Source organism: Somniosus microcephalus, chromosome 3, assembly GCF_052327205.1.
Source record: "Somniosus microcephalus isolate GS21.2 chromosome 3, FLI_Smic_1.0, whole genome shotgun sequence".
NCBI classification, from domain to species: domain Eukaryota; kingdom Metazoa; phylum Chordata; class Chondrichthyes; order Squaliformes; family Somniosidae; genus Somniosus; species Somniosus microcephalus.
In genome coordinates, this window is record NC_140989.1 from 104,673,098 (window position 1) to 104,745,186 (window position 72,089).

The 72,089-nt window shown below is 41.8% G+C and overlaps 1 protein-coding gene across 3 annotated transcripts; it reads left to right on the forward strand.

The window, feature by feature from the left end:
* The first annotated feature begins 7,825 nt into the window (after positions 1–7,825).
* papolg (poly(A) polymerase gamma) lies at positions 7,826–58,239 on the forward strand. 3 transcript variants are annotated; one of them, XM_085981422.1, is made up of 23 exons: positions 7,826–8,000; positions 8,562–8,721; positions 13,001–13,171; positions 13,262–13,328; positions 14,533–14,614; positions 14,735–14,844; positions 17,851–17,904; positions 19,077–19,188; positions 19,589–19,678; positions 19,775–19,913; positions 21,035–21,107; positions 21,189–21,309; positions 24,508–24,592; positions 29,589–29,642; positions 29,720–29,839; positions 35,560–35,669; positions 40,489–40,610; positions 40,692–40,873; positions 40,960–41,072; positions 41,152–41,369; positions 52,953–53,048; positions 53,974–54,030; positions 54,239–58,239. In XM_085981422.1, the coding sequence occupies exons 2-23, from the start codon at positions 8,663–8,665 to the stop codon at positions 54,335–54,337; spliced, it is 2,334 nt and encodes a 777-aa protein (XP_085837548.1). In that variant the 5' UTR covers positions 7,826–8,000; positions 8,562–8,662; the 3' UTR covers positions 54,338–58,239. The 3 variants fall into 3 exon arrangements, with proteins under 3 accessions (XP_085837548.1, XP_085837546.1, XP_085837547.1); XM_085981420.1 differs by having other exon boundaries at positions 8,659–8,721; XM_085981421.1 differs by having other exon boundaries at positions 8,659–8,721; positions 52,953–53,042.
* Positions 58,240–72,089: the final 13,850 nt, after the last annotated feature.

Here is a 72,089-nt window from a genome sequence, read left to right on the forward strand (position 1 = left end):
GACCAAGTTGTTGTCATTCTTGAGACAAGAAGGAAAGACTGTTGCTGATGTCAAAGGTCTGATAGGTCCTTCGGCCCTGGATATGAACACTCAGTTGGTCAGTGCCATTAGTTCTCTGGTGGATAAATGCACCAATCTGCCCTTCGAGGCTCAGGGATACCGTAAGCTCCGTATGTTCTCAGGAGTGAGACCAACTCCCAGTGGGGAAGAGGAGTACAACGCCTGGGCTGAGCAGACCCTGCCTCTGCTAGAGGAATGGCAGTGCAGTGACAATGTGAAGAGGCAGAGAATAGTAGAAAGCCTTAAGGGTCCTGCTGCTGACATTGTAAGGTTCTTAAAGGCGCAGAACACCTCTGCTACTTCCTTTGACTACATGCAGGCTCTAGAAACTGCCTTTGGAACTACTGAAACCATTTCAGATTTGATGGTCAGATTCAGAAGCACATTCCAGTGTGAGGGAGAGAAGCTGTCCAGTTATCTGCTGAGAATAGACAAACTGCTGCATTGTATGTTACGGAAAAGAGGGATTGAGTTGCCTGAAATGAATCGGTTCCGCATTGAACAGGTTGTGCGAGGTGCATTGCTCGAAGACGTGACTGCTCTTCGCATACGCATGACCCATAAGTTGCGAGATCCACCTACCTTCACTGAGCTGCTAAGGGAAGTCAGAGAGGAGGAGGATATGCTTCAGGCCCGGAATGTAGCAAAGAGTGCTGTGATGTCCAAGCTTGTGACTCCTGTTACAGTTCCTACTCCTAAGGGTGATGTCAACCCTGAGATGGAACAGCTGAAGAAGGAAATAAATGTCATGAGAGCCGAGATGGCATATTTTCGGTCTAAGCCCAACACAGAAAGGGATGATGCACGGGTGCAAAAGGTTGAACACCCTGCGAAGTCTAACAGCAAAATGAATGATTCCTCTAAAGGATATCCCCATGAAGGAGATAGACCTGGAGTCTTTTGTTATAACTGTGGAAAGGATGGACGTTTCAAGCGAGAATGTAGAGGTGAGGAAAATCTAAAAAAAAAGTAAATGACCGTCTCATAAAACTTACCAAGAAGTCGGGAAACTACAAAGGGGCACAGTAACGGAACGGCCTGCTGTCCCTGTAGTTAAGACACGTTCCGCTAAGTGCAATAATAGACGAGGGGATATGAAAGACATCATACCTGAAGGTTTAGTAGGGCCGAGTTCTGCTGTATCAATACAGATTGAAGGCATTTATACTAAAGCTATCCTCGACACGGGTTCTCAGGTTACCATACTGTACAGATCCTTCTATGACCGATACCTGACGCATTTGCCGTTAACCCCAATCAGTCTTCTGCAGATCTGGGGCCTTAGTCCTGCTGATTACCCATATGATGGCTATTTGTCGCTGAGGTTGGAGTTCTTGGAAGCTGATGTAGGGACCACTGAGACCATTGATGCACTTGTGTTGGTTTGCCCTGACCCCATGGTGAAAGGTGAGGTTTCCATACTGGTTGGCAGTAATACACCCATAGTGAGACGACTCCTGACAAGCTGCAAAGGGCAGGGAGGTGAAAACTTCTTGAGCACCAGACACATTCACCCTGTTTTCAAAAAGGCTTTTGAGAAACTGCCTGAACTTTCTTCCGACGTAGATGATAGCAAAAGAGGAACTGTGTGGTACGTTCGAGCCAAACCTATCACCCTGCGTCCTGGAGGAGTGGCTAGAATCCCTGGGATACCAAAATTCCCTGGAACGCCAGGTACTGAAGCCATTCTGATAGAGTCACCTGATGATCCTGCAGAAGAGTCACGGTTTCCAAATGAGCTTCTGGTGAGACCAGAGTTGCAGACCCCGACAGCTGTGATGTCAAGGAAAGTTACAGTGACCGTGAGGAATATGTCAGGCAAAGGAATCACACTGAGGAAAGGAATGCCGATTGCGCATCTGTTTCCTGTAAATGTACTGTCGTCACATGTGAAGGAAGAGTCCAAAGTTAACTCAACCGGAGATCTGACACCCTCCTCCTTCAACTTTGGAGATTCATTCGTTCCTAAAGAATGGAAGGACCGATTAGTCAGGAAGATGATGGAGCGGAGAGGAGTTTTCTCTACTCATGAGTTTGATGTTGGTTGTAGTAAGAGTACTCGCCATTCTATCAGAATTACCGAGGATAAACCCTTTCGGGAGAGGTCTCGACGGCTGGCACCAGCTGACATCGAAGCAGTGAGACAGCACCTGTCGCAGTTAAAAGAAGCTGAGATCATTACCGAGTCCAGGAGTCCTTATGCATCTCCTATAGTGGTGGTGAGGAAAAAGAACGGAAAGATTCGGATGTGTGTGGACTTTAGGACGCTTAACAGACATACTATTCCCGACCAATACACCGTTCCAAGAATTGAGGATGCATTGGCTTGTCTTAATGGAAGCAAGTGGTTCAGTGTGTTGGATCTCAGAAGTGGATACTACCAAATACCGATGAGTGAATCGGACAAAGAAAAGACAGCCTTTATATGTCCAGTTGGGTTCTACCAATTTGAAAGGATGCCACAGGGAGTTTCAGGCGCTCCAGCAACTTTTCAAAGAATAATGGAACAAACAGTTGGGGACATGAACTTGCTCGAAGTATTGGTGTACTTGGATGATATCATTGTGTTTGGGGCAACCCTTGAAGAACACGAAGCTCGGTTGCTGAAAGTGTTTGGTCGCCTGGAGGATGAAGGTCTCAAGCTATCATTGGACAAGTGTCAGTTTTGCCAAACATCCGTGTCCTATGTGGGGCATATTGTATCACAGGATGGAGTAGCCACAGATCCATCCAAGATCGAAGCTGTTACCACATGGCCCAAACCGAACACAGTGACTGCCTTGTGATCATTTCTTGGGTTCTGCGGATATTACAGGCGCTTTGTGCAGGATTACTCCAAAGTGGCCCATCTTCTGAATCAGCTGCTGGCTGGTTACCTCCCACCAGCCGAGAGGAAGAAAAAGGCTAAAGGAGTAGAGAACAAGGACTACTTCAAACCCTCTGAGCCTTTTGGTGTTAGATGGGATGAGAAATGCGAAGAGGCCTTCCACACCTTAAAGCAAAGTCTTACTCAAGCCCCCGTGTTGGCTTTTGCAAACCCACAGCTGCCATATGTGCTACACCTGGATGCCAGTCAAGAAGGGTTGGGTGGTGTGTTGTATCAGGACCAAGGAGCAGGACTGAGACCTGTAGCGTTCATCAGTCGCAGTCTTACGCCATCAGAGCGTAACTACCCAGCTCATAAGCTGGAATTCTTGGCGTTGAAGTTGGGGGTGGTGGATAAGCTGCAGGATTATCTGTATGGAGCGAAGTTTGAAGTGAGGACAGACAATAATCCATTAACCTATGTGTTGACTTCGGCAAAACTTGATGCCACCGGCCACCGCTGGCTTGCTGCACTATCTGCTTACGACTTTAGTCTCAGGTACAGACCTGGGAACCAGAACATTGACGCAGATGCTCTGTCTCGTCGCCCACACTACCAGAAACCAGAGTGGAAAGATGTTGCTTCAGCAGATGTGAAAGTAATGTGTCAGATGTCCGTGGTATCTGGACCAAAGAATTCATTTCATGCCCGAGAGATTGACCACTTGGGAGCGTCAATGCATGCTGTTCCCCAGGCATTTTGCAACCTTTCCAGTTTGGATGTACAAAACTTACCCATGTTGTGTTCATCTGAAATATCCAAAGCACAACAGGAGGATCCCTGTATTCATGAGGTGTTTTCAGCTCTCCGTCTGGGTGATACTACACAGATCGACAAATCAAAACATCCTGACTGTCGTCTGCTCCTAAGAGAATGGGACCACTTGGAAATTAAAGAGGGAGTGTTGTGTAGAATCACTCACCCACCCACTAAACCATGTCATTCACAGTTGGTCCTGCCTGAAAAGTACAGGGAAATAGTGATGAAGTCTTTGCATGATGACGCAGGTCATCTGGGAGTAGATAAGTCCTATGGGTTGGTCAAGGACAGATTCTATTGGCCGCGTATGAAGTCTGCGGTTGAGGAGTTCTGCAAGTCCTGTGCACGTTGTGTCCAGAGAAAGACTTTACCTAAAAGAGTTGCTCCTCTGTTTCACATGCAAAGTGGTGGACCTCTAGACCTTGTCTGTATGGATTTTCTGTCCATCGAACCTGATTCCAGCAATACCGCAAATGTCTTGGTCATTACAGATCATTATACTCGCTATGCCCAAGCTTTTCCCACAAAGGATCAGAAAGCATCCACCGTTGCCAAAGTGTTGTGGGAGAAATACTTCATCCACTATGGACTGCCAAAGCGAATACACAGTGATCAAGGTAGAGACTTTGAAAGTAGACTTATATACATGAGTTGTTGTCCATGCTCGGGATTGAGAAGTCAAGAACAACTCCATACCACCCTCAGGGAGATCCTCAACCTGAGCGGTTTAACCGTACTTTGTTAGACATGCTTGGAACGCTGGGTTCAAAGCGAAAGAACAAGTGGGGTCGGCACATTGGACATCTTGTTCATTCTTATAATTGTACCCGAAATGACGCTACTGGTTTTTCACCGTACTACCTCATGTTTGGACGTGAAGCGAGGATGCCGGTGGATTTGTGTTTCGGAGTATCCAGTGATGGCACATCACAGAGAACTTACCTCAAGTATGTATCTGACATGAGAAAGGAATTGCAAGCTGCTTATGAACTTGCTGAGTCTGTTTCTGCCAAACAGAATAAAGGAAATAAGCAGAGGTATGACCAGAAGATCCGTTTTTCCCAACTCATGCCTGGTGACCGAGTTCTCATGCAGAACCTAGGACTTCAAGGGAAACATAAGTTAGCAGACCGCTGGGCTTCTACACCTTACATTGTTGAAAGTCAAATGTCACAACTACCTGTGTTTCGGCTAAAACCTGCAGGTGGGAATGGACCCATAAAAAAACTGCACCGGAATCATATCCTGCCATTGGGACAGCAAGTGCGTCTGGATCCGCAAGCGGATAATGAGCCGACACCTAGTAGGAGAACCCTGCAGAGAAGAAGGAAAAAAACGAGAAACCAGGAAAACTTTGTTCCAGAAGACAGAAAACCCATGACACAGTGTGTGGATCATGAGGAACCTGATGAGTCGGAAGATGAAGAATGGGATCTATGGTACGACCTCCCAGAAAGACGCATAAGACAGAATCTGGATGAATTGTCTGAACCATTTAGCTCAGGCTTGGACATGGTCTGGGAAGAACCAGATGCTTCCGAGAAGGAGATAAAAGAGACTGAAAGGCATGATAACAAAGGAACCAACGCCGCCAACGTAGTTGAAGGAACTGAAGACCGGGTATCCGAAATAAGGAGCTCACAGCGAGTTAAGAAGGTTGCTGAAAGATTGACATACAGTACACTAGGAGTGCCAAGTGTAATGATAGCCCCTATGGTTCGATATGTTACCTCCCTTTATACATGGTTGGGAAGCATGCAACCCCTTATGTGTAAAGTTCATTAGTCATGGGGACATGCCTATATTTGGTAGGGGGGGGGGGGGAGTGTAATACCCACTGGAAATGTTATGTACGCTAAGTATGGTTATCAATCTTTAACTTAGACACTGTATTATCATTGTTATAAATCCCTGGGTTAAAGTTGCCCATGTGAAGGTACGGCAAGAACTTTTAAGGACACAATGTGACTAAGAGCAGACTTTCCATAATTCTGCACCAGTATCAACTGTTGCAGACAGTGAGGCTGCGCAGTCTCCAGGCAGAAACCCCAGGAGGAAGGGGTGGAGTCGGGTTTTTCGAGCGGGAAGAAAGGAGCGACTGGAATGAAAAGAGGGCAGGAGCTCTGAAAAGAGGGCTCAGGAGGCAAATGGCTGCCGCATCCCGTCCCGGGCTTCCAAACTCGGCCGCCGCCCTTCGTATTAGTAGCTCTGCATCCAGAACTCAAAGTGGGATTCAGTGATCGTGAAGAGAATTCAACAAAGGGGTTCGGAGTCGTAAGTCTTGCAGACATTATACATACCATGAGCTCCAACTTAAGCGCGCCAACGAAAGAGTGCACTCGAATTTGGACATAGGGACAGATTCTCCTTTGAATCCATGTAAATGGAGAATGTATGTTTATTATGTCTAGATTCATTCTAATGTATGCAAATGTCTAATTTAGTTCATTGACCTGTAATCTTCTTATACTGTCTGACGTTAAAACTATAAAGTAAGATAATTAGAATTAAGCCATTGTAGTAGTGATCTCCTTACTGGACTATAGAATACTGTCTACAACAGAGACCACATCTCACATATATCTAGAGAACCGTGAAGGGGTTACACATGTATTTATATAGCTCCTTTAACGTAGTAAAACGTCCCATGGTGCTGCACAGGAGTATTTTAAGATGAAAAATTTGACACCGATCCACATAAGGATAAATTAGGGCAGGTGACCAAAAGCTTGGTCAAAGAGGCAGGATTTAAGAAGCGTCTTAAAGGAGGAAAGAGAGGTAGCAAAGCAGACAGGTTTAGGCAGGGAATTCCAGAACTTAGGGCCTAGGCAACAGAAGGCATGGCCACCAAAGGTTGAGCGATTATAAAATTAGAGCACAGAATTAGAGGATTAATAATACAAAGTAGACGTTTTGAGGTGGTCACAAACTCCTTTCCCTAACCACTGACTCCATCCCTCTCTCTATCATTTGACTGAGGCTGAGCCAGACTGTTCATATTTGATCCTGAAACCCTCATCCATGCCTTTGTTACCTTTAGACTTGACTATTCCAACGCACTCCTGCCCTAATTTCTCCTTATGTGGCTCGGTGTCAAATTTTGTTTTATAACGCTCCTGTGAAGCGCCTGGAGACGTTTTACTATGTTAAAGGCGCTATATAAATACAAGTTGTTGTTGTAAATGGAGTTGAGGTAGATCAGCCATGATCTAATTGAATAGCAGAGCAGGTTCAAGGGACTTAACAGTCTACTCCTGTTCCTATAGTGTCAAAAAGAAAGCAAGCAATTGCATTTATCTAGCACCTTTCATTACCTTGGGTCAACCCAAAGTGCTTCTCAGCCAATCAAGTAGTTTTAAAGTGTAATCTTTGTTGTAATGTAGGCAAATGTGGAAGTCAATGTGCCTACAGCATGGTACCACAAACAGCAATAAGGTAAATGATCAGATAATGTTTTTAGTGATGTTGGATAATGTTGGTTAGGACAGCTCACCTGCTCTCCTTCAAATAGTGCCATGGGATCTTTTACATTTGTCCACCCCAGTCCAACACCGGCATCTCCACACCTGAGAGCAGAGACAGCATTAGTTTCATGTTGCATTGCAAAGACGGCATCTTGGACAGTGCAGCATTCGCTCAGCACTGCACTGGAGTGTCAGCCTAGATTTTGTGCTCAAGTCCCTGGAGTGGGGCTTGAGCCCACAACCTTCTGACTCAGAGGTGATAATGCTACAATCGAGCCAGGGCTAACTACTAGAACGTTGATTCATCTTTGCTCTTTTAAATACTGCGGGGGTTGCTATGTATTTCCATACGTATTGCAACGCCCCATTTACACAATACGAATGACACACTTGTTGCGCCCAGAAGCTTGCACCGTGACTTCAGGCTCCGCTGCTGCTGAGCAAGGTCTGAAGGCGCGTGCGACCGAGCGCGCACATGGCGCGGTATATCGCGCGTGGTGGCGGGGGCGCGCATGGCGCGACATGTCGAGAGAGCTGGCGGGGGCGCGCATGGCGTGGCATGTCGCGAGAGGCGGTGGGGGCGCGAACGACGCGAGAGGTGGCGGGAGCGCGCACGGTGTGGAATGTCGCGGGCGGGGCGCGCATGACGCGGCATGTCGCGGGGGGCGGCGGCGCGGTGCATGCCGGGGCGGAGGGGGCTGCTCGGCCGCCATGTTGGCGGTGGGTCGGTATTTATGAGATTGCAGGGGCGGCGGCGAAATAGTTATTGACCGGATCTTGAAACAAAGAGAACAAGTCAATAAACACGGAGGGGTAGCTGTCTGCCGTGAGGAGATGAAAGAAATGTCAGCGTAAGTGACAGCTCTGGGTGCAGTGCGCGGGGGTTTCCGGCTGTTGGGAAGCGCCTCACCCGCCGTTGCTGTCGACCGAGGCCTCGCTCCTGGGTTAGTCTCCCCTTCATATCGTGAGCCCGACTCCGGCTCCTCAGCCGCACATTCCCCTGGAAACCGGGCCCTTCAGACCCAGGCTGCGTGTGACTAGGCCGCGGCCGCGGCCTCTCCCTCCCTTCGCTACACGCACAAGATAAGAAAGTAAATGCTGTTCAATGTGTTACTCAGTTGTCCGCCTATTTCAGTTGATGTGTGGCCCCTTTTTTATGATCATCAGCTGTGTAAGGAACACGATAACGTTCATGTGAAGTCTTCAAAGTAATTTTAGTACAGCTTTGAAAGCGTCATTATTTGCTGCTCCCGGCTGAAAGTGTATTGATTATTTCTGAAGCGTACCTTTAACTTTTGATCGCATTTGGAGTTATTGAGCTATACACCGTATATGTGTTTTGTAATTAACTTGTGTTGAGGGGAAAATCTTTATAATTAACCTGGACAGTCTATCCGACTTTGTTTTTACAGATTGAATAGCGACACTTACCGCGCCTATTTTATTTACGTGGGAAATCAAACTTCTTATTTCAAATTTTGTTTTGATCCAAATACTTTATAACTACAGACTTATGATGTCCAGTGGCGGAGTTCTGTCTCCCGAATCTTTGACTGCACTACTAAATTCAGGGTTAGTATGCTTTATTTCCAGGAAGCATTAGCAATAGTTTAAGGGAGGAAGAATATTTTTTTAATTTGCACACAGCATTGTGCAGAAAAATGTACCGAGATGTCAAATGCATATCTGACTTAGGATGTCCAAATCTAAAGTTATTGGTGATTTTGTGACATTTTTCAGATCAGTGGGGGGGAAAAAACGTTGTACCGTGATCATGCTGTGCAATTCTGGTTTTTTTTTGCTTAATGTTGAAATATATTCTGAGGAATCAGCCTGTGCTTCAAGTGCATATCGTGAAATTGCACTCTCCCAACTTGTGATCCTTTTTTCCAGCTCATTAATTTTGATAGTTGTGTGCCAGGAATGCATAAGTATTATTTTTACCTCATAGTAATGTTATTACTAGTACCTATTTATGTACTTTTAAAATGTGCTGGTTGGCAAATGGTCTAGTTAAGTGAATTTTTTTAATTCATTTTCTGTGAAAACATCACTGGATTTATCTACCACAGCAGAAGACAGTGTGGCTTCAGTTTACCATTTTAGTTTTCTGAATTTTTCCTTTCCAGTTTAAATTTATCCTTGTTCCAATATTTTGAATGTAGAATATATTGGAGATGTAGCCAAAATTAAGTGCCTGTTGCTGGAAAATGATTAAAGTTTCTTCCTGACATCTTTCAGTGGATTACTCTGCTTTTCAATAAATGTCTGTTTGTCATATTCCTATTTACTTTTTGTAAATGACTGCACTGTCAAAAGTTCTGCTTTAGTGACACCAGTAAAACAGTCCTGCCTACAATGTGTAATGCACGCAGTTAACAGTAGGTGCGGTTCTTAAAGTCTGAAATGCAGGCTAAATGATGACCAAGACCCCAGAAAATGTTCAATCAGCTAATTCTATTACCATTTGTGACTTTGGCAGTTCAGGTAAATGCATTTGCCCACTCTAGCCCTCTAGTAATACTACTACTTTGTACATTCTTTTAGATTGCAGTTATACACCAATACCTGTTTTTGAAGTGGCATGAGTGGGCTTGCTAAATGTGCTGAACTGGTCGCGTCTGTTGGCATCCTTGAATTATGCTGAAAGAGTTGCAGTTCACTTGCATAAGGAGTCAGCTTAGTTTCAGATTCCCAGGCAGATCTGTCTGTCCCCATAATATATTGTGGTGCCAGCATGTGGGAACTGTGGATGTATGGAGAGCAGGTTTTCAACAACAATCATTTGCCTTTGTACAGCTCCTTTATCCAGAGTCATAGAGTTATACAGCACAGAAAGCGGCCCTTCAGTCCATCGTGTCCGTGCCGGCTATCAAGCCCTTGTCTATTCTAATCCCATTTTCCAGCACTTGGTCCGTAGCCTTGTATGCTATGGTGTTTCAAGTGCTCATCTAAATGTTTCTTGAATGTTGTGAGGGTTCCTGCCTCTGGCAGTGAGTTCCAGATTCCAACCACCCTCTGGGTGAAAAAGTTTTTCCTCAAATCCCCTCTAAACCTCCTGCCCCTTATCTTGAAACTATGCCCCCTGGTTATTGACCCCTCTACTAAGGGGAAAAGTTCTTTCTATCTACCCTATCTATGCCCCTCATAATTTTGTACACCTCAATCACGTCCCCCCTCAGCCTTCTCTGCTCTAAGGAAAACAACCCCAGCCTGGCTAGTCTCTCTTCATAGCTGAAGTGCTCCAGCCCAGGTAACATCCTGGTGAATCTCCTCTGCACCCTCTCCAATGCAATTACATCCTTCCTATAGTGTGGCGACCAGAACTGCACACAGTATTCCAGCTGTGGCCTAACTAGCGTTTTGTACAGCTCCATCATAACATCCCTGCTCTTATATTCTATGCCTCGGCTAATGAAGGCAAGTATCCCATATGCCTTTCTAACCACCTTATCTACCTATCCTGCTGCCTTCAGGGATCTATGTACATGCACACCAAGGTTCCTCTGCTCTTCCTAGGGTCCTACCATTCATTGTGTATTCCCTTGCCTTGTTGGTCCTCCCAAAATGCATCACCTCACACTTTTCAGGGTTAAATTCCATTTAAACTCAAAGCACTTCAGAGAGGTGCAATCAGAAAATGGATGCCGAACCAACGGCGAAGATAATAGGAAGGGTGATCAAAGAGATGAGTTTTATGTGGGCAATTTATGGAGGGTATTCAAAATCATGGGGAATAGGCAACTGAAAGCACAGGCACTAATGGTGCTGTGGAGGGAGTAGAATACATGAGTCAGAGGATCCTAGAGTTTGAGGTGGGGCAGGGGTTTGTCCAGCTGCAGAAAGTGACCTGAGAGGGAGGTGTGAGACCATGAAGGGATTTAAACATGGGATGAGAATTTTAAATTTGAGCCATTGGAGGGCCAAGAGCCAATGGACGTCAGCAAGGACAGGGTTGACGGATGAGCTGGACTTGGTGTGACTTAGAATATGCTGAGCTGAAGTTTGATCGTTTTTGGAGAGAGACCGAGTCCTCATGGCTATGCTGTTGACTCTTGATACTAATACGAGAGAGAAAAGCTTTCTCGCAGACCCCCCTCACCTTCTCGTGGTTGACAGACTGCTGGGGGCTGAAGGAGATTATAGATATGGAGGGGCCAGGCCAATGAGGGATTTGAAAACAAGGATGACAATTTTGAAATTGAGGCGTTGCTTAACTGGGAGCCATTGGAGGTCAGCAAGCACAGGGGTGATGGGTGAATGGAACTTGGTGCGAGTTAGGACACGGGCACCCGAGTTTTGGATGACCTGAAGTTTACGTAGGGTAGAATGTGGGAGGCCAGCCAGGAGTGCATTGGAATAGTCAAGTCTAGAGGTAACAAAAGGCATGGATGAGGGTTTCAGCAGCAGATGAGCTGAGGCAAGGGCGGAGACGGGCAATGTTATGGAGGTGGAAATAGGCGCTTAGTTATGCTGCAGATATGTGGTCGGAAGCTCATTTTCAGGGTCAAATATGACGCCAAGGTTGCGAACAGTGTGGTTTAGCCTCAGATAGATGCTAGGGAGAGGGATGGAGTTTGTGGCGGGGACCAAAGACAATTGCTTCGGTCTTCCCAATATTCAATTGGAGAAAATTTCTGCTCATCCAGAACTAGATGTCGGACAAGTAGACTGACGATTTAGAGACCGTGGAGGGGTCAAGAGAAGTGGTGGTGAGGTAGAGCTGGGTGTCATCGGCGTACATGTGGAAACTGACGCCATATTTTTGGATGATGTTGCCAAGGGGCTGCATATAGATGAGCAATAGGAGGGGGCCAAGGATCAATTCTTGGGGGAACCCAGAGGTAACGATGCAGGAGTGGGGAGAGAAGCCATTGCAGGTGATTTTTCTGGCTACGATTAGATAGATAAGAACCTGCCACTTGTGCATGTTACACCTTTTTAAGTGTTGGAGGTAGAACTGCTGAATCTGATGACTGCAATGCTGTCTCTTCCTCTGTTCATTCTCCAAAGGTAAATACATGAGGATTGGCAACTTCTAGAATGCAGTCCATGAACATCAATGGAGAATCTCTGGGTATTCTTCACTTTGTAGTACAGCACTGCTGTAGTTAGGACCTGTGGGAGTGCTACCTTGAGCTCTGTGCAGGATATCACTGTCCGAGCATTATCAACATTTAGTATTAGTGTTACAGTAAATGCATACTTCTAAAGAGTTCTTTTTAACACCGCAAGAAACTTTGCACTGAAGATTTGAAGACCCTGGAAGAAATCTTTTATCCAATGTGTATTGTTAATTGTAATGACTTGGATTGAAAGATGTAATTCCCTTCGTGTGGGGGAAGCTATGGCAAGATATGTTCAAAATACTTGGCAGTGGAGGGAGAGAATACTGCTCGTCAAAAGCAGCACTGCCAAAGTGTGACATACAAGCAGTATGTGACTGCAAAAGCCACAAGTGGGAGTGAGGGATGTTAAGTATATGTTTCTTGAGCATTTTTAAATAAGTCTAGCACTTCTGAGTTATCTACAGTCTTTCCAGTAGTCACAATTTTATTTTAATTTTATAAGTAAATGCCTGATTTGTGATATTGGTAGGACTCCCTTTGGAGGCAGTCCATCAACCTTTGGCAAAGACTTTTGAGCAGTAATGAATGAAGTAATTCTTTCAGAAATTTAATCTAAACTGAGTTTGTAATAAGCACTTATTTTATTTGTACAAGTAAGATGTTGCTACTTTTGCCCATATTGACTCGGGTCTTCAGTCCATTGCTGCTTTCAACATATTTTCAGTTTGAGCTGTGTTGAGATTACTGTACAATATGTAATGGTATTTTGCTTCCTGTTACAGCAACAGTGTTATGCTGGGGCCCCAGCCTCGGCAGTCTCAGAAGCATTATGGCATCACTTCTCCAATTAGCCTTGCCTATCCCAAAGATGTAGATGATATTTCCACTCAGAGGTTGATTGAAGCCTTGAAACCATTTGGAGTATTTGAAGAGGAAGAGGAATTAAACCACAGGTGGTAATATTGTAACTAGTTTTTTTAATCTACTAATTTACTATTTGGTTTCCTATTGAACAATTTTAATGGTCTCTTTTCATGTTTCAGATTAGTTGTTCTGGGTAAATTGAACAACTTGGTTAAAGAATGGATAGCAGAAATCAGCGAAACAAAGGTAAAACTACTTGTGTTGCTTAAACTTTAAATTTAAAATGGAGATAGACATTTTCCTAGCAGATAAGGGAATTAGGGGTTACGGGGAGAGGGCAGGGAAGTGGACGTGAGTCTAGATTCAGATCAGCCATGATCCTATTGAATGGCAGAGCGGGGCCGTATGGCCTACTCCTATTTCTTATGTTCTTATATTGTAACTTCAGAATTTTGTGTAGTGGATATGTTACCAGTATTTGTAATAATACTTTAATCTTTTCAAGGAAATCCTCTGTTGTAGCTAATGCTGGTTTTTTATTTCAGATTTCCAACGTCTGCAATATTTTGCTTTTGTAATGCTGTTGTATACTCTACCACTTTATAAAAATTAAAAATTTGATACAAGTACAACCTACAGTAAATACAATGATCTCAATAGGTGGGGTGTTTTCACTCTAGCAATTGGGCTTCTTGTAATGGAAGCTGAGTTCAGCTTTGATAGTTTTTAGCAGCTGCTTCCACAGAAACATTTACCATGAGTAAATTAAATGTTTTTTTGCACAGTTGAGTGCAAGCTAAATTTTAGATATTTTGCTTAAAGTAGTTTTGAGAGCTAATGCTTTTTATCCCTAGCCTTAATTTAGGTCTGTGTAAATGGGTGGTAGTCATTTATTACAGGGAACAATTCAGGAGCAGCTTGTGCATTCTGCAGCACTTGTTTAAGAGGATCATTTGGATAATTAAGAATGTTTAGGTTATTAAAGGGCTTCTATTGTGATTTATATATTTTTAGAAAGGTTAATGTATTTATGCTCCAAGGAGGTATACTTTTCAAAATTGAATGTGTAAATTTCTAATGTTAGTTATTCTAAAGTAAAATAAGATCAGCCATGATCTTATTGAATTGCGGAGCAGGTTTGAATGACCTACTCCTGCTCCTAGGTCTTGTGTAGAATTGGAGAAGCGTGTAGAACTTGTCAATTTAAAAAAAAAAAAAAAAAAAAAAATCTTGTGCTTTGCAGAAAGGCTCCTGTAGTCTAAGAATTGCTTAAATGTATATGCATTTTCATGGAGGGTGCAGATATATTTGAACACTGCGTTAGAAGGATATTTGGTTATTGAATGTGCATATTTTATTTGGGATGGGGGATTAAAATGCCTGATTTCCTCTACTAAGAATGTAGTTAAGTGTAATAGCTCTTGTAATATGTTCTAATTTTTATTCTCAGAATCTACCACCATCAGTTATAGTAAATGTTGGTGGAAAAATATTTACGTTTGGCTCATACAGACTAGGAGTGCATACAAAAGGTATGCTTGAATTAGATTTTTCTAATTACTGTAATAGTACAAACTGTTTTTAATGTGATTTGTCAAACTTACTGACCTGAAAAATGTTGGCACTTTCTGGGGTGCCCAAATAACTTGCAGGTGCTGATATTGATGCACTATGTGTCGCTCCACGCCATGTAGAAAGGAGTGATTTCTTTCAATCCTTCTTTGAAAAGCTAAAGCAACAAGAAGGAATCAAGGACCTGAGGGTAATGTATTTCATATAAATATTGTACTCGGTCAGCTCTTTCCAAACTGCCTTAATATAGGTTATTAGATTGATATTTTACACATTATTTGCATCCTTTCAATTGTGTTTCTGCTTAATTATGATAGGCATGTGTTTGAATTTTCAACATACTGTTGACATTAGCAGCAGCTTTGTAGCATCTACCTTTTGGTATGACTTTTTTGACTAAATCTCCTTGTACGCCTCGAAGTTGTAATGGAAGCTGGTAACTGCTTTATTTCTGTTGTAGTAAAACGAGATAAACGAGATGATCCTCTGTTTTTAATAGCTCGCTTTCCTCCGGCACCAGCTCCATCCCATTCAAAACTATTTCTTCAGACCCATCGGTCCTTTCCAACTATTGCCCCATTTTTAACCTTTTTCTTTCTAAGGTTCTAAAACACACTGCCTCCTACCTCTATCCCCATTTCTTACATTTCCCTGTATGAATCCCACAAGTGACCTCTGATTGTTGTGCATTATTCCTCCATGGTGTTTGACACACAACCACACCATCTTTTCCCATTGCCTTACCTTCATTGTCCATCTCCATAGGACTGCTCTTACGTGGTGAAACGCCTACCCATCCAAACATTACCAGGAACTCCAGCAATGGCTTCTTTTCCTGCCCCTGCAGTCATTTCCAAACTCTCCTAAGGGTCTATCCTTGATCCAGCCCTTTTCATTTGCATGTTGCCCTCCCCTCCCGCCTGCTGTGATATCGGATGCAGAATCGACTTCCATATCTATGTTGATCGCACCCACTCTACGCCTCCACCAACCCATGCCCATCTTTGTGCAAATTTAATGCTTGTCCAGCATGAAATTGTGGATGAGTCACAACTCCCTCGAGTTGAGTGTCAGAAAGACCAAAGCCATCATTTTCTGCCTCCGCCATGAACTTCACTGTTGACTTCACCCTGATTTCCAGTTGCGCTCAGGCTGGCTAGACCATGCAAAACCTCAGTGTCCTGTTTGACCTGGAGCCGAGTTTCATGACCACTTATTCAGCCACTGCAAAATTGCCCACTTCCATCCCTAGCTCAACTTATCCATACTTTTAACCTTGATTATTTCAGTATCCTCATTGCTAACCTCTCGTTTCACCCTGTGTAAACTCTTAACTTATCCAAAATTCAGCTGCCTGTATCCTGTCCTGTCTGCTACCAGCACTCCTCGTTATTAAAGAGTAAATCAGATAGCAATTTCCTGTGTCCACACATAAGCAGTTAAAGGCAGAAATCAGGGAGTTGCTGTCCAAGTTGCCCTGCTCCTCCAGTATCTCGCTGAGAGACTCGGCAAGGGTGGGAATTTGCAGTACTTGCCCACTAAACATGCCAGAAAAAGTTAGGGCTTGTCCATTCAAGTTTGTGAATTTCTAACGGCGTTATAAGTTTTAATTACTGCCAAACCACCTCTAGCACTGCAGATTTACTTTTAAAAGTGTGAAGTCTCATTCCTTCAGAATTTAATTATTGTTGGAGATTTTAAAAATAAAAATTAAATTAACTTTTTTTTTTAATCTCCATCTTAACCCCATCCATCTTTCCCCTTTTATTTTGCTTTCTGTACATGATTTGACGGAGAATTAAATATTCTAACTCGCACGTCCTGATTTTCGACCGTGTCTCAGTAAGGATTCTTCAATCTGGTTGATTAAGGAGACGCACCATTGCTTGCCCTTCTCATACAGGTCCCAGATCCCCTATAGAGGGTGCCGTGCTGTTTTGACTTTGTAACTACCACAAGCAAGTGCAAAAGCCCACAGAGTCTGTGGGTAAGTGTAATGAACAGCGAGTGCCGTTCATTTGCCGCTGATAGCAATATCCATACCTATGTCTTGTCCATTATCTACCTCCTCACTGGCTTGCATTGGCTCCCTGTCCCTATTGCATTAAATAAAAAAATCCTCCTTTAACCCAGGGACTTGATTTTGCTCCCTGTGTGGTGCTACCAGTCACAATTAGCTTGATATCAATAATCTTGTTCCGGCTGAGGCAGTTTTCTGGCCCTTGGTGCACTCACTTGCGGTATTTCTGTTGTGGATACTTTATGTTGCCACTTTCCTTTTGTTGTAGCAAATTTGTACGCCTGTTGAGTGCACTACCTGCTCTCCATCTTCTATTGGGGCCTCTTTTCACCCTTCGTAAGGATGTTATTAGTACTCTGTCTATGGCCATCTACTGCGATGCTGGTGGTCCTGGGTCTTTTCACTGTACTAACTTCCCTAATCCTGGTGCTGCCAAATCCTAGAACTTTATCCCTCCCTTGCCTATATTGTCTCCAACCATGAGAAATGTGACGGAAGATCTGCTAGGGATATATTGGTCTGTGTGGCTTATATATGGGCATTTTTGCACTAGGCCATTGGGAGAAACATTGGTCTTTTTAATTTGGGTTAAAAGTAATGTCTAGTATTAGTTTTTGTATTCATTTACTTCTGCAGCATTTTGCCAAGTTGATATGGCATTCTATAGAAGCCAACTGGTACAGAAAAGGAGAAAACCATGGTTGTGCTAGTTGTACTTTTTTGAACATGTTAACTGTGGAAATTGTAACATGATGTAAGTTTCCTTTTTCCTTCTTCTCCCTCTCTCCTTTCCCTTCAAAATGGTATCTCCTTTTTAAATCAGTTGAGCAAGTTTTACTTTAAAACGACCATTTGCTATAGCAACATCTTGCTATTAGATTTAAATCAGTAATTTAGGTGCAAAATTTGAAATTGGTTGATCCCCCTCTCCTACACATTTAACTTTTTAATGAATCGGGAAATCTATTTTTTGACATGGGTGAAGGGACACCCTGATCCCAATGTTTCAACACATCACTGATTTCCAAACCTTGTCCATACATAATGAAAAAAATCAGACGGGTGCCCAATTGTTATGAGATGGGGGTCTAGACGAGGATTGTGCTAACTTTTTTTTTTAAGTTACTCATAATTAATGGTCCACATCTGTCTTTGTTCTGTCCCTTAATTTTGCAGGCTGTGGAAGATGCATATGTTCCAGTTATTAAATTTGAACTTGATAACATTGAGGTAAGACTGTTCTTGGCGGTCTAATTGCACCTATTAGTAAGAGAATGCAGTGTTTTTTTTCCTCTAGTATTTACCAAAATGACTTGGCTTCTATTGCACAGATGTATGAAGTGTTGGCTTTTGTTGCCCCTGGTCCAAGCCTGAGTCTCGAACTGGGATGTTCATTACTCTGGGTGATGTGTATGCCCATTTATCCCCATGGGAGACACCTATTGCTCCAGTCAATCTATTTTCCAATTGAACAATGGAGGCCGCAAACTTTTTAGTGAAGGGCAAATCTGTGGTGGATTTAGCAGCAAACTATGCTTCTACATTGCTCTTTTTAAAAATAAATAAATAAAGATGGGAAATAAACCTTTGTTCGTTACTTCAGTGAATTCTGTGTAGAAATGCAATTTCACAAGCTGAATGTATATTTTTCATAAAACAAAATTTTGTACTCTGGTATTTTTGGGATGTTGGGGTAAAAGAGAAGTCTTCCCTCCTCTCGAGCAGACCCCCTGAGATAAGGGGTCGACACTTGCCCTATAGCAACCACAAATTCACCAGACGGACACCATGGATAAGTTTCACGATCTTTATTCATGCATGTGCATGGAGAAAATCTCAGTCTCATCCCAGAGAAAGGATTCTTCCACCGAGCATCAAATACATACAGCAATTATACCCTAACTTGAGGCGTGCACCCCCCTTCTACGATCATTGATTGGTCTACAGAATAGGCAAAGGGCTGTGTCCATTCGATGCCCCTTATCAGGGAGGTTGCTGCATAGTTCATAGAAACCCATCTTTACAGTATTTGCGGGCTAATTTATCTGTTCCTACTCTGGCCAGGAGGTGCTTGCATCATGCTTTGAGAATCTGTATGTCCTGCCTTATCTTAAGCAAGGACAAAAGACCAGCTTATTAGCTTTACAGTTCCTGTCTTATCTGGATCCTACATTCCTAAGCAAGGATAGGAGACAAGCTTATTTTCCACTAATTTTAATTCTAAAAAGTTATAGTTTCTTCTAACTTTTAATTCTAAAGTCATTTTTGTCCCTTTTACATGGGAGAATTTCAGTTAGATTAACTAGTTCTAAATTTTCAGCAATTTACTCTTCTAGAAACAACTACAGGACATTTGCTTAAATTGCAATACCATGGTGATGTATATCTTAACTCTCTTTCAGATTGATCTCGTATTTGCTAGGCTGGCTTTGCAAACCATTCCAGACAATTTGGACCTCCGAGATGATTCTCGTCTAAAAAACCTTGACATTCGATGTATACGAAGTTTGAATGGTATGCTAACTGTTTACTTGATCTTGAATGTTACACCCATCAGTTTGAACACTGACCTCTGCCCCCACATTTTGCTGCTTAGTATACAGATTAATGAATATTTCATGATTTTTACATTCTATTTCTATGAAATAAAACTAGTATGAAGTCATAATTGTGATTAAACAATAAGGAAGGCTTAAATGAGAGTTCACATCAGCAAAATATCCAGCATGACAGTTTTGTAGCATTATAAGCTGGTTGCAAAATTATTTGACTGTTTGCATGTTTTACTGTAGATGAGTACAACATTGACTCAGTTAGTGTAAGTTTTGGATGGTTCAATACTTGATTATAGACATCTGCCTTTTGAATGAGAAAGTTGCATATAACATCATTTATAAAATTCCATGTCTGATAGGTTGCAGAGTTACAGATGAAATTCTTCACTTAGTACCAAATAAAGAGAATTTCAGATTAACTCTTAGAGCCATTAAACTATGGGCAAAAAGTAAGTAGCACAGATATTTGACTTACAAACTAATCTTTTGGCAGATGTTTGTTTAAAAGAAAGCATGCTGAATGCTATTGTAAAAATCTATTCCAGGGCGTGGAATATACTCTAATATGCTTGGATTCCTTGGTGGTGTTTCATGGGCCATGCTAGTAGCAAGAACCTGTCAGTTGTATCCTAATGCAGTTGCATCCACTTTAGTCCACAAGTTTTTTCTAGTCTTTTCCAAGTGGTAAGTAAAAATGTTTGGAACTTGCGATAACTTTCATGGTATGTTTTTCCAGTTCTATTTTTTGAGGTTGAATTACATTAACTGTTTCAAATATTCTTTTATAGTAGTTCAATTTCCCTGTGTAGAATAGATTTTCATGCAGAATATGCTAAAACCAGGCCTCCTGGAAGTCTGTGAGCTAATAAAAAATCTAACGTATTATAAATTAGTTGTTGCTGTAGAAGATTAAAATGGAAGGTTATTTGTCCAAAAATGAATTAAATGTATATAGTTGACTGTAGAATTTTGGTAATGCCCATCTGTTATACTGATCTAGAAAGCTTGCACAGAAGTCAACTTGCTCGTTCTCTGCTAGTGCAGTGTAACAGTTAAGATGCTCGTATTTACTCTTGACATCCAGGTATAGAAAAAGTAAATTAAAATGAAATCCTTTGTGTTGCTACACTGAAGAATAGTACTGCAGTACGGACATTTGTAGTGTCCTTTACAATTTCAAATAAATCACTCTTCACTTAGTCTAAAAATTATATTGTATTATCATGGAACTGAAATTCTAAGGATTCTGTATAAAACCAAACCAACTTCCTGTCAACTTTTCTTTGATTTGCATATTCTGATGTGTGTTTATACTGTGAAGCATAAACTGAGTTGAGATGGGCTCTGGGGTGGCAGTCTCTCACCACTTGGATTTGGTACTGCATGAAGTATAACTCCAGTGTAATGTCAAACTTAGTTTTAACAAGTGTTTTCGGGTTCCCTTGGACCTCCTAACAACTTTTAAACTTACTTGGAATTGATTTAAAATGTTTAGGTAGTGTTGATTAACCCAAACTTTAAAATTGTACCTGCAGGAGAGTGCTCTGCACGTGCCTGTTTGCATAATTGCACTCCTAAGCAGGAGAATTTTGGTTGGAGCTAGGCAGTATAGATGGGGTACAGCCTGGCTGCAATTGATACTGCAATTACCAATGTATATGAATTGTTAAAAGCTTTACAGTTGGGTTAGTATTGGAGCTGAGGTAGTGTTGACTTTTTTTTGTTTTGCTTTTAGATTATTATATATATTAATGCTTTCAAATAATCATTTAGTTCTGAAAATTATTCGCCTTTTTTGTTTTCAGGGAGTGGCCAAACCCAGTGTTGCTTAAACAACCAGAGGATAGCAACTTGAATCTGCCAGTTTGGGATCCACGGGTAGGACTGAGCACAGTACAGAATGCTAATTTGATTTGATGTTTGTGGTATATTGTCACATCTGACTTATTTGTTTAACAGGTAAACCCATCTGACAGATACCACTTGATGCCAATAATAACTCCTGCCTACCCACAGCAAAATTCCACATTCAATGTGTCCTCATCAACTCGAACCATAATGGTAGAAGAATTCAAGCAAGGTTCAATATTTCATTTTCTTTTAATATAGCTTGTAGGTTTTGGGAGAAAATTATGTATAATTTTTAGTTGCTAGTTTTCTCTAGGCTACTAGTAGAGGCTGCAAGTGAATGGTAGCTTCCTCTTCTCTGAGTCAGTTGCACAAGTAAATGGGAGTTGAGGTACAGATTGGCCATGATCTAATTGAATGGCGGAACAGACTTGAGTTGAATGGCCCACTCTTGTTCCCAAGATAGAGTGGAAGTTTGAGAGCATATTGCTGGCTTGTGATTTAGAATTGTTTTGAGTAGGGATGGTGAGAAGTAGCTGGATGTGTGACTATATTAGAGACTTTTATATGCCTTCTGAATGATCAGTTGATGACTTTATTGCCCTTTTTTAATCTGTGGTGATGGAGTGCTTTAATGTCATGCAGCAATCCGTTTACCAATTTAGCTGATGGTTGGCATATATGCCTAACGACGGTGCATGAGTTTGAATGTCATTTGAGGCAGGAAGCCTTTGGATTCGTAGTGAGCTCTTCATTACTGATGGAATCTAGTTTAAAGGTGCAGTTTTTTGTTTTTAAGTAATGTTTTGATTTAAGGTACCAGAATAGCTTTGAACAAAAAAAAAATGAAGTGGATTAACATATCTCTGAAAACATCTGCACTCAATTTTATCTTTCCTTTTATTCTTGTCTAAAGTATTCAGTTTTGAAGTACAGTTGGTACTGTAGCATACTTAATAAATCCCAATATGTAAATCTCAAAGCATACCTTTTTGAGGTTGTGGTTTATATAACTTTGAAATAACAATAGTAAAGGAAAACCAAATCTGTGAATAAGTCACTGGATCCTGATGCCATGCACCCTAGGCTGCTGAAGGAAGTTGAGAGGATAGCAGGACTGTTGACCGCAAACTTTCAACTTTCATGCAAATTGTGCTGAGGACTAGAGGGTAGGCAGTGTAACATCTCTGTTCAAAAAGGGGATTATTGGATAGCCATAGCCTAGTTAGTCTGTCAATTGTGGGCAAACTCTTAGAACCTGTTATTGAAGATAAAATTAGTGCACATTTAGAGCGTTGATAAAGGGCAGCAGCACAGGTTTGAAAGTTTGTCTTTTTTTATTTTTAGAAAAGTGATTGTACAGATAAAGGGAACACAATAGATGTAGTGTATATAGATTTTCAGAAAGTATTCAATAAGGTGCCTCACAGGAGACTTGTTACAAATATTCTGGTGTACTGTATAAGTGAAAATGTAGCGGCGTGGATAGAAAACTTTTTGGACAGAGAAGTTCCTTGATTGCTGCTTGGATTGTGGAAGGTACGAAGTAGTGTGCCCTCGTGGTCAATGCTGTATCCATTTTTGTTTTGGGAATAGTGAGCAGAACTGTACAAGACTTCAGGAGGACACAAGTTAGATTGGGCAGACAAGTGGCAGATGCATTTTAATGAAACAAGGTCATGCATTTTGGGAGGAAAAACAAGGCATGGAAGTATAAACTCTGGAAAAATAATGAAGGATGTGGCAGAGGAGAGAGATCTAGGTGTTCAGATACATAATTCTTTGGAAGTATAAGTGCAGGTAGATAAAGCAATAAAGGGGGAATATAGAGTACAAGATCAAAGAGGTAATATAATTGTATAAGCCACAATTAAAGTAGTGTGTGTAGTTTTGGCTGTCCCCTTTTATAGAAGAGGCATTGAAGCCATAAAGAGCATACAGCATAGATTTATCAAGAAAGAGAAACTAATTGAGGCGAGATTTGCTTATTTCTACCGTAGTGGAGAAGGCTATGGAAAAGTTTCTTTATGAAGGGTTTTTGTAGAATGAATGGGGAAAGACTATTTTCCCCCTGTGAAATCAGTGACCAGGAATTGTCAATTTAAAATTGTCACCAAGGGTGAAGTTAGCAGAAATGTTTCCATGGAGAGTTGTTGCTGCATTGTTACAGGCAATAGCTGAAGTGGAGATTATTGCCTCTTTTTAGGGAAAGAGTAGATAAACATTTTGAAGTGGAGGGAGAGAGTAGGACAGTAAGATTAGTTTTGGCTTGCTCTGGCAAAGGGCTGAATGGCCACCTATGCTGTAAACTCATTTTTTGATGAGCTGCATACTTCTATACAACCTTTTTATGAAAAAAAATCATGGCTTGAGGCTGGGAGTAGGTGCTCATGAGTGGAGAGGGGAACTGAGAAGTTTTTGTTTATTTGTAATGTGCACACAGGTTATATTTGACAATTATTTTGATCCTGTGTGCCACTCCTACCATAAGCTGCCAGTACCTCTACATATCAAATTAAACGTGTGAGCCATAAAAATAGTTGTGACTAATTCTGTGTGTGTGTGCACGTGCATACCTGTGGGTTTTTTCTGGTTGCCTGCCCTTCATGTTAATAATGCTGTTTAAGGTACGGAGTTGAAGTAGCGAGCATGACTGCTGCAATAAATGAGGTGAGTCATAATCCAAATCACCAGATCTTTATTTGATGTCCATGCCCTGTCTGAATAAACTGTAGTCCAAAAAAATACTTGGATCACTTGTAACTTTGCCAGGAATGCTATTTTGAAATCTGTACATTTCATATAGTATCACAGTAATCTATATTTATACATTTTTAAAAAAAGTAAATCATAAAACATTGCTTTAAAAAGAACTCTTACTGCAAAACATAAGGCATTTTAGTCCACTCCTCAATCCCGTCTCTCTGAACAAATGCATTCAATTGTCTTTTGAAGCAATTTTTGCAGTTCTTTTCAATATTTGTCTTTCAACAGCTCGATTACACTGTTGGGAGGGAAATTTACCACCTTCCTCTTGTGTTCCCTGTTCAACACCAAAGTAAAGAATTTTGTTAATTCCATTCATAAATATAAACATTCTAATGTCTGAAGTTTTTTTTTTAAAGTAAAGCCTTTAAATTCTTCTTTATCAGTAGAGATTGTTAATGAATGATACGTCATTCGTGGTTTCACATGTACATCTTCGTTCCTTACAGTCAGGCTTGAGACATGTCTTAATTCCCACAGGCTGTCGAGCTCTGAATTGTCCAAACCAGTATCACTGGGTAATGTTGGTTGTTTTAAATGAAATTCCTCAAAAACTAAAATTCTACAAGTTAAATCTACAGCTGTGTTTTTAAGGTGCTTTGTTTTATTTGTACTGTGAGTCGACATTTTATTCCAATTTCATAATTTTGTTTTGTATGGGCAGGTCTTGCCATTACTGATGAAATTCTGCATGGCAAGACAGATTGGTCTAAACTTTTTGAACCACCCAACTTCTTCCAAAAATACAAGTAAGTATATGCACTCTTTCACTCATACAGCCTACATAAATTTTATTACTGTAAACTAGCGAGAGACATAAAAACAGACTGTAAAAGCTTCTTTAGGTATGTAAAAAGGAAAAGATTAGCAAAAGTAAATGTGGGTCCCTTGCAGGCTGAGACGGGAGAAATTATAATGGGGAATAAGGAAATGGCAGCGAAATTAAACAAATACTTTGTGACTCTGTTCGGAAGAAGATGCAAAAACCTTCCTGGAAATAGTGGAGAACCACGGGTCTAGCGAGAGTGAGGAACTGAAACAAATTAGTATTAGTAAAAAAAAAAAAAAGTAGTACTGGAGAAATTAATAGGATTGAAAGCTGATAAATCCCCTTGACCTGATGGCCTACATCCTAGGGTTTTGAAAAGTTGGCTATAGAGATAATGGATGCATTGGTTGTCATTTTGTCCAAGATTGTATAGATTTCTTGAACGGTTCCCGCGGATTGGAAGGTTGCAAATGTAACCTCACTATTTAAGAAAGGAGGGAGAGAGAAAACTGGGAATTACAGACCAGTTAGCCTGACATCAGTAGTAGGGAAAAATGCTAGAATCTATTATTAAGGACGTGGTAACAGGGCACTTAGAAAATAATAATAGGATTGGGCAGAGTCAACACGGATTTATGAAAGGGAAATCATGTATGACAAATCTAGTAGAGTTTTTTGAGGTTGTAACTAGCAGAATAGATAAGGGGGAACCAGTGGATGTGGTGTATTTGGATTTTCAGAAGGCATTCGATACGGTGCCACACAAGAGGGTATGAAACAAAATTAGGGTTCATGGGATTGGGGGTAATATACTAACCTGGATTGATTAACGGACAGAAAACAGAGTAGGAATAAACGGGTCATTTTCGGGTTGGCAGGCTGTAACTAATGGGGTGCCGCAGAGATCAGTGCTTGGGCCTCTGCTATTCACAATCTATATCAATTATTTGGATGAGGGGACCAAATATAATATATCCAAGTGTGCTGCTGATATAAAGCTGGGTGAGAATGTAAGTTGTGAGGAGGATGCAAGGGGGCTTCAAAGGGATGTAGACAAGCTAAGTGATTGGGCAAGAACATGGCAAATGGAATATAATGTGGAGAAATGTGAAGTTATTCACTTTGGTAGGAAAAATAGAAAAGCAGAGTATTTTTTAAATGGTGAGTGATTGGGAAATGTTGGTGTTCAGAGGGACCTGGGTGTCCTTGTACATGAATCACTGAAAGTTAACATGCAGGTACAGCAAGTAATTAGGAAAGCAAATGGTATGTTGGTCTTTATTACAAGAGGATTTGAGTATAAGAGTAAAGATGTCCTACTGCAATTATATAGGGCCCTGGTGAGACACCACCTGGAGTATTGTGTACAGTTTTGGTCTCCTTACTTAAGGAAGGATATACTAGCCACAGACTGGTTCCTGGGGTGGGGGGATTGTCCTATGAGGAGAGATTGAGTAGACTAGGCCTATATTCTCTAGAGTTTAGAAGAATGTGAGGTAATCTCATTGAAACATGCAAAATTCTTACAGGGCTAGACAGGGTAGTTGCAGGGAGGATGTTTCCCCTGGCTGGGAGTCTAGAACCAGGGGTCACAGTCTCAAAATAAGGGGTCGGCCATTTAGGACTGATGAGAAATGTCTTCACTCGGGGTGGAGAATTCTCTACCCTAGAGGGCTGTGGAGGCTCAGTCATTGAGTATATTCAACACAGAGATTGATAGATTTTTGAATATTAAGGGAATCGGGGGATATTAAGGGATAGTTCAGGAAAGTGGAGATGCGATAGAAGATCAGCCATGATCTTACTGAATGGCGGAGCAAGCTCGAAGGGCCAAATGGCCTACTCCTATTTCCTACGTTCTTGTTGAAGTCCTATTTCAGACTTTTTCAGCATTTTCAACCTGTTTCTGGAGAGATCTATTCCAACTTGGAAAAATATCTCCGAAGCATTGATTTGTTTTTAACCACCTACAGATTGCTGTGCTGCAATTCAAGTTTTTTTAATAACACACAGTGGTTAGGTGACCTATGAAACTTGGTTACCCTGATGATGTCTGGGCACAACCTACAGTTTCATTAGTTCAATCTTGTTGGTAAATTCCAGTCTACTGCTGATACTGGTTTCTTCATGTCACTGTCTCAGCTTGACTGTTGAAACTGGGTATGTCTGTACTCGGCATCTGCTGCTCATTGCTAGCGGGTATATTTTGTGACTGGCTCCACTGCAAGTATGGGTATCCATCCTCGTGTGATTCTTTTGGATCCTGACAAAAGGAATAATGAGTGATCCCCTAATTCTATAGTTGATAGTTGTTTCACAGCTGCTTAAAAGATGTTTTCTGATCAATTCAGCAATGTGATATTTTGTTGTTCAGATTCTTAGAAGTTGCAGATCTCCTGGGCTCTGCTGTGTCCCTACACAAGCTAATTTCTTGATTCCACATTTTTCTTCCCATATTTGCTGGATAGATGTTCTCAATTGTTTTTGTTTTTTATGCTATATATTTTCTCAAGGATCAGCGTCGCAGGTCATTCCCATTAGTATACGTACAGTCTAGAATGTACTTTTTTTTTAACCCAATATGTAGTTAAATGATCTGATCCACTAGTCATAATGCAGCGCCCTTATTATTTTTTTTAAATTCGTTTATGGGATGTGGGCGTCACTGGCAAGGCCAGCATTTATTGCCCATCCCTAATTATCCTCGAAGGTGGTGGTGAGCTGCTGCCTTGAACCGCTGCAGTCCATGTGGTGAAGGTACTCCCACGGTGCTATTAGGGAGGGAGTTCCAGGATTTTGACTCTGACGATGAAGGATCGGCGATATATTTCTAAGTCAGGATGGTGTGTGACTTGGAGAGGAACTTGGAAGTGGTGGTGTTCCCATGCGCCTGCTGCCCTTGTCCTTCTAGGTGGTAGAGGTCACGGGTTTGGGAGGTGCTGCCAAAGAAGCCTTGGCGAGTTTCTGCGGTGTATCTTGTAGATGGTACACACTGCAGCCACGGTACGCCAGTGGTAGAGGGAGTGAATGTTTAAGGTGGTGGATGGAGTGTCAATCAAACTGGCTGCTTTGTCCTGGCTGGTGTCGAGCTTCTTGAGTGTTGTTGGAGCTGCACTCATCCAGGCAAGTGGAGAGTATTCCATCACACTCCTTGTGCCTTGTAGATGGTGGAAAGGCTTTGGGGAGTCAGGAGGTGAGACACTCGCCACAGAATACCCAGCCTCTGACCTCCTCTTGTTGCCACAGTATTTATGTGGCTGGTCCAGTTAAGTTTCTGGTCAATTGTGACCCCCAGGATGTTGACGGTGGGGGATTTGGCGATGGTAATGCCGTTGAAAGTCATGGGGAGGTGGTTAGACTCTCGCTTGTTGGAGATAGTCATTGCCTAGCACTTCTGTGGCGCAAATGTTACCTGCCACTTATCAGCCCACAAAGTATAACACGTACTACCACATGAATTCTCCTATGTTTATTGAAAAGGGGACTGAAATAGCACTACACTGAGACAACAAAGCATAAGCTTTGGATTCATTATTTATTTACATGAATGACAAGTATACAGTTTCCACCACGAGGATATAGTTCTATTCCTTGTTTATAAAAAGAAAAAAGACGCAACTTGGCTTTCTCGTGAAACAGAAGAATGGCCCAGAAATTCGGGTCTCCACTGGTGAGTACGCACGGGGTACTCGCCCGTAGGCCGAATGGAAGTGCTGGTTTTCTGCATGCACGGGAAACCGACACTTCCGATCCTCTGAACGAAGGGGTTCAGAGGTCGAGCGCGCGCGCAGGAGAGGCTGCACGTGCGCTTTGAATTTAGTTTTTTTTTGCAGGTTTTCCCGGGAGGGTAAGCCTGCAGGATTTACACATTTAAAAGCAGGCGTAAGGCCTGCTTTTTGCAAGGTAAGTGGTCAATTAATTAAAATTAAAACATTTTTTCCACAGGTTTATTATTTTTAAATACTTTAAAGCAAGGTAAGTTTATTTTTAGCCCCGTTAGAATATAAAATTATTTTTTTCAAAAATTTAAATTATTGTTTAAAATAGCTATTTAATGTAATTTATAGTTTATTTAAAAATGTGATTTTAAAAAAATATTTATTTGAAGGTTTACTGCTATTTTGGGGGCCCGTAGTATTTATAAGTTTTGACAGGTCTTCCTGTCAATCTTATGAATGGGCTTTTCCCTCCTCCGATTGGCTGCCCATGGCTCACGTGATCCCAGGGGACGCATCGCACTAACTACGCCCCTGGGACACGCAAGCACAGCGCGCCGGCAGCTGGGCCAGGCCCCGGAGCGGAATTCCACATGGCCCTACAGCTCAACTGCCAGCGCGCAAGGTAAGTGCAGGTCGGGGGCTTACACCTGCGGGATGCCCCCAACCCGAATTTCTGGGCCATTACCTTCCCCATTTAACACTTCAAAACTAAGCTGGTTCAGACTTTAAAGACAGGCTTTTCCTGGTGGATGCCAAAATCACAGGCATATTGTGACAGAGAGCGGGGCTACTTCTGACTTTGAGCACTGCACCCTTAAGGAAGTATTCATTTTTGGAGAGAGTAGTGTAAATCACATCAAACTTGTGCTTTCTCTTGCGGTTCCTATTTCAATTTGGAGAGCCATCTTTTTGCTATTTGAAGCTAGGCTGCTGAAATGTGTTAGTGTGCTTTGTATCAGTACCAAGTGCTCATCATTAATAACAATCTAATGCCTGCTACCTATTTTGTGTAGCAAAAGTGAGGCAAATGTTGGTAACCGAGACTTAATGTGTGAATACATATTTAAGTGCCTAATTTGAAAATGGCAAGACAATGGTCATGATCAAATCACCCCAGTGCTGCATAATATCTTTTTAAAGTATTTTTTGCTATGAATACTTCATAATCAGGCTGTTTTACAATCTTATTCTGGTGTATTCCTTTGAGTTTATCTCTGCTTACTAGAGGATATTAAAACCTTATTTATTTGGTTACAGGCACTACATTGTATTAACAGCTAGCGCATCCACTGAAGATCATCACTTAGAATGGTAAATACTCCAGTAATCTACTTCAAAATTGTGTTGCTTTAGTTGACTCCTAAACTAAAGATGTTTTCCTTTTTTAGGGTTGGTCTTGTTGAATCTAAAATTCGTGTACTTGTTGGCAACCTTGAGCGAAATGACTACATCACTCTTGCCCATGTAAACCCACAGTCTTTTCCTGGCTTAAAGGAACACCATAATCTGTAAGTTAGGCTTTGTTTTTAAATTGACTTAAATAGTTTATTATGTTCTAAATTGGGTGGCGCTCGTCTGTGACTGCTTGCAGTAGAATGTTTAGTTAAATTTATGAATAGCTTTTGCATACACTGATTGATTAATGACGCATAATATTTGTTTTAAACCTGATACCATGTACCTTGCATATATGAACTTGCCCTAGAAGTTAGAGGAAAGTGTTCTTTAACCACTCCAGTTCTTTTTAACTGAAATGGAAAAAGTAACTAGTATCCTCCAATTTTTGTAGACATGTCTCTTATAAAGTGCGACTGTAGACATAGACTTAATTTGCATTGTTAATAACAAACTCCCTTTTAATTTCAAAGTGAGTTCCATTTTATAGTTAACATGTTAATTGTCGCAAGAGTCCAAGTTGATATTTTGCAGGTGTGGACTGTGTCCTATTCATTTGAAATGCCTCTATTATATCCTTAACCACACAGGCTTTTGGAGCTATAAGTGGGGATGATTTTTGTGTCTTAGAAAATTTTACATTTAAAAGGCAAGTAGAGGAGCCTGTTCTGTTCTCTACTAATGCATGGTTAATTTGTAGATTTTAAACTTGGCAATATCATCCATCCTACCTGCTGAAAGTAGTTCTTGCATTCTCCACATAGTAGCTATTTGCTGAAGCCATATATATATCTCATATATACACTTTTTTAAAGTGCATTTATTTAGCAACTTTTTGATGTAGAAAAAACATCCCACGGCATTTGAGGTGTAATCCAAAAAAAAAAAAAAATCATCCCATCGTAAGGCTCCTTTGACTCTTGGTTCATTTTCTCAGTGTTTTATATTTCTGCTGTTTGCTTTGGCCCGATCACCCAAGTTCCTTATAAACACTTTAAAATTTAGTCAGAGTCATAACGGCCCAGAAGGAGGCCATTCCGCCCATCGAGTCCGTGCCGGTTCTCTGTAGAGCAATCTAGTCAGCCCTATTACCCCGCTCTGTCCCCGTAGCCCTGCAAGTTTATTTCCCTCAAGTGCCTATCCAGTCTCCCCTTGAAAATAGTGTGTCCGCTTCCACCACTTCCGTCGGCAGCAAGTTCCAGGTCCTCGCCACTCGCTGCGTTTATTTAAAAAAAAAAAAAAAAAAAAACCTCGTATCTCTTGCCCAAAACCTTAAATCTGTATCACCTAGTCCTTGTACCATCCTGACGAAGGAGCAGCGCTCCGAAAGCTTGTGATTTCAAATAAAACTGTTGGACCATAACCTGGTGTTGTGTGACTTCTTACACTTGTACCATCAACTAGTGGGAACAGCCTTTCCCCGTCTAGCCTATCCAAACCTGTCATAATCTTGTACACCTCTATCAAATCACCCCTCAACCTCCTTTGCTCTAATGAAAACAAATCCAGCTTCTCTGACCTGTCCTTGTAGCTAAGATCCCCCATCCCCGGAACCATTCTGGTAAATCTCCTCTGCAACCTCAAGTGTCTTCACATCCTTCCTAAAGTGTGGCAACCAGAATTGAACGCAATACTCCAGTTGTGGCCTAACCAGTGCTTTTATAAAGGTTCAGCATAACTTCTCTACTTTTGTACTCAATACCTCTATTTATGAAGCCCAAGATCCCATATACTTTGCTAACCACTCTCTCAATGGCCCAGATATTCCGATCGCAGGCCTCCCGCAGGTGGAGAACTGCGATCTGGAAAAATCTGCGCCCTTACCTGAGGGCTCCCGGGTCTCGCACAATTCCGATGCTGGGCCTCTCCAAACTGCAGGTGTGCAGGGCCCACGTATCCCAGAGGCGCGTGTAGTTCGCAGTGTCCCTGGGATCATGTGGGCCATGGGGAGCCAATCACAGAAGGGAATCTCCCTTCATACACTTGACAGGAAGACCTGTCAAATATATGAATGGAGATCACCCCCAAAACATGGTAAAACTTTTTTAAAAATTTAAAAATCACCTTTTTAAAATGACTTGAAATTACAATAAATTAACTAACTATTTTAAACAAAAATTTAAATTTGAGAATTTTTTACCGGGCTAAAAATAAACTTTTTTACGGTATTTTTTAAATGATAAATCGGTAAATTTTTCTTCTTTACTTTTTTCAACTCTCATCCCGTAAGAATTGTAAGAGGAGGGTCTCCAAAAAGTGGAACTATTCGCCTGCCGAGGCCCTTCTCCAGGGCAGCCGGAGGATCTGTCAAGACCATTCTTGACTGATCGGAAATGCCAGTTTCCAGCGCATGCACTGCATGCCTGAAACCGGCATTTCTGATGTTCCTACGGGTGGGTACACATCGAGTACCCACCTGTAGGGATCGGAATATCCGGCCCAATATGTCCTGCCACTTTCAGGGACCTATGCACATTAACTCCCAGGTCCCTCTGTCTCTGCACACTCTTTAAAACTGTGCCATTAAGTGTCTATTTCCTCTCCCTGTTCCTTCTGCCAAAATGCATCACCTCACACTTCTCTGTATTAAATTTCATCTGCCACTTGTCTGCCCATTCTGCTAGCCTTTCTATGTCCTGTTGCAGTCAATTGGTATCATCATCACTGTTTGCCACACCCCCAAGTTTGGTGTCATTGACAAATTTAGAAATTCTACTGTGTATTCCAATATCCAGGTCATTTATAAGCAGTGGCCCCAGCATTGACCCTTGGGGAACACCACTGTCTACTATCCTCCAGTCTGAAAAACAGCCATTTACCACAACTCGCTGTTTTCTGTCCTTAAGCCAATTCCTTATCCAAGCTGCCACTGACCCACCTATTCCAAGAGCCTCAACTTTTGTTAACCAGCCTTCTATGTGGTACTTTGTCCCGAAATCCATGTCGACCACATCCATTGCATTCCCTTCATCAATCCTCTGTTACTTCATCAAAAAATTCAATTAGATTAGCCAAACACGATCTGCCTTTTACAAATCTGTTAGCTCTCCTTAGTTAGCTTAAACCTCTCCAAGTGCCTGTTATTTATTTCCTTGATTATTGTTTCTAAAACTTTACCCACCACTGTTAAACTGACCAGCCTGTAGTTACTAGGATTGTCCTTACTCCCTTTCTTGAACAATGATGTCACATTTGCCACTTTCCAATCTTCGGCCACCTCCCCCGCATCTAGGGAAGATTGGAAAATTATGGCAAGCCCTTCTGCTATCTCCTCCCCCAATTCCCTTTGCAACCTGGGATGCAAGCCATCTGGACCAGGTGACTTATCCACTCCAAGCATACCCAGCCTTTCTAGTACATCCTGTCTTATCAATTTTCACCCCTTCCATTGCTTCTACCTTTTTCACTTCTGATATTTTGTCAGCATCCACCTCCTTAGTAAACACTGATACAAAGTACTCATTGAGTATTCTAGCCTTGCACTGTGACTCTCTGCATTTGTTTTTAAAGTATTCATCGCTATATCTTTCCCGACACTAATAGCAGGCAGACATACTAGAGAGCAATAACTAAAGCCATGACTCTTCAGTCACTTCCACTTGTATGGATGGGAATGGAGAAGACTTTACTGTTGGATTCTTTAATGTACAGGCGTTTGATTATCAGCTACCCCAACTTATAACAAGTTTGCCGACTGACACAATTTGTAACCTACAAATCCTACATTGGAAGGCAGTGAAGACATTGGTCATGGCTTGTAATAAACCCGTGCTTTTAAAATTTAGGAGGAATTTGAGCTTGTAGGTAATTTGAAATTCTCTCTCTTTCATCGAGTGGTATACAAAAACAGACATGTTATACCTTTGCAGTAAATCCACTGGTTCACATTCAAGACGTGGTTTCCTCTAAACCTTTTTTTAGAAAGTCTACTAGTGTCACATGCTCATTATTCAGATCGAGTTTCTGTACCTCTGCTATTTAACATTTGCTAATATAGATAAGTTATACTGAAGTTGATGACAGTGAGTAACAAGAATCTGATGCATCCAGTTAAGTAGAAACTGAGGTCAAAATGGTGAGTAATCTCAACTAGTCTAGGCAGAAGTGGGAATGTTATCCTAGGAAGGGTCACTAAACCAGATGTTCCAGTAGAAACCCCAAGGGCCCGGCCTTGGGCAAAAACAGTACTGTGGATGCGCAGCAATCCAGATGAAAGTACAGACTATTGGGTAAACCGCATCAGTTCTATTTACTGTGAATTGAGTCTGAAAATTTAGTACCGCCTATTGCATTCCTATTAAATGTGGGCAAAATGGGAAGCTTCAACTTTTCAATGCCAGTAACTTTTTGAAGTTGCTATTAATCCATCAGTCTTTTCTAGATGTGTGCTGGGAGTGGTTGAACTTTGTGTAAAGGTCAGTAGAAACTAGGGATCTCAAGAAAAGGTCATACTTCAGGAGGAAGGCCAACCATTGTATACAGGCTGAGCAGAGTAAGAATTATAGCTAAGTGTTTTCTGAAGTATTATAATTGTTTTGCCTCTAAGACTTTATTTTAAAGGCTACATTTAGTGGCATGATTCATAGGAGTACACTTTTCTGCAAGGAAAGAAATGGTAATCATAAGATTGTAGGTAATCAAAAAAGCTTCTAGATAGATGCGAGTAAATTGATTATTGGGCCCATTTACCCTGAAACATTGGCGGATATGGAATTTTTCAAGATTTTCTCCACAAGCTTCAATTATGTGCACTTTGCAAAGATGGGACATAAGGAACATAGGAGGTGATCATTCAGCCCCTCGAGCCTGTTTTGCCATTTTATTAGATCATGGCTAATCTGTACCTCATTTTCCCCAGGGATCTGTACTGGAGCCTCCTTTTTACAGTATATATCAGTGACTTCGATGAAGGATTAGAAGTGTTGTATATCTAAGTTTGAAGATGGCACTGAGTTGGGAGGCACAGGAAGCAGGAAGTCACAGTGACTTCGACCAATTGCACTGCAAAACTATGACCGATGGAGTTCAATGTGGCAAATGTGAGGTCATCCACTTTAGATCCGAGTAAGATAAATCGGAATATTTTCTTAATGGTGAGAGACTAGAAGCTGCGGAGATGCAAAGTGATTTAGTTGTCCACAAATCACTAAAAGCTAGTGCACAGCTATAAAAAGCAATTGCAAAAAATAAGGACTGTTGGCCTTTATCACCAGTGAATACAAAGGGGTCTTGATCAGACCCCATCTGGAGGACTGCATTCAGTTTTGGACATTGCACCTCAGGAAGGATGTATTTGGCCTTGGAGAGGGTACAATGTAGATTCACCTGAATTGTCATATTTTAACCCCTGAAGCCCTGAAGAGAGGTTACATAAACTTAGTTTGCATTCCCTTGCGTTTAGACTAGAGAGTTGAGGAAAAGAGAGAAACTATTCCTTTTAGTGGGCAAATCCAGAACAAAGGAACACAATCTTATAATTGGAGCTAGACTAGTTGAAATCAGGAAGAGCTTTTCACACACAGGCTAGTGGAAATTTGGAACTCACTCCTTCAAAAGGTTGTGGCTACTGGGTCACTCAAGACTGATAGAGATTTTTGTTGGGTAAGGGTATCGAGGGATATGGAACAAAGGCAGGTAGATACAGTTGAGGTACAGATCAGCCATGATCTAATTGAATGGTGGAACAGGCTCGAGGGACTGACTGGCCTACTCCTGTTGTAAAAGTGGGCACATTTTCTTGCCTTTTTTAATTGTACAGAATTATCAGCTTCACCAGTGCTCTCTGCAGTTAAATACCTTCTGAAAGATTTTCAGGTTTTTTTCCTTTTTTTAGGGATGATTATGTTACCATCTGGTTTATTGGGATCATTTTTAAGAAGGTGGAAAATGCAGAAAGTGTGAACATTGATCTGACGCAAGATATTCAGTTATTCACTGATACAGGTAAATATGTTACTCATTAATTTTGATCAGCTCAGTAGTGTCTTTGTTTTTGACAATTTCAACTGTTCATGGACTGCTATTTGGCACTACAAGACCTTGGACTTATGAGGACGAGAAAAGGTCTTGTCATCTCTTCCTTTGTAATCAGCCTACAAAATGTATCGGGTAGGCTTGTGGCACCCATGCAAAAATAGGTTGCAATGACTAATTTTAGCGCCTTTCCAAAAATTGGATTTCGCCATCTTGTCTGATATATTTTCTGCCAAAAATTCTTGGTGTCTCTTTGTAGTTTCTAATTCTTGAAATTTGCACAATGCTATCCACTCAGACTCTCCAATAACTATATTACATTGTATTCCATACTACTACCTCCAAGAAGAATTAATTTAGACTGTTTGTTTTATTATCTTGCTGTAATGCACTCAAATCTTAACATTTTATATCTGCTTTTACCTTCTCATCTAAGGAAAATTCCTAATCCCTTAGTCTGTTGTGTAACCCTCTGGTTGTGGTTCCATATCACTCTTTTTCCTGCATATTTTCCACACCATGTAATCATTCCAGAAGTTTAAAAAGTTACACTTGTAATGCTGTATCCAATTTATTACTGCTGGTCCTTCTGCACCCTTCCAAAGCTCAAGTTTAGTATTTGGTTAAACTGCATTTCTCTGCATTAAAGGCAACTTGCCACTCCTCCATGTGCTTTTCAGAATATTCTGCAATCCAAGGATTCCTTTGTCATAATTTATCTTCTTCCCCATCTTTATCATCCACAAATGTAGCTATCCTATTGGTTACCCCTGTTTCTTAGCTAATTGCGATGCTTCTAATCTCCAAATCCCCCATTCATAACCACAGCTATACCCTCATTTTAGAGTAGGAAAAAAAATGCACTTTAAAAAGTCAAATACTTACCTCGCAAAAGATCTGCCATGTTTGACCTCTGCTGCTAGGCCACTATGTGGTGTCATTGCAGATTATATATTCCAGAACGGCTCCATTTGAAACCAATTGAGCTATGCTTATGGACCATCTGCAAACTAATCCAGAGTAAACAGACTCTGACCAATCTTGAGCTACAGACCTCGTTGTGTTCAGTAAATGTATTTGCAGTCCATGATACAGAGATGCAATGTGCTGGGTCACTTTGCCAGGTAAAAATTTGACTTTCTTCCTCTAAAATTTACTCCATAGTTTTATATCTTGAACAAGAAGTGTCTTTCTTTTCCCTTCTGCTGACTCAGATTTTCATTTCCCATTTAAGTCTCTCTCAAGTCTACATTGTAAAAGCTGGTAAAGTGAAGCTGAGCCCCAATTTAGATCTAAAATTAAGGTGTTTTGTATCGCTATGTCTAGTAGTGATGCAAAGCACCTTAATTTTAGACCTAGCAATTTTTTCTTGCGGAACTAAATTTCAACCCCAAAAAATACACTAAAGCTGATGGACACAAGTATTTTATAGATGTAGGAGAAAATCAAAAGGTGTAATATGTGGGCAAGAAGGCTTTGATTCTTCAGCACAGTCCAAAGTACAAGTTAAGTGTTGCAACAAAGGATCATCCTTGATGAGCGGGTAAGTAGCCATGTTAAATGCTACAGGCTTGCTATAAACTAGAACAGTTAAGGTCAAGTAAGCATATGCCTTTTTTTTGCTTTCCTTTCGTATCACCTGCTTAAAACGGGTGAAGTGCTTGTGATTTTTGCAAAGCTCCTAGTAAGGAGCAGGAACAGAAAGCTAGCAATAGACCAGAAGGGCACAGCAGCACAACTTGCATCAGGATTAAGAAAGTTGATCAACTTGATATTATCTTGCATCGCCTAAGATTTAGATAATATGGCTGAAATACTGAAGGGAGATGGAGGGTTTAGAGATCATGTAACACTTTATAGCCTTCTGGACTCGACATAGAGTTCAACAATTTCAGACCATAACCTCTGCCCCTATTTTTTTTTCTCCCACATGGCAGCTGTCTTTCATTCTGCCAATGCCATTTACACTTCATCTAGAGTCATCTTTTGTTTCTTAACTTGTCCCATTACCATCTCCTTTTGCCTTGCACCATCTCTTAATCTCTCTTGATGTCTCAATCTCTCCTGCCTTCCATCCTATCACAGACCTTCCCTTTTGTTCTTTCCTCCCCTCCCCCTTTCCCTGCCCCTGCACTTGCTTAAAAACCTGTTCCATCTCCAGCTTTTTCTAGTTCTAACGAAGGGTCATTGATCTGAAACGTTGGGCTGGATTTTCATTGAGGAGGCAGGACTACAACTTTCGGGGTTGTAGTCCCGCCTCCATCGAGTTGCAGCCAACCCACGCGATTTTGACTTGATTGACCTTGCTCAGCGGGCTCAGCAAGCCAATTAAGAGCCACCCGGCAACAGGTGACGTCAGATTGATATTTCATCTGTCGAGACCTTTTGACAGATGAAATATCAGCGTTTCACAGCTGTTTGAAGCTGTCAAACACTGACAATCTGTACTCTTAAGTTAATTCCTTCCGCTCAGGATGATTTAGAGATCTCTCCGGAACAGAAAGCTGAATGCTGCAATTTTTGACAGATCGTGGCCATTCTGCTTTCTGTGTCGGTGAGATGAGGGACTCCCAAGACCTGAAGGAAGGAAGGCTGAAAAGGTAAGTAAAGGTATGTAAAACTTCTTAACACTTTAAACACACCAAACACACTTACCTCTGCACTCATGCACCCATCACTCACCTGAACACCGGACATCTCGACCCCTCCAAGCACTTCAGCCCGACGGCCCGCCTCGCTAACTTGGCGTGGTTTGGAGCCGTTGGGAATCCCACACTTCAAGAATGAAAATAGGGATTAGGCCTAAAACTGCCTGTTAACTACCTGTTAACAGGCAGTTAATTGGCACTAATCCCCTTTCTGCCTTGGGGAGGCGGGTCCCAGTGTGGGTCGGGTACCCGCCTCCTTTGAAACTGGCATGGGGGCGGGATGGGTTTGTGCCCCCCCCCCCCCCCCAAAGATTTGGGGATTTTAACCCCCCGCACGCCTCCAATCCCGCCTCCACGGCCCAATGAAAATCCTGCCCGTTAACACTGTTTCTCTCTCCACATATGCTGCCTGTCCTGCTGAGTATTTCCAGCATTTTCTGTGTTTATTTCAGATTTCCAGCATCCGCAGTATTTTGCTTTTATATAAAATTTGTACTCTTGGGGGAACAAAACTTAACCAGTGGACACTATGAAAGAAATGATTTAGGATTAAAAGGCTATGTCTGGGGATGTCCTGGATAGATCACTTGAGTGCTTGGAGTACTGGATGTTATTGATGGGCACTGGCTATAAGGCAGGATCTGATTAAAATTTGTATGTTAAATGGTACAGCATTTGCTTAATGAAATACTGGTAACTGCAAGAAGCACAGAAGACTGGGAGAGATTATACAAGAGTACCAACGGACAACAGATTTCTTCTAGCTTAATTCATACTTCTGCAGCCATAGCAATGGCAAGTTCTGCATTTCTTTCCCAAACAAGATGCACAGTTGCAGACAGATCTTCACCAAGACCACGGGTGTAAGAATTGATGTGACATTTTGCTGGTAGCCTGTGTGGATGTTTTGGATTGTCCCTGACTAAGGTGCAAGGGTTGCTCTTGTCCGGGCATAACCATGAAGGTTTGACTTGACCAATAGCAATCATTATGCTACTCTTATAATCTTACGCAGGGTTTATAGATTGGCTATGTTTCTCCAATGTTATGGAAAGGTGCACTCTGGAATGGAGCAGTTAATGCTCAAGTTTGCTAGTTTTGGTTATCATTAAACTGAATGGCATCTAGGAGTCAGGAGGGTTTTCTCTGCAACCATTTGGCTACAGTATTCCATTGCTAAACTGATATAGGCCAAGTAGAGGACAAATTGTCAATAGTGACCATTTAATGCAAAGCATTCATATTTCAGTAAATGTTCCCCTACAATGGCTACTGATTTTTGTAATCAGTCTGGCCCAGTCAATTCTTTTCAATGTTTGTTTTCCATATTTTTGAATAGGGTTGTTGTAGCAGCAATGAGTTGGAACAGTTGCTAGAAAGTCAAATTTTTTGTTGTTGCTAGGTTTGGATGCCCTCTTTGAAAGCATAGTACAAAGTGAGAAAAGGTGTGGAACGCAAGGGGACAGAGGAAATTACATTAAAAATACTGTTACTAGATAAAGTGTATCCCTAAGTTCACCATGAGGAGTGCCATTGGTGGATACACTTGTTATTATGTTAATATTTGAACATTACATTTATGGGAGAAGGAAGAACCTATTTTACTGTTTTCAAATTAGTAAATTGTATTTTCTCTAATAACATCACTTTGTAGCAGCTATAAATGTAATTCCAGGCAGTCTGGAGCAAATATAATCAGACTGTTAGCCATTTTGTAATTTTAACATTATTTTCTGCTGGTGTTTGCTTTATACGAGAGAATATTAATACATAATAGACATATTGGGCTTACAAAATACTGAGTTTGATTCTATTTTTTTATCACTTTTTTGTTTAATTCAGAGTTTGATATCAAGTTGCAAACATTTTGGAGTAATTACTTTCATCTTTTGAAAGACAAATTTTCACCATTCACTATCAAATGGGATTCCACATTAATCCCCAACACCAAAGCAAGGCCCCGAACAGAACATTTAAATCTGCAATGTAATACTAGAGTTTTCTTTGCAAGTAAAATCACTATGCAAGATGCTAAATGTATTGATAGTTTAGATATTATGCCATTAAATTCTACAAGCCACTTTTTTTTTTTACTAAGTATCTCTTCTCTTGCCTGGGAACAATTCTGGTTTATATTGCAGTTTACAGACAAGCAAACAACATTAACATGCTGAAGGAGAAAATGAGAATAGAAGCTACGCATGTCAAAAAGAAGCAGCTCCATCAGTATCTGCCAGCTGAAATTCTACAGAAAAAAAAGAAGGTAAATATGGATCACGGCATTGAATTTATTCAGCACTTTTTACCTTTGGAATTTTTAAGCCTCATTCTGTTTGCCTTCCAGCAAAGCATACCTGACATTAATCGGAACTCTACTGGAAATGTTGGTAATCTAAATCGCACATCTTTGGAAGGAAATTCTTTGGATAATTCTAGGGACGCTGACATTGGCACCCCTTTTGGTTCTCCTGCATTGTTACAAAAATCTTCCAAACCAAATACTCCAGGAACAGAGGACTCGCAGAAGTAAGTGAAACTTGCTCAGTATATTGGCATTCTATGTTGTATAGTTACAACACTGAAACATTTCCATTTTTCTTTATTACAAACAGTATTTCTCCTGGGAAAACACAAGTTTCAGATGTAACACAACTAATGCCTAATGAAGGTGCTTCTCCAGAAACCCAGCTTGGCCAAGGGAAGTCTATACCAGTTATTGGTGCAAGTATGTCAACTTCTCGTAACTGATTTGCAGGATTACACATTGTGATTTCATAGATGTTAACTATCACCTCTTTTCTTAGAGTGTGATCCGGCTTCCACTGCAAATCCCACATCTTCTGAAGCAGTCTGTACCATTCCCACTGTTGTTGGGCGCAGCGTAGTTCCTCGTTTGACATCTCCATGTAACCAGCCACTGCCAAATGGGACCAAGCTAACTCCTAGCCCAAACAGCTCTTCGAAAAGGCCTCATTCCCCTACATTGGAAGAATCTCCGAAACGGCTTAAAGACCTCCAGTTGGTAAATACCAGTAGGGTTTAGTCTATGCTGAACTTTTAGATTTATCAATGCTTTAAACTTTGATACAAGCATCTATGCTGTTTATTAAATACATATGTGGTATTTAATTAGCAGTTGAGGGAGGAAGAGATTTTTGACAACCACCCATTTCATGTATAAACTTATTTATTTTTGGTTACCCTTTTTTTCAGTATGACCTTAAAATAATTTTCCCTTTTGCTTTCCAGTTTCTTCTATTTCTATTTACTGTTTGTATCTTGGACCTGTCTGGTGATTCCACATATTTTGAAACCTGGAAATTGTTTTTTTAATTGTTCTGGTACTGACTAGAACCAGTAGCAGACCAAATTTAGAAGCTAATTGTGTATTTTAGACTAACTAGTGTAATCTCACTTACTTGCTTTTTAATTAAAAGCATACAGTAAAAATTGCATTAATTTTCTGCCCAACTTTCAATATCGGCATGGAGGGCTGTTATAATTACAAATGTTAAAAATTGTCAAAATTGCTTTGTGCCCCCACCTCTTCCCTTCCTCAATCCCTTTTTTTTTACAGTTTATATTTGGGATTTACCAGCCTAGTGTGGTTTTAGAAAATATTTTTATTGACTAATTGCTACAAAGGTTCAATGAACATAATACAAACTGCTCTTAAGTCGGGGAAAATTCTTAAGTGCTACTGATTCATGCATTTGGGAAGTGATACTGATCTAACCATCAATGAGGATTTTGGTGCTTAAATACAAATGGCACCACAAATGGTAGGTGAGTGTCATTTGAGCATATATTTTTATTATTTGTTCTCAACATGTGGCAATGCTGAAAAGGCCATATTTATTGCCCATCCCCATTGGCCTTGGGACATTGGGGGTAGGCCTTGTCTTTGAACTGCTGCAGTCCTTGTGGCAATGGTGCTGTTGGGTAAGGAATTCAAGGATGTTGACCTAGTGACAATGAAGTTGTAGTGTCCGCGTATCAATAACACACGGACTGCAGGAGAACGGTAATAAGAGGTGTTTACTGAACAGGGTATGCTGGAACTGAAAGTACAGAAGCCTGCTACGGCTTTATATACAAGTGTGGTCACTGCCGGTACTACAGTATAAAAGCAGTTCTCTCTCAAAGGTACATACACAACAATTCCTCCCCTTTTTAGATAAACAGTACATAACATTCATTTAACAATTGAATAATAACTAATTACAATTTTCTTTGTACTATATACATCAGCTGAAAGTAATCATTTATAAATTCAGTCTTTGAGGAGGCTTCCTGATCCTGTCTGGATAGCGCCTTTCTCGAGTATCCTGTTCTTGCGGCGGAGTCAATTCTGGCTCATTGTCATTGGTTGGTTCGTCAGCTTCCAATACCACTGATTCTGAGGTAGACGCAATCTGTACTTCGGGTTCATCACCAGGTGCGCATGCTCGTGGTATGGGTTTGACTTGTTCCTGTGACTCTAGAATCTGGTCAGCATGGCGTCTCACGATGCTCTCCAACGTCCACTGTGTACATTAGTGGTCCCTGCCGTGTGCATATCGTTCCTGGCTGCCATTTTTCTGTTCGGTAGTCGCGGGCCAAGACTGGTTGCCCTATCTTGAAGCTCCTGGTTGGCTTTTCATTGATGTGCTGGAATTGCTTATTCTCAACATCTCGTCTTATGTTTGGTTTGAGCAAGTCCAGGTGACATCTTAACCCGCGGTTAAAGAACATCATGGCTGGAGCTTGGTTGGTGACTGCATGTGTCGCATTTTGGTAAGCAAACAAGAAATTATCCACCTTTTGTTGCAGTGGTATGTTGTCGTTATTGTTAGATCCGTGTGTTAATGGAGACACGGAATGCAGGAGTTGATTTAACAAGTGTTTACTGAACAAAGTCTGGAGGTGAACTAACAACACAAGACGCTACACAGGCGCTTATACCCGAGTGGTCACTACTAGTACTACAGTATACAGGGGCTTCAAAAACATAGTTCCTCTTAAAGGTACATACACTACAATTCCTCCCCTTTTAGATAAATAGTACATAACATTTTAAGTAATCATTAAATAACATTTTTACAAGAACAATAATCTACACATTTGCTGAAGTTAATCAATTACAAATTCAGTCTCTCTGGAGGCTTCCTGACTCGGTCCAGATAACGCCTCGGTGGTGTAGTAGGTTCTTTTGGCAAGGTCGATTTGGCTTCAATGCCAGTGTCGGGTTCATCTGGTTCCAGTATCACCGGATCGGAGGTAGATACTATGGGTATCTCTGCTTCATCACTAGGCGTATAGAGTTGTGGTGTAGGTTGTCCTTTTTCGGATGACTCTATGATCTGGTCAGCATGGCGCCTTATTATGCTTTCTCCAATGTCCACGGTATACATCAGCGGTCCTAGTCGTGTGCAAATAGTTCCAGGCTGCCATTTCTCGGTACGATAGTCCCGGGCCAAAACTGGTTGATTTATCTGGAAGGTTCAAGTTGGCCTTTCATTCATGCTTTGAAATTGCCGGTTCTCTACGTCCCTTCTGACGTTTGGCTTGACCAAATCCAGCCGGCATCTTAGTCTTCTATTGAAAAACATCATGGCGGGGGTTTGGTTTGTAACCACATGTGTTGCATTCCTGTATGCAAACAAGAAGTTATCTACCTTATGTTGTAGATTTATGTCTTCATTACCCATGGCCTTTATGGCCTTCTTGAAGGTCTGGACAAACCTTTCAGCCAATCCATTGGTGGCGGGATGGTATGGGGCGGACGTGTAGTGCTTAACCCCATTGTTTTTTAAGAACTTCCTGAATTCTTCAGATACAAATTGCGGTCCATTATCAGAAAAGATCTGTTCAGGCAGCCCATTCCTGGGGAATATGGTCCTTAATACTGTGATGGTTTTTTCCGTGGCGGTGGAGGACATCTTTATTACCTCCGGCCACTTGGAGTGTGCATCCACCACGATTAAGAACATTGAGTCCATAAATGGACCAGCAAAGTCGATATGTATCCTTTGCCATGGAGATGAGGGCCACTCCCATGGATGTAGAGGGGCTTGTGGTGGGGTGTTTTGGACCTTCTGGCATCCTAGACAGCTCTTGGTCATTTCTTCGATGTCTCCATCGATACCTGGCCACCACACAAACGCTCTGGCTAAGTTCTTCATTTTCACTCCACCCAGATGCCCCTCGTGAAGCTCCTTTAGCACTCTATCCTTGAGTTTGGGTGGAATCACCACTCTGGATCCACACATCAAGTTTCCTCGGCACACTGACAGCTGTTCTCCTCTTTGCGAGAATGCTGGCAACAGTGGTTCGCCATCCCTTCACTGTTAAATCGTAGACTCGTGAGAGAGTCTGGTCATTCCGCGTTTCCTTTTCAATGGTAGAATTTGTCACCGGTAGACATTCCACTATGGTCGAGTGGAATATCTCCACTGGGTCCACTGTAGGCGCCTCTTCCACCGTTGGCAACGGTAGGCGCGATAACCCGTCAGCATTCCCATGCTGTTTTGTTCCTTTGTGCTCTGTCATATTGGTGTGCCCCTAGGAAAAGGGACCACCTCTAGCCTTTGCGCTGTCATAATGGGAACGCCCTTTTTAGGGTTGAATATGGAGACGAGGGGTTGATGGTCAGTCAACAAGGTAAATTTTTGTCCGTGTAGGTAATGGTTGAATTTCTTCACCCCCCACACCAGGCTGAGTGCCTCCCTGTCGATCTGGGCATAGTTACGCTCAGCTTAGCTTTTGCGTCACGCTCATTGAACTATCGGCCGCTCCGAGCCATCAGGGAATCTATGCGATAATACCGCTCCCACGCCGTAAGGGGATGCATCGCACACCAGTCTGATTGGCAGTGATGGGTTGTAATGAGCCAACACTTCCCTGGACGTGATCAAGCCTTTGCATTTATGGAAGGCACGTTTACAGTCTTCGCTCCATTTCCAAACTACTCCCGTTTGTAGCAGTGCGTTAAGCGGGTGCAGAACCGTCGACAAGTTTGGTAAAAATTTATGATAGTAATTTACTAATCCCAGGAGCGACCTTAATTGTGAGACATTTTCAGGCGCTGGGGCCTTTACGACCGCTTCAATTTTTTCAGGTGACTTATGCAACCCTTCTTCGTTAATGACATGGCCACAATATGATATTTGTTTCTGGAAAAATTCGCACTTGGGGCGATTTGCTCGTAGGCCCCGTTCTCTCAGCCTCGTGAGCACCTGCTCCAAGTTGGCAAGGTGCTTGTTGTCATTTTCTCCTGTTACAAGGATGTCGTCTAGGTAGCATTGAGTCCCCGGAATCCCTTGCAGGACTTGCTCCATAGCTCTTTGCCAGATAGCAGGAGCTGATGCCACTCCGAAAACCAGTCGATTGTACTGGTACAGGCCTTTGTGTGTGTTTATCGTGAGATACTTTTTAGAGGCCTCCTCAACCTCCATCTGTAGATATGCCTGTGCCAAGGCAATTTTGGTGAAACGTTTCCCTCCGGATAGTGAGGCGAAAATATCTTCTATCCTCGAAGAGGATACTGTACCGTGTGAAGAACTGGGTTTAGAGTCACCTTGAAGTCCCCACAGATGCGAACTTTTCTCTGTTCTTCAGATTTATCATTATTCAACGGTTTTTTTTCATGACCGGGACGATGGGTGTTACCCACTCGCTCCAATCTACCTTGGTTAACTCGCCCGCTTTTTCCAAATTCTCCAGCTCTGCCTCGACGGCTGGACGAATTGCGTATGGCACCGGCCTTGCCTTAAAAAACTTGAATTGCCGCATCTTCCACTTTTATTGAGGCGGTGGCGCCTTTCAGGGTTCCTAGTTCCTGTTGAAACACTTTGGCGTTAGCCAAGATTTCTTTTAATCGTCCAGGTATGACGTCATCGTTTTTTTTCTTACTGGTCACCGTCAGTGCCTGAATGGAGTGCCAGTCTAAACGTATCTTTCTGATCCATTCACGTCCCAACAACGGTGGACCACCATCTTGCAGAACGTATAAATACAACTTCTGTATTTCCTTGCTGTTGTACACAACAGGCACCCTTATTTTCCCTCTGTGGTATACTTTCTGCCCCGTATATGTCTTCAAGACAATGGATGTGTCTTTCAAAAGTATATGCGGAAATAGCCGCTCGTAATCCCGTCGACTTATGACGGTCAGAGCTGATCCTGTATCTAGCTCCATTTTGACTGGGGACCCCGCTATCGTGAGGGTAACCCAAATGGTCTGGTAATCTTCTTTGGCAATTACATTATGTAATTTGAGACAGCTTAGCCCCTCTTGTTTCCGGAGTCGCTATCGCTCTTCTGGTCTTCGGAGCTACTGTCCGTCATCATTTGTACCTTTCTGTACTTTTCCTTATTGACCTTTTTACTGTCAGCGGATTTTTTTCCAGATCTGCATACACGTGCAATGTGTCCCATCTTTCCGCATTGCCTGCATGCTTTGTCCTTAAACCAGCAGTCCTTCTGGTCATGAGTGGATCTGCCGCAGCGATAACATCTCTCAAAACCCCGTGTCATTTCATGGGTGCCGAAGTCCTGTGGCTTTTGCTGTATCTCTGCAGCTCCTCTTGCTGCTGCTTTGTATGATACAGCCACACTGAAAGCCTTGTCCAGTGTCAAATCTTTCTCAGAAAGTAGTCTTTTCTGTGTTCCTTCGCTTAGGAGACCGCAGACGAATTTGTCTCGTAGAGAATCTGCCAGTCCTGCCCCGAATTGGCAGTGCTTTGACAGCTTTCGTAATTCGGTGAGGTAATCAGCGTTACTTTCATTCTTGTGCTGATTCCTCCTGAAGAATTTGAATCGTTCTGCTATCAGCAGCGGTGTTGGGTTTAAGTGCTCCTGTAAGGTATCAACAATCTCCTTAAAATTCTTGTCCATCGGTTTGGCTGGAGTGGTCAAGTTTCGTAACAGCCCGTATGTCCTTGCGCCCATCAGATTTAGAAGTACCGATGCCTTTTTATCATCCGCTACTTCATTCGCCTTGCAATATACCTCCACTCTTTCCACATATGTGGTCCAATCTTCTATATCACTATCGAAAGCAGTAATATTGCCAGTCTGCGGCATCTTGAAAATCTAAAATGGTGCTTCCCGCGCTTTTCTTTCTTCCCCGCCGAGTTAAGATGGCACCTCCCGTGCTTTCCTGCCGCTGCTGCCAACGCTGTTCTCTGCAGTTCCCGTTGCGACCTGCAGCTTTTCGCGGTATTTCTGTTTTTTTTAATAGCGCTTCAATAGTTTCTCCGTTACTTGGGAGAACCATTCCCGTCGTGGAGCGGACCCTCTGGGACTTTTCCCTCCCTCTGCTCGGTCCGAACGCCGACCTGCTTCACAGCACCGGCCGCGCCGAGTGCTCCACCCTCTCTCTCTGCTTCTGCTTCCTGACTCGCTGCCCGGCCCCGTTGCAGAGCCACCCGATCGAGCTCTAGCCCGCCGCAGCCCAGGAAGGATCAGTGCGCTACCTGCCACCAGCCCGTTTAGCTGGGGAAACCACAGACTGGAGACAAAGCCTGGCCCTCGTTTTCGAGTTTCTTCGAGTTATTTTTTTTTTTTTCTGGCTTCGACCTTCGTCTGAGGAATCGATCCCCTTGAGGTGCTGCCGAATTGCAGGTAAGGTCGTTTCTAACTCGTCACCACTGTTAGATCCGTGTGTTAATGGATACACGGAATGCAGGAGTTGATTTAACAAGTGTTTACTGAACAAAGTCTGGAGGTGAACTGAACACAAGATGCTACACAGGCTTATATACCCGAGTGGTCACTACTGGTACTACAGTATACAGGGGCTTCAAAAACATAGTTCCTCTTAAAGGTACATACACTACAGTTATACATGGCCTTTTTTGCTTTTTTAAAGGTTTGAACAAACCTCTCAGCCAATCCATTTGTGGCTGAATGATATGGGGTGGATGTGTAATGCTTTACCCCATTATTCCTCAAAAACCTCCGGAAACCCTCGGACACAAACTGGTCCATTGTCGGAGCAAATCTGTTCTGGCAAGCCATTCCTGGCGAAGATGGTCCATAGGACTGCAATAGTTTTTCTCCGTGGTGGTGGAGGACATTTTGATGACCTCTGGCCATTTCGAATGTGCATCCACGGCGATTAAAAATATTGAGTCCATAAATGGACCAGCAAAATCAATGTGTACCTGTTGCCATGGAGATGAGGGCCACTCCCATGGGTGTAGCGGGACTTCCGGAGTGTTTTGGACTTTCTGGCATCCTGTGCATCTCTTGGTCATTTCCTCGATTTCTTTATCGATTCCCGGCCACCACACAAACGCCCTGGCTAGGCTCTTCATTTTTACCCCTCCCAGATGACCCTCATGAAGCTCATTGAGCACTCTATCTCTCAACTTGGGTGGAATTACCGCTCGGGATCCACACATCAAGGTCCCCCGGCACACTGACAGCTGTTCTCTCCTTGGCGAGAATGCTGGCAACAGTGAGTCGCCATGTGCTGGCCATCCCTTCACCGTCAAATCATAGACCCGAGAGCGTGTCGGGTCATTTCGGGTTTCCTTCTCTATACTTGAGTTTGTATCAGGTAGACATTCGACTATGGTTGAATGGAATATCTCAACAGGGTCCACTGCAGGTGCTTCCTCCACCGTAGGCAGCGGCAGGTGCGACAGCCCATCAGCGTTTCCATGCTGTTGCGTGCCCTTATACTCTGTCGTATTGATGTGCCCCTAGAAAAAGGGACCATCTTTGCAGCCGTTGCGCCGTCATCACCGGAACGCCCTTCTTTGGGTTAAAAATGGAGACAAGAGGCTGGTGATCAGTCAGTAAGATGAATTTCTGCCCGTGCAGATAGTGATTGAACTTCTTCACACCCCCCACACCAGGCTGAGGGCCTCCGTCAATCTGGGCGTAGTTACGCTCGGCTGAAGTTAACGAGCGTGACGCAAAGGCTATTGGCCTCTCTGAACCGTCATGGAATTTGTGCGACAGCACTGTTCCAATGCCGTAGGGAGACGCATCACATGCCAACCGAATCGGTAGTGATGGATTGTAGTGGGCCAATACTTCTTTTGAAGTGATTAGGCATTTACATTTCTGAAAGGCACGTTTACACTCATCACTCCATTTCCATGCTACTCCAGTTTGCAGCAGGGCATTCAGCGGGTGCAGAATTGTAGACAAATTTGGCAAGAACTTATGGTAGTAGTTCACCAACCCGAGGAACGACCTCAGTTGTGACACATTTTCCGGTGCTGGAGCCTTGACTACTGCCTCAATCTTGTCTGGGGTCTTATGTAACCCCTCTTCATCAATCACGTGGCCACAATACGAGATTTGTTTCCTGAAAAACTCGCATTTTGGGGCGGTTGGCTCGTAGCCCATATTCTTGTAATCTAGTGAGCACCTGCTCCAGGTTGGCAAGGTGTTCACTGTCATTTCCGCCCGTAACCAGGATGTTGTCCAAATAACACTGGGTCACCGAGATCCCTTGCAGGACTTGTTCCATCGCTCTCTGCCAAATTGCCGGAGCTGATGCTACCCCGAATACCAGTCGGTTGTACTGGTAAAGACCTTTGTGAGTGTTTATCGTGAGGTATTTTCTGGATGATTCATCTACCTCCATTTGTAGATACGCTTGGGCCAGATCAATCTTCGTAAAGCATTTCCCCTCCAGATAGTGAGGCGCAAATATCTTCTATCGGCGGAAATGGATATTGTACTGTGTGAAGGACTGGGTTCACAGTTACCTTAAAGTCCCCACAGATGCGAACCTTCTTCGGTTCCCCAGGCGTGCTGCTCAATGATTTCTTCATTACAGGAACGATGGGTGTGGCCCACTCGCTCCAGTCCACCTTGGACAGCACACCCGCACGCTCCAGACTCTCCAGCTCTGGTTCGACGGCTGGGCGGATTGCATACGGTACCGGTCTGGCCTTAACGCAAACCCCAAATTTTTTTTTGTTTTTTTTTATCTTCAATTTTTATCGTTGCCGTTACTCCTTTTAGAGTCCCATGTCCTTGCTGGAACACCGCTTTCGCGTCAGTTAGAATTTTTGACAGTCCAGGTGTGGCGTCGTCATCCTTTTTGTTAGCCACAGCTAGCGCCTGAATGGAATGCCAATGCAATTTTATTTTTCGGATCCATTCACGTCCCAATAATGGTGGTCCTCCATCTTGTAGTATATATAGATACAGTTCCTGTGTTTCCTTGCCGTTGTATTTAACGGGCACCCTTATTTTTCCTCTGGGGTAGACTTTTTGCCCCGTATATGTCTTCAAGACAATGGACGTATCCTTCAAGGGAATGTGTGATAATAGCCGCTCGTAGTCTCGTCGATTCATGACTGTTAGGGCTGATCCTGTGTCCAATTCCATCTTTACTTGGGATCCTCCTTTGCGATCACGTAACTTTAGACAACTTAGTCTCCTGCTCCTGGAGTCATTATCACTCTTCTGGTCTTCTGAACCACTGTCTTGTCATCTTTTGTACTTTCTTGTACTTTTCCTTAGTTCTTAGTGTTGGTTTTCTTTCCCGACCTGCAGACTCGTGCTATGTGTCCCACTTTTCCACATTGCCTGCATACTTTGTCCTTAGCCCAGCAATCCTTCTGGTCATGGTTTGTTCTGCCGCAGCGATAGCACTTTTCTGCTCCATATGCCATTTCATTGGTGCTATATTCTTACGGTTTCTGTTGTATTTCCGCAGCTCCCCGTGCTGCTGCTTCGTAGGATACTGCAACACTGAAAGCCTTTTCTAGCGTAAGGTCCTTTTCCGAAAGTAGTCGTTTCTGGGTTCCTTCACTCTGGAGCCCGCAGACAAACTTATCCCTTAAGGTATCTGCCAGTCCTGCTCCGAACTGGCAGTGCTTCGATAACTTGCGTAGTTCTGTAAGATAGTCAGCATTACTCTCATCTTTGTGCTGGTTTCTTTTATGGAACTTGAATCTTTCTGCTATCAGCAGCGGTGTAAGGTTTAGATGTTCCTGTAAGATATTGACAATCTCTTCAAAGCTTTTCTCCATTGGTTTAGCTGGGGTAATTAAATTCCGCAATAGGCCGTACGTTCTCGCGCCCATCAAATTTAATAATACCGATGCCTTCTTTTCATCGGCCACCCCATTTGCCTTGCAGTACACTTCAATTCTTTCCACATACGTGGTCCAGTCTTCTACCTCGTTGTCGAAAGCAGTGATACTGCCACTCTTTGGCATCTTGGGTGGTTTAAAATGGCGCCTCCCGCACTTTTCCTTCTTCCCCAATGGATTAAAATGGCGCCTCCCGCGCTTTTCCTCCTTCCCCTTGCTGCCAATGCTGCTCCTAGTGTTCTAAATAGTAATGGCGGCGCCCCGTGGCTTCTGCGCGTCTCTCTTTTTTGTTAGTTAAATTCCTTAGTTTTATTCTTCGCTGTCCACTGCGCGTCTCTTTTCCTTCCCCTCTTTTTTATTTTCTCTAACGCTGCCCGGCTCTTGAGCACCGACCGCGTCCTGTGCGCTCTACCCTCTCTCTTTTCCTTCCCGACAACGTTGCACGGCCCCCTTGCAGAGCCACTCGATCGAGCTCAAGCCCGCCGCAGTCCGGAAGGGTCAGCGCACTACCTGCTACCAGCACGATTTGCTGGGGCACCTTGACTGGAGAACCAGGCCCAGTACTCCACAGCTTCCCCTGCGATTCTCTGAACTCCGATGGATCACTGGGCGGTTGCCCACGGTCGACGCCCGTTGCTCTGGCTTCGACCCCCAAGAAGCTTCTTTTCAGGGATGGATCCCCGTGAGGTGATGCAGTACTGCAGGTGAGTTTGAACCTGCTCGTCGCCGCTGTAGTGTCCGCGTATCAATAACACACGGACTGCAGGAGAACGGTAATAAGAGGTGTTTACTGAAGAGGGTATGCTGGAACTGAAAGTACAGAAGCCTGCTACGGCTTTATATACAGGTGTGGTCACTGCCGGTACTACAGTATAAAAGCAGTTCTCTCTTAAAGGTACATACACAACAGAAGGAGTAGTGATGTTTGTCTAAGCTAGCATTCTGTAACTTGGAGGTGAGGGTGTTCTGATGACATTGCTGCTCTTGTCCTTCTCTGTGGTAGAGGTTGCAGGTGAGGGTGGTGCTGTCAAAGTAAGCTTGGTGACTTGCTGCAGTGCATTCTGTAGATAGTGTATATAGTACAGCCACAGTGATGGAGAGGGTGGATATTCCCTGGGGCACTGATCTGCCCTGGATGATGTTTAGCTGTGTTGTTGAGTTTGCATCCACAAGGCAAATAGTAAGCATTGTATCACACTCCTGACTTGAGCCTTGTAGATAGTGGAGAGGCTTTGACTGGTCAGGAGGTGAGCCACTCTGCTGTGGGTTGCAAAGCAGCGTATTGCTAAAAGATTAATCCTCAAATGGTAGGATTTGACGTACAAGGCGGGAGCTTGACTAAGGCTATGGTCATTTTATTTGTAATGTACATATTACAGGAATATTTTTCTTTTACAGCCCTTTCAGTTGAGGTGACATTAGCCTTGAGCAATATTTTTTTTTTTCCTTTTCAAAACAAAATTGGGGACACTTCCCAGGAAATGTTTCTAATTTACCCTATTAATGCCGTGGGAGACTGGGATATGGTCTAAATATTTTTTTCTTTCCTGTCCTAGATGTGTGCCATTGAGCCAGACGATTCTGCTTTCAAACAACCTCATTCATCAAATGAAGAGGACGGACAGAAATCTCAGAAAGATGGACAGGTAGTGGTAACTACAGCTGAAGGTTGACTACAAGGGTGTTCATGGGGACTGTGGGTGTTCATTTTCACTGGTTAAAAGGGACCATTCACTTGCATCTAAAACTGCATAGCTTTACCTTTGGAACAGGTGAACCTGTCAGTAAATGTATCCGTTCTCTTGCATATAGTTGTCTGCACAACTGCAAGTTCAGCCCCCTCCCCCCAGCCAGATTATCATTCTTTGATCCAATATTAATGTTAACTATTATTTGAAATTACATTTAACATACTGCCTGTTGTGGGATATTCCTGGGGAAAGTATGTGTGTGATGGAAATGTTCATGTGTCCATTTACGATGTACAGTAGCTATACAAATTATATGTCTTCTGCATGAAAGGCAGTTTGTGCAGGATGGTGCATTTATATTTTACAACCTGTACCATTGAGTTCTAGACTGCATAAGTGCTTGTACAAGATATTAAACTTGTTTTCAGCTTAATATTTAATTTCACTATTAGTACCAGTGTAAGTCAAACTATCAACAAGGATTAAGTGACATTTATGGTTTTTTTGTTGCTGCTCTCTTCCCCTATGGGGAAATGCTGCTTTGTTGCTCAGCACTTCACCTGTTGTCACAGCTGACACCAATCTGACTGGCTGGCTGGCTGAAGACTAATTTGAAATACCACAAATAGCTGGAGTACTCTGTGTGCATCAGTGGATATTCAGTTCCCTTAACAATGTCTGGTTCAACTGTTTGCCATTTCAAGCAATAGAATCGGCACACTGAATGCATTAAATTGTTTTTAAAAATTAAAGTGGACGGAAACAAAGTTAATCAAATTTGTAAGTTTTATATAGTGGGAGTTTGATGGTGACACTTGCCTTCACCCATCTGACTCTGTGAAATTGTTTTGCTTCAATTGATTAAACTGTTGTCTGTATGTAACAGGACAACCACGAAGAAGTGAAATCCATGCCCATTCCAACAATTGATACAAGATCACAGGTACTACCTATTAAATCTCTCTCTTCACAGGAAACGATGATTCTACGAGTAATGTCTGCACTCACAACTTTCTGAAGATTCTTTAAGGGAGCTAAAATGATTTTCACTCTTAAGTTAACACACCTCTTGTACTTCTAGAATTCATCTTTAACAAGTGCAATTTAACATGCTTCTTTCTGTCCTTGTTTTGGTGCTGCTTTTCTTACAGAGACTACCTAGCAAGGAGCTGCCAGATGCATCTTCTCCAGTCCCTACGAGTAGCATTCGTGTCATAAAAAATTCCATCAGACTAACCCTTAATCGGTAGCAACACTGTCTTGTCAGGTAAATGTAATTTGTAATTCTTAAACCATTCAAGCATGTCAGTTGTGTTTTGTTAAAATTTACCCTGAACTGAAAAGTGGCGCACTGCTATGTAATTATTACCCTGGCTTGGTGTTGATGCCAGAAGGTGGGTTAGTCGAGTCTACTCGCTATACATTTTGCAGAGCAGATGCTAGTAGGAATACCAGAAGTATGTTTTGGTTTCCACTTCAAAGCACGTATGTACTGATTACTATCTCTGCTGGTTAACCAATGTCCATAAACTTGAGGCCTTTTTTTAAAAAAAAAAGGATGGGAGGAAATCAAAGCCTTAAATGGATGGATGGATGGAATGGCTTCTGGCCTTGTAGATCAGCCAGTGTCTCTGGACACATTTTGTCTCTTTGCCCTGAATTATGCATTGCATTATATGTGTGTAAATACTTGTGAACAGCCTTTTATTGAAAAATCAGTATTGCATTGACAGTTCTTTTCAGAAGGCTGAAGTGTAATTTTAATAATTGTAAAATAACAAAAAAATCTTGTCCTGTGTATTTTTGTTACCCCACCCTCAATGTTTTGTGTATATAACAAAAAAACAAAAAAATGTAGTCTATTTTAGTTATTGGTATTGGGTTTTGAGGTTAAAATCTTTACAGTTGCAGAATTGCATCACTATTCAGGAAACCATTTGCAGGCAATTGTTTTTGATTACTTCTATATGCTAGTCACTGTTTCAGTGGCTAACACTGGCCAATGACAAGTCTGCTGATTTCTAGTGTGTATATAGCACTGCATTTAAATGTCCACAAAGCAGAATGAAAAGTTTTAGTAATTGCCTAAAAATGTCTGTTTTTCTGCTGTAACTTTCATTGTCATTGTGATTTACCTTTTCCAGTGCATTCAGTTGATTCTGTTTTGTAGGCCAAAAATCCATATGTATTTGAAAGAATATTTTTGTATTTACTGTATAAAAAAAAAAGCTTCAAAAGAGTAAAAAAAAATCTTTAAAAACTTAGTACGTGTTGTGTATTGCAAAATTTAGTCATAAGTGAACTTGCTGTGGACTAGGTGGTTGAAATTTGAATCCCACTCTCCATTAACACCCTGTTGCTTTTACATTATCACTTTTTTGTTTTGGATTCTAGAAGGCTGCCGTCCAAATACTAGCACCCAACATTTACATGGCTGAATTTGGCTGCCTTATTGTAACAATTGTAGACAAATTTAATTTAAAAAAAAAATTTAAAAAAAACTGGGTTTGAGTCTGCACTGGGATAATGGAGCCAGGTTTAGCAGTGTTCGCTCAAGAATGCTGATCTGTCTTCAGAATCTGAACTAAGACAGCAGCGATATAAAAGGAACTAAACTTAACTAATCTTGCCACCCTAAGTCAAACTTCAGGGAATGACAAAAGGTTTCTTTTACTGCTCAATATGCCATTTTGTGGAGTTGATCTAGTAGTATTTTGCTCGCGTCCTGGTGAAAGATCTGCGGACTGCTAACTTGTTTATTGACGTTGATCAAAAGTGAAATCTTGACCTATTCAAATAATATAAAAGATCAAAAGTGGTAGACAAATTATACTGAGGTAATATTCTTACCAAATAAGTACTATCCAGTGGAAGAGTGAGCCATTTTTATGTGGTAGTAATTCTTTTGCTCTTAACAGCTAAAAATTCCTGAATGCAAGGGCAGTCAGGTGAACTACTGGGACTGATTCCAAAGTCAGACTACACTGATGGAGAACATCACTCACAGAGCATTGGCTGGGAAATCACAGGCCTGCAGTACCTAATTTTTTCCATCCATTCTGTGCTGGGAGTGTCTGACCATGGAATCAGCCCTGTGTAAACATACCAGTGCATCATGCCACCTACATTGGTTTCCTGTGTGGGGGAAAAAAAATTCCTGCCAAGCTATCATCAGATGGGACCAAGTAGAGTTCAGGTCCTTTTCTTTTAAGAGGAAGGAAAATCATTGTGGTATTCGCAGAGGGGATTTTTAACCCCCAAAAAGGGGTGGGTTTGGGTCGGGTGGGATGTGAACATTTTTTTCAAAAATCTGCAACCCGCCCATTTCCGGTTGTAATGGAGGTGGGATGGGAGCGGGCAATCAATCTGCTCCCAGGAGCTGGGTTGGTCATTTTAAATACTATAATGAGGCTGAGTGCCTCAGATTTTCTGTCTTCCAGGTTTAACCCTGGTCGGCCGGGTTTCCCGGGCCTTGGGGAAACCATGCAGCTAAAAGGAGGTGAGGACTGCTACGTGGAAGAGGTAAGTGCTTTTCCAGCACTGCTTATGGACCAGGAAAAGCAGGAGTGCAACTCCCCTCCCGGCTCCCTGCCTGCTCCTGGGCTGCGGCTGAACCTTCCTTCCAGTTTTCTATGATTTTAGTACAGCACCAAAACCACGTAAATTTACTGATGAAGCCACTGCAGGAAGCTGATTCATAACATTTTTCTCACCATGGATTATCTGAAACCCAAACTCTTGATTGCTATGCCAACTGTATCATGCAGATGGGGGTTGAATTTATCCTGTGGGGAAAAAAAATGGATAAGCAGATTTGTGTTTTGGGAGAGAGATGTAAATGCATGTTTTAAATTTAGCAGCTACAGAGTACATGCAGTATATGGAAACATTTATTTATCTGTACTGCTGAGTTGCAGTTCTAAATATTTTACAACTTTGCAGGTGAGTTCACGTATTGTGCTGGATCTTCTATCTTCAATCTCTGTGTTGGTGGTTGAGCTTTGTGTATTTATTTATGGTACTATTTGGTTCTTAAGTGGCACTTTAAACTTAGTCATCTACAAGAGAATTCATTGTGATTCTAACTGTTTTAGTACACCAGGCAATTTAGTATTAAACTTTTGATGGATTGACTGCTAATACTATACAAATTAAGGTATACTAGCCTTCTATGTGTGTCTTAGTTTAATTTTGGGAGCATCAAAGGATAAATTCAACTATTAAAAAAATTAGTTACTGATTTAAAATATAAATTGTAATACATTTAATTTAATATTCTGTTAAATACTGGTATCTCTAATTTGAGATTCTTACAACATTTTTCTGAAGGAGATGTGAAAATTTAACCCATGTAAAAGTTGAGATTTTATTGGATATAGGAACAGAGCACAGTGTAATTGTTCTGGAAAATGATAAAGTAATAATTAGAAGCAAAAAACATCTTTTATAGAAGGGATAATGGAAAAGTTGATTTAGGGTGGGAATAAGATGAAGTGCAGTGTCTCTTCCATCTCTATACAATCCTTCAATAAATCTTAAACAACAGAAGATTCCCAATTTTGTGGGAAGTTGTGATTCATCACTGTTGAAAAATGGTGTTCTCAATTTCTTGCCAGCTTGTGTTTAGGTTTTAATTTAAGAAAGATGACCGATGTCGACTCAGTTTTGGTAAATGAATTGTCAGTTACCAGACCTAGATTGAAGATTTAGGCCCGGAATTTGCGGTTGTAATGACTGCAAAACTGTCGGCACTCTCCATCATTGCTGTGTAAAACTGACAACAGCTCTAGCGTCCACACGCACAGTTAAATGTAGAAATCCAGAAGTTGCTGTTGGTGATACCCTGCTCCTCCAGTCTTCACAGATGCAATCAGCACAATTAGTGATTTGATGTGAACTTCAACTTTTTATGCACTACTCTCACTCTAAAAACCATTGAAAAAGTTCAGCCTTGTTGAAGTGAGTTTTTAACGGCCCTGGAAAACGAATTTTAGAAGTGTGGCATGTCATTCCCACCATTTCATGATTTAAAAATTCCATAGATTTTTTTAATTATTTTTAAAGTTTGATATTTCAGCTTCTACCTTAATCCAAAGTGTATGTTACACTCTTTATTTTGCTCTTTGTAAAATGATTAAAAAGTGTATGATGATCTGTGCTTTTTACTTCCTGGTTTGCTGTCTGAGAATTCTTCAGTCTGATTGGCTGCTTAGCCTGCTTGATGCCTTCACTGTTCCTGAATGTCAGAGCCCTCTAAATTGTTGTGGGCAGCTTTCTTCGAGGTACACGGCGAGCAACGTCCCTTCACCGCTGACCTCAAGCTGGGCCATAATTTCTCAATCTTAAGTTGGTGACGTCTTTGTTGCAGGGCCTCTTGTGTTCCCCTTTACCAAGGATCCTGGCTGATGTCACATCCTTGCCAAATTTAAAGAGATGTAACCTGATGCATAGAAATCAAAGTCAAGAGATGCAATTTGAGAAGGGAAAAGTCAGAAGGATGAGTTGATTTAAATTCTAAAAGAACAGGAAATTGAGAAACATGGTTGTAAACTAATGAAAGAACAAGTACCAGCCAGGTTCCAGATGAGCTTGCTTGGAGTGTGGGGTGGTGGGGGGAGGGAATGATCTTGGGGCATTTGAGGAACAGTTGCTGTGATGTGATCTAGTGCTGGAGACAGATTACACAATCCTTGTTCAGTGGGATACTAGAGCAGTTTATTAGCTACTAAAATCCAATTGGTTGAGTAAAAAGGATATATAGCAAGAAATGGGAGTTAAATTATATAATTCATGAGGAATGCCTAGTCTCATTTAAGGATGGGAGTTGGGGTAATTATTTAATTTTTTTTTTCCAAATAAAAAAATTAATGCTAGTGAGTTGAAGAAACAAATCTAACATCTAATTAATATACACTGATTTATAGTGCCATTTGAGAGAAAATTTAATGTGGTCGGGGTGAGGAGGAAGTGCATCTGCCACTGGTAAATTCTGTTGCCACCAGAAATGCAACCTAGCTAAGAAATATAAGATGTGGTGCTTGGATTAAAAATTGAACAAAAATCATTAAACAAATACAAACACTGAGCTGGTTAGGTAATTATCTTAAAAGGACAGCAGTAAAGCCTGATACTGGGTTTTACACAGCAAACATTCACCTAATAGTAGCTGTTGATGATTCTGCCATTGCCATTTACACCCAATCATCTTTTGTTTCTTAACTTGTCCCATTACCATCTCCTTTTGCTTTGCACCATCATCCCTTTTTGTTTTTTAATCTCTTCTGCCTTCCATCCCAAAACAGTAGTGAAATAGACCAGTTAATCATTTTTAACACGAAGAACTCCCTGCTCTTAAAATAGTACCAAGGAATATTTAACCACTAAATGGGGCCTCAATTTAACAGCTTGTCTGAAGGACAGCACCTGTGAATATACTGCACTAGAATTTCAGCCTAGGTTGTGCTCTGGTGCTAAAGTGGAGCTTGAACCTACAACCTTCCTCCAATGCGAGTGCACTAACCGCTGCGAATATGGGTGCTGCTGTCTGTTAAAGGGAGAAAATTACATTCACTCAGCAACTTTTTAGTCACTTTCACATGAGCTTGGTGCCTGGGTTGCCTTGGTCAAAGACTGAATGTAGTTTTTCTCCAAGGGATCAGTATCTGGTAAGATTCTGAATTTAGGATTGACGGTTTGAGTGCCAACTGAGCAGTTGAAGGGAAGAAAACATGATTGCAATAATTGTAAGTAAGAGAAAATACCTCCTGGATTAAAACCAATCCTGAAGTCTAACACCTGATGGCCATGATATGCACATTGGAAGATGAATCTGATTTACTACAAGAGTGCAGATGATTTTGATCCAAATTGAACATGTCAAAATTGATCGGGATTACAAGTTCAGATGAAGGTTCTGTGGTCCTTTTAATCTTCCAGAATATCAACTCTTACTGTCATTCCACAATTTAAACATCCAGCTTAACATCGAGACAGGACTTTAATGTCTCACCTAAAGGTAAGCACCTCTCAATATAGCATTATCTCCACAGTGATTGGAACTCAAACCCAGAACCTTTTGACTTGGAGTCAAAACTGCTACCTCCAAGCTAAGCTGACCTTCAGGAGGCAAAGAATTAAGAGAATTCCTTTCTGAATGCAGTGACATGCTGGGACACAATTTCTCAAGAATCTCACCCATGTGCCTGCTCTTGATGTGTGAGTCTACATAGTAATTGTTTATGATTTACTATTTGGTCATGGAATCTATCATAGTCAGGCCTGATGATATCTTCACTTGATTGCATGATCATACTTTCCAGCAGGAGTCACTGGATAATGATGAGCACCGCCGCCCCCCCCCCCCCCCCGGCAAAAAAAAACCCCTAAAATATCACTGACCAATTGAGTTAATGCCAATTTTAACACTCCACTTCTCCTCTGGCTGAGAATACACACTAAGAATCACGAGATCTTCCTGATTCTTATTACTCAGTACCATCATCGCATGATGAGCTCTTTATTTTTAATGGATAGCAGTAGATCTCGAATGCCATGTTCTCTCTGGTAGCGCTGTGGGGCTGGAAGGTGCTGTTAGAGTAACATTGGTGAGTTAATCCTATAGATGGTATACTGCTGATGGAAGTGGCTATTGATTCCTGTGGCAGGAGCACTGATCAAATAGACTGGTTTGAGCTTTTTAAGTATTGTGGCTGCACCCATCCAATCAAGTGACAAGTATTCCATCATCGCCTTATAGGTAGTGGGAGAAGCTTTTGAGGGGTTAGGGGTGAGCCACTTGTATTAAGCATCCAGTCTCTGCTGTGGCTTTGTAGCTAGTGGTGTTATAGCTGGTCTACTGACTACTTTTTTTTTTTTTTTTAAACCTCAATTTGCGGTCAGCGGCGAAGCGCAGGCATTTGCTGTTGGCCCCAAAGTGAGTTTTGCACAAAGATCTTGCGATCTGTATCGAAGTTCAGGTTTTCCGACGTTAAATTCAAATCCACGGAGTATAGTGGGAATCCCCTAGTGCAAGCTGCTGTGACGTCAACAAGTTGTCCAAGCAGCCAATCAAAATGCAGAATTCTCAGACAGCGAAGAAGGAAGTGGGTACTTCTTAAAACTTTTAACTTTTTAAAAATGTTAAAGCAAAACAAAGACTGGGGCTCTCACATGGGGGGAAAGGCAAACCTGAAATAAAGATCAACAAACTTTAAAAAAATATATAGTTTTGTAAACTTTTATTACAATGGATAAATTTCACACTGCACATAATTAAAACTTGTTTTTCAGACCCATAACCATCGTCTAGCAGTCAATACGCTGTTAAAACCCCAGTTGCACCTAATCCCTTTGAGTCTAACTTTCAGTGGGGAATTTAACATAGGAACAGGAGTAGGCCATTGAGTAACTTGAGCTTGTTCCGCCATTAATGAGATCATGGCTGGTTTGCGACCTAACTCCAGAGACCCGCCTTTGGCCCATATCCCTTAATACCTTTTGGTTAACAAAAAGCTATCCATCTCCGATTTCAAATTAACAATTGATCGAGCATCAATTGTTCTTTGCAGAAGAGAGTTCCAAACTTCTACCACCCTTTGTGTGTAGAAGTGTTTACTAATTTCACTCCTGAAAGGTCTGGCTCTAATTTTTAGACTATGCCCCCTAGTCCTAGAATCCCCAACCAGCAGAAATTGTTTCTCTATCTACCCTATCTGATACCCTTAATAACTTAAACTTTGATCAGATCACCCCTTCACCTTTTTAAATTCTAGGGAATACAACCCTAATTTGTGTAATCTCTCTTTAATTTAACCCTTGAAGTCCGGGTATCATTCTGGTAAACCTACGCTGCACTCCCTCCAATATATCCTTCCTAAGGTGTGGTGCCCAGAACTGCTCACTGTACTCCAGATGTGGTCTAACCAGGGTTTTGTATAGCTGCAGCATAACTTCTACCCTCTTGTATTCTAGTCCTCTAGATATAAAGGGCCATTTAAACAGTCAACATACATTTGGCTTGTAATACATTAACATAAACATAACCATAATAAAGTGCATTGGCAGATGTGCAGGCTTTAGAGTTTATTTGTGGAGTTCAGTAGGATGACAGCCCTGGGAAAGAAGCTGTTCCTAAATCTGGTCGTACGGGTGCGAATGCATCTGTAGCGTCTCCCAGATGGCAGGAGGGCGAACAGACTGTGGCTGGGGTGGGTAGGGTCTTTGATGATGGACCGTGACCTCCGTAAACAGCGTTTCTGGTATATGTGCTCTATGGTCGGGTGCCGGTAATGCGTTGGGCAGTTTTGACTACCCGCTGCAGGGCTTTCCGGTCATAGCTACAGCTGCCATACCATACTGTGATACAGTTCGTCAGGATGCTCTCTATTGTGCAGCGGTAAAAGTTAGAGAGGATCAGGGGTGACAGGTTACATCCCTTCAGCCTCCATATTACCACATTCAGTTTTTAAGGGGCCAACATTGCTCCCGACTACCCTCTTTTTACTAATGTAATTGTAAAAATTCTTTGTTAATTTTGATATCCCTTGCAAATTTCTTTTTCGTACTCCCTTTTTGTAGCTCTTACTATGTTTGTGACCCTTTGCTGTTCTTTATCTTTCCCATTCACCAGATCTGTTTTTTTGTATGCTTTTTCTTTTAGTTTTATGATGTCCCTTACCTCCTTTAGTCGTCCATGGCTGGGGTTTTTTGGCAAGTAGAGTTCTTGCCCCTCGGGTATAAACAGGTTCTGTATCACCATGAATTCCTTTTTGAACATCTCCCACTGAGCTGTCATTTTACCCAGTTTACTGTGGACAGTCTCTGTCTCATCCCGTTTGAGTCAGCCTTACCCAAATCTAGAATCTCAGTAGCTGTTTTGCGTTTCTCCCTTTCAAATGCTACATTGAACTCTATCATGTTATGATCACTATTGGATAAATGTTCACGCACAGTTAGGCTGTTAACTAAATCTGGCTCATTACTAAATTTAATATGGCATGCCCCCTTGTTGCCTCTGACATTGTTGTAGAAAACTATCCTGGACACACAAGAAATTCACTACCTTTCTGACAGGTGCTTGTCTGCTTATCCCAATCTATATGAAAGTTAAAATCCCCCATTAAAACCACTGCCTTTGCTATATGCTTGTCTAATCTCTGCATTTATACAATCTAGCACTTCGCAGCTACTACCAGGGGGCCTATACACAACTCCCACTACAGTCTACAATCCTTTTCCTATTTCTTAATTCTACCCATAAAGTCTCCACTGCCTGCTTACCTCTCATTATATCCTCATCATTTGAAGTGATTTCATCCTTAACCACTAAGGCTACTCCTCCCCCTCTTCCATTTTCCCTATCTTTTTCTGTAGACCTTATAACCTGGTATATTTAGTTATCAGTCCTGACCGTCTTCCAGCCATGTCTCAGTAATAGCTACCATGTCATGCCCTCCCAGTTGAATTTGCGCCTGCAGGTCATTCAATTTATTCCTTGTACTTCGTGCATCTGTATAAAGAATGCCTATTTGGGCCACACACCCTCGCCTGTCCTTCAGCTCTAATGCTTTACTCACTTGTTTCTTATTTCTCTCTCCTGGCTTAATCGCTTTACATCTTTTAGTTTTCCCTTTTACATGTAGTGCCTAAAGCACAATTTCTGACTTACTCTATTCCCTTCCCTCACATTTGTAATTACTGCAGAAAAACCAAAGTTCTCATCCATTTCTCCTGATTTGAGTGATTACATTGATTGCGGGTTCGGTGGTGGTGGGGCGGGGTCCTGGGGTGAGCACACTGCAGCCTGCATGCACTAAATCCCGAAGTCGCAATCGGTTTCAACAGCAGAATGACGGCCAATGCTGCCAGTTCGCCATCTGGGCCACAAATTCTGGGCCAATTTATTGTGAAGCACTTTGGGACATCCTACAGTCATGAAAGTCTCTATATAAATGCAAGTTCTCTCTTTGCCTCCTTTTCTTGCTCTCTTGTTTTTCTTATAGCTTCCAGCGAATAATGCTCAAGATGTTGATTGTGCAGAACTTGGCAATGGTCATACCCTTGATGGACAAGGGTAAGCTGGATTGTTACCTGCACCAGGTGCAAATTGGCATAGAGTCAAACCGATTTAGAAGGTTAAATGCGTGGCTGAAAGTGGTGTGGAAGGCACAGGTCTTGAATCATGGGGCACTGGCACCAGTACTGGGGAAAGAGGGAGCTGTTCCAATGGGACGTTTGACAAATTTTAGTTTTGAGGTTGTAACTAGAAGGCTGTAGTTTATTTGGATTTTCAAAAAGCATTCAATAAGGTGCCACATGAGCTTATTACACAAAATTAGGGCTCAAGGAGTTAGATATATTTCTTAAGGCTAAAGGGATATAGGGAGAAGGCAGGGACAGGGTACTGAGTTTGGATGATCAGCTGTGATCTCATTGAATGGCGGAGCAGGCTCGAGGGGCTGAATGGCCTACTGCTCCTATCTTCTATGGGATTTGGGGTAATATTAGCATGGATTGAGAATTGGTTAATGGACAGAAAACAGTAGGAATAAACAGGTCACTTTTGGGTTGCTGAGATCATAACCTCAGCCCCTATTTTATTTATTTTTTAATATCTCTATCTCCACACTTTTTGTTTGGCCTTTTTTTTTCTTCCCTCCCACATGGCAGCTGTCCTTCATTCTGCCAGCGCAATTCACACTTCAACTGGAGCCATCCTTTGTTTCTTAAACTGTCCCATTACCACCACCTCTTGCCTTGAATAGTTCTGTCTCTTTAATCTCTCCTGCTCTCTATCCCATCACTGACCTTCCCTTTTGTTCTTTCATCCCCGCCCCCTTTTCCCAGCCCCTAAACTTGCTTTAAAATCTATTCCATTGCCAGCTTTTTCCAGTTCTGATGCAGGGTCCCAGACCTGAAACGTTAACTCTGTTTCTCTCTCCACGGATGCTGCCTGGCCTGCTGAGTTTTTCCAGCATTTTCTGTTATTTCACTTTTGGGTTGGCAGGCTGTAACTAGTGGGATACCAAAAAATCAGTGCTTGGGTCTCGGCTATTTACAATCTATATCAATGACTTCGATGAAGGGACCAAGTGTAATGTATCCATGTTCGCTGATGATACAAAGCTAGGTGGGAAAGTAAGTTAGGCTGCAAAGGGATATAGACAGGTTGTGAGTGGGCAAGAACATGATAGATGGAATATATTGTGGAGAAATGTGAAGTTATTCACTGGTAGGAAAAATAGAAAAGCAGAATTTTTTTTTAAATGGTGGGAGATTGGGAAATATTGGTATTCGGGGGACCTGGGTATCCTTGCACATGAATCACAAAGTTAACATGCAGGTACAGCAAATGGTATGTTGGCTTTTATTATCAAAGGATTTGAGTATAAGAAAGAAGTCTTACTGCAATTATATCTGGCTTTGGTGAGACCACACCTGGAGTACTGTGGACAGTATTGGTCTCCTTACCTAAGGAAGGATATACTTGCCTTAGAGGGAGTGCAACAAAAGTTCACTAAACAGATTCCTGGAATGGGGTGGGGGGATTGTCCTATGAGGGGAGATTGAGTGAGTAGACTATGCCTATATTCCCTAGTGTTTATAAAAATGAGAAGTGATCTTATTGAAACGTGTAAAATTATTTAGGGAATTGACCGGGTAGATGCTGGGAGGATGTTTTCCCCTGGCAGGGGTCACAGTCTCAGAATAAGGGATTGATCATTTAGGATTGAGATGAGATGAGAAATTTCTTCACTCAAAGGGTTGTGAATCTTTGGAATTCTCTGCCCCAGAGGGCTGTGGATGCTCAGTCATTGAGTATATTCAAGACAGCGATCAATAGATTTATTTTTGGATATTAAGGGGATCGGGGGATATGGAATAGTGCGGGCAGGTGGAGTTGAGTTAGAACATCAGCCATGATCTTATTGAATGGCGGAGTAGGCTCGAAGGGCCAAATGGCCTACCCGGCTCCTATATCTTATGTTCTCATGGTTGGACTTTTTGGCCATGTGATATAAATGTTACCTACAACTTGCCAGGCACAGCCTGCATGTTGTTGAAGTTCTTCTGTCAGCTGTTATGGGCTGCTCCATTATTGGAGTTGTGAATGGAGATAGTAAACAACCCTGTCAAGGCTGTGAATGAGCTCTGAAGTTGAGTAGTTTTAATGGAAACAAATTCAGCGTTGGTGAGCAGTTGCCACTTGATAGCACTATTGAAAACTCCTGTCACTTTGCTTATAACTGGGGGGGAGGCTGATGGGGCAATAATTGCAGAGTTAATTTTGCCTACATAACAAATGACCACTTCAAATGTGAAGCATTTTTGAGATGTTATGAGGAAATGATGTAAGGTACTATATACACTTTTTCCCCTATTTTCCATGCCTTGTATGGCTCTCATAAATGGCCACGTTACATTTGAAAGTATGTGGAGCTGTTTTGGGGACTCTGGTGTACTGGTAAGTAGTGTATCATTTAAATATGAATTCCTGTTAAATGTTAATGAGTATTTAATAACAGACAACTACTGACTCGAAGAATATTACATAAGAACATAAGCAGGAGCAGGCTATATGGCCCCTCGGGCCTGCTCCGCCATTCAATAGGATCATGGCTGATCCGAACTTAGACTCACGTCCACTTCCCTGCCCTCTCCCCGTAACCCCTTATTCCCTTATCAGCTAGGAAACTATCTCCGTTTTAAATTTATTTAATGTCGCAGCTTCCACAGCTCTCTGGGGTAGCAAATTCCATAGATTTACTACCCTCAGTGAAGAAGTTTCTCCTCATCTCAGTTTTGAAAGGGCAGCCCCTTATTCTAAGATTATGCCCCCTAGTTCTAGTCTCACCCATCAGTGGAAACATCCTCACCGCATCCACCCGATCAAGCCCCCTTACAATCTTATATGTTTCGATAAGATCACCTCTCATTCTTCTGAATTCCAATGAGTAGAGGCCCAACCTACTCAACCTTTCCTCATAAGTCAACCCCCTCATCTCCGGAATCAACCGCGTGAACTTTCTCTGAACCGCCTTGAGAGCAAGTATATCTTTTCTTAAATATGTAAACCAAAACTGTACGCAGTATTCCAGGTGTGGCCTCACCAATACCCTGTATAACTGCAGCAAGACTTCCCTGTTTTTATACTCCATCCCCCTTGCAATAAAAGCCAAGATTCCATTGGCCTTCCTGATCACCTGCATACTAACTTTTTGTGTTTCATGCACCAGGACCCCCAGATCCCTTTGTACTGTAGCACTTTGCAGTTTCTCTCCATTTAGATAATAACTTGCTCTTTGATTGAAGTGCATAACCTTACACTTTCCAACATTATATTCCATCTGCCAAATTTTTGCCCACTCACTTAGCCTGTCTGTCCTTTTGCAAGTTTATGTCCTCCTCACTCACTGCTTTCCCTCCCATCTTTGTATCGTTGGCAAACTTGGATACGTTGCACTCGGTCCCTTCCTCCAAATCGTTAATATAGATAGTAAAGAGTTGGGGTCCCAGCACTGACCCCTGTGGAACACCACTAGTTACTGATTGCCAACCCAAGAATGAACCATTTATCCCAACTCTGTTTTCTGTTAGATAGCCAATCTTCCACCCATGCTAGTATATTGCCCCCAATCCTGTGATTTTTTTATCTTGTGCAGTAATCTTTTGTGTGGCACCTTGTCAAATGCCTTTTGGAAGTCCAAATACACCACATCCACTGGTTCCTCTTTATCCGCCCTGTTTGTTACGTCCTCGAATTCGAGCAAATTTGTCAAACATGACTTCCCCTTCATAAAACCATGCTGACTCTGTCCGATTAAATTATGCTTATCCAAATGTCCTGTTACTGCTCCCTTAATAATGGACTCCAACATTTTACCAACCACCGATGTTAGGCTAACTGGTCTATAGTTTCCAGCCTTTTGTCTGCCTCCCTTTTTTAAATAAGGGCATTACATTAGCAGTTTTCCAATCTGCTGGGACCTTTCCTGAATCCAGGGAGTTTTGGAAAATTACCACCAATGCATCCACAATCCCTACCGCTACTTCTCTCAAGACCCTAGGATGTAAGCCATCAGGTCCAGGGGATTTATCCGCCTTTAGTCCCATTATCTTACCGAGTACCACCTCCTTAGTGATTTTAACCGTGTTTAGCTCCTCACCCCCTATAGCCCCCTGTTTGTCCAGTGTTGGGATATTTTTAGTGTCCTCTACTGTAAAGACTGATACAAAATATTTGTTCAGCGTTTCTGCCATCTCCATGTTCCCCACCACTAATTTCCCAGTCTCGTCCTCTAAGGGACCAACATTCACTTTAGCCACCCTTTTTCTTTTTATATAACTGTAGAAACTCTTGCTATCTGTTTTTATATTTTTTGCTAGTTTACTTTCATAACCTATCTTCCCTTTCTTAATTAATCTTTTAGTTATTCTTTGCTGACTTTTAAATGCTTCCCAATCTTCTATCCTCCCACTAGATTTGGCTACTTTTATATGCCCTTGTTTTCAGTCGGATACTATCCTTTATTACTTTACTTAGCCACGGATGGCTGTCTTTTCTTTTATGCCCCTTTTTCCTCACTGGAATATATTTTTCTTAAGTTGTGAAATATCTCCTTGAATGTACACCACTGCTCATGTACCGTCTTCCACTTTAATCTGTTTTCCCAGTCCACTTTAGTCAACTCTGCTCTCATACCTTCATAGTCTCCTTTATTTAAGCTTGGTACGCTGGTTTGAGATACAACTCTCACCCTCCAACTGAATTTGGAATTCAACCATGTTATGGTCACTCATTCCAAGGGGATCCTTTACTAGGGCATTTTTTATTAATTCTGTCTCATTACACAGGACCAGATCTAAGATTGCCTGCTTCCTGGTTGGTTCAGTTACATACTGCTCAAGGAACCCGTCCCTAATGCACTCTATGAACTCTTCCTCAAGGCTGCCCTGCCCAATTTGATTTGTCCAGTCAATATGAAAGTTAAAATCCCCCATAATTATAGCTGTTCCCTTATTACAAGCCCCAACTATTTCCTGATTTATACTCCGACCAACAGAGTTGCAACTGTTAGGAGGCCTATAGACTACACCCACTAGTGACTTTTTCCCCTTATTATTCCTTATCTCCACCCAAACTGTTTCACTATCCTGATCCTTTGACCCAATATTTATTCGTGTAGTCTGACTGAAAACGTATTCAATTCCTTCAGCCATAAATAAACTAATAAGGGCCCTTTTTAAAAAAAAAAAAAAAACTGGCCTGTCGACCTGAAGTTAATCTTGAATTATTGGGTAGAGGCGAAATCGTATAGCAGTTTAAAACTGCAACATTAGGAGGTGACGTGTTTTTACCAAAAAGGCTATAGAAATCATCAGTTAACTTTGCCAATTGGTCATGAAACGTGAGAAACGTTTAGCACTTTTACAACGCGCTGAGTGCACGGTTCAGTCCTTGGATGAAACTTGTTAGAAATTCCTGTGCGCTCAGCTGCTGTGTCGGTAACCCCCAAAGATTTAAACATAGCTGAGCTGCCAAAATGCAAAGAAACTCCGCTCGGCTGTTGGTCCCACGCCGTTCAATTCAGGATACTAACCGAAGCTGGTTAGTTTTGGTTTTTGCTCCATGTGGTTAGCTTGTTCGCTGCCAGACTTTTCTGAAATACTTTGTAAATCGAGAAATCCGGGCGGTTTTGGTGAATCCACTAAAACAAGCTGGAGCTGTCTAGATTGGGCACACTAGTGTCGGGTGAGTGCGGGGAAGAGTCGGCTCACCGTGTGCAGCATGCAGTGGCTGCACGGCACAGCTCGGCCAATCCTCTGCTGCTGTTCACATCTGGGGCCAACAGTCGGCGCTGGTGGGTCACAGATGGAAGAGGTTGCTGCATAATGTGGATTTTAAAAACAGCAAATTCACCGTCTCAGATTTTTGTGGTAAACGAGTGTTTAATTGATGTATAATAAATACCAAGTGTTGTAAATTCTCGCTTATGTATAATTTGAATATCCTGCTGTATTTTAGTCATCTAAGTGGATCATTTCTCTCTTTCACTTGAAATGCACGTACGCACCGAATACTTTTTTTTCCAAAAAAGGCGCTCATTAATAAAGTATTTAAATCCCTCATCGTCACTATTCCAAAGAAATCACCCCATTTTTGCTATTTGCATCAATACTCGCCCTTCTGTGCAGATCAACGGCCACGCGGCCCAATTGGAGTTACTATTTAAACCGTGTTTAGATGTTCTGGATTCAAACATGCGTTTCTGACGCACAATTGAACCGTCGAGTTAACATTTTAATGCCTACAAATCCGGCAAGCAACATTGTGATGCTGTACAAACAGGAATTTGCTTCAATTGGCGCATTATACCTAACTTTTTTATCAGCTATTTTGTTTCTATGTTTAGGTGATAGTAACAAAAGAACACAATAAATATTCTGATAATGGTATTCTGGATGTGAAAAATGGCATGGTCATATTAATATAGGAAGGAGTATCCGTCAGCCACTGATCAAGGTATGGGAAATGAATATCAGATCTAGGAAATGGATGGACTGAGTGGTTGAGGTACTAAAATTTGGAGAATGTAAGAAGTTTTCCACTGCCTCAACGTGCCGTAAGAAAGCGTATTTCCTATTCTTTCCCTCGCCTTGGAGAGCAAAAATGTTAAAGATACAATTTTTACAGCAGTAAACTTAAATCTTAATTAATTATTTTGAACGTAATTGCTATGCAGGACCCGCACTTACTTCGAACATGCTTAGTTCAACTTGCCAATATTGATGTACTCTGTTTTTAATGGAACCCATGAATTCATCCAACTTTACTACTGGCACAGCTACTTAATTGCTTGTGTAACATCCATAAGAACATAGGAAGGGGGGCATTAAGCCTTCTAAGAAGATAAAGCGCAGTGCAATTTATGCCTTCCCCAAACATTAATGAAAATGGCAGAACATCAATCTAAAATTACTTGTATTAATTCAATCTTAATCAGTTACATTCCACAGGTAACACTCCCATAGTCCCAGCAGGGCACGAACCATAATATTCTGTAGAGAATGTTGTAACTTGTGCCTATACTTATCCACAAAGCCTTTGATCCTACTATTAATCTGATAGCCATCCAGATAATTTTTAATGGGAATTAACACTAGGCTCATTAACTATGCCTGATTTGAGTCTATTCCATATATTTGCCATTCTTGGGAAGGGTGGTTTCTAATATCATCCTCCAGTGGAATCAGAGTTTGTTAAATCTCCATTAGAAATATATATCCAAGACTAATGTGATTTTAAATATTTGGATCCTGTCTCCTTTTCAACCTTTTCAAATTTATCTTCATAACTTGGAGTTTTAAGTTCTGGTGTATATGGTGATGGTTCTCTTGATGTTTCTCTAGTAGATAAATGTTCTTCTGAAGGTAAGATGCCAGTCATATATTTCAAATGTTGACCAAACTGATTATTCAGACTTGCTTTAATTTATCACACATGGCAGTGAGATTTGCTGTTTCCACCCTTGTTTTGCGGAATAGGTGTAAGGAAACCTTCATTATTCCTTTAAAGTATTGTGCCCTGATCGTAAAATGAGTGTCATAACCTTTTGCGTGTTTGGGATGTTCTGCAAATCTGTTGAACGGTCTTGTTCTTTCAAATAAAATGCTCTTGTTCAAAATTTTTGTCTTTCAAATGTTTATCAGAAATGTAGTGCATATTTTCACCTCCCTTTACTTGAGTATTACTCGGTCAACAGTTGTAATGATCCAGAATTGCAATTAGTGATCATTCTGCTATGACCCTCATTGTGATGAGTCTTTATTCCACACTTTTTCCCCTTTCTACATCATCACTGTTGAAATAGTGTTACACCTTGGCAGGAACAAGAGAGGTTGGTTCAGAGAAGCACTGCCCATAGTACCATTGATAAAATAGAAAAAAGTGAGATGATTATGATGGAGATTGGCTAGCCTCTGACAAGTTCTTGCTACAGCACA

What these genes read in the sequence shown, in the direction of transcription:
- papolg (XM_085981420.1), top strand. An exon ending in TTTCTAGTCTTTTCCAAGTG is followed by an intron (nt 19,914 to 21,034) that starts GTAAGTAAAAAT and finishes TTTTGTTTTCAG; the next exon opens with GGAGTGGCCAAACCCAGTGT. An exon ending in TATACCAGTTATTGGTGCAA is followed by an intron (nt 41,073 to 41,151) that starts GTATGTCAACTT and finishes CTCTTTTCTTAG; the next exon opens with AGTGTGATCCGGCTTCCACT.